The sequence below is a fragment of the Homalodisca vitripennis genome, chromosome 2 (genome assembly GCF_021130785.1).
Source record: "Homalodisca vitripennis isolate AUS2020 chromosome 2, UT_GWSS_2.1, whole genome shotgun sequence".
In the NCBI taxonomy this organism is placed as follows: Eukaryota; Metazoa; Arthropoda; class Insecta; order Hemiptera; family Cicadellidae; genus Homalodisca; species Homalodisca vitripennis.
The window spans coordinates 162,852,571-162,917,500 of NC_060208.1; the positions used below are offsets into that span (position 1 = coordinate 162,852,571).

A 64,930-nucleotide genomic window follows, 5' to 3' on the forward strand; every position below is an offset into this window, starting at 1 on the left:
ACGTCACACATATTATATATCCTTGTAATTTCAGTGAAATAAAAACTTCAAACTAGAAGAATTCTTACATTAAAAAAGTAAGTTTTTTAATCCTAATCCATCCCACATTCTACATGTAAAATACAGTGTTAAATACACAAGTAGATTACCCATGAAATAAACTTCATCTTGGTATACTACATTTGCAAAATAAATTAACAATACAGAAGTAACCTCATTGTCAATCACTAGGTTTAACCATGTGCTTGAAGCCTAGTCTTTGACATCTGTGTACAAAGAGCAGACCTACCCAATTCCAGTTCCAGTGTTTGACAGTGTTTTAGCATCAAAAATATTTGCTTAAAATTATGTAATCCGTAGTGAATATATTGTAATATATTAATTGAAATATATTATATTATATTGAGTAGCCAATAAAGCAAAGTAGTGCTGATACAAGCACGTGCTACCTACAGCCATGAGGACCTGCTTCTAGCCCTGGCAGCAACGAAAAATGGAGAGACTGCATCCATTACGAAAATATTTCACATTCCTTGTCAATCAATCAATTGACCAAGTAAAAAGCTCAATTTGTTTGTCAGAGATGCACCAGAGACAGTGATGATAAAGATTTAGCAATGTGGATGGAGAACAGACGGATGATTACCTTCTCTATTATTGTAATTTCTGCTAATATCTAGGTTGCAAAATAATTTAGTACCTATGTTCAGACGATATATATATGACTAGCTACGAAACTGAAAGAAATCTGCTGTTTTATAAATTTAATATGATAAACCAGAATTAATTATTTTGTGAAAAGTAGTTGATCAACTTTTTCCTGCCACAAACATAACACATAATATAATTAAATACAGCAATGAAATACTACAAAACTCTTACTTAGATATCTTCAAAATTCAAAACACTACGTCAGTTCATATGTGCCAAATAAGTTAAACCTAGTTTCATTCTATCAGAAGTACTAGGCTAGAGAAGGCTCAAACCTAGTCTCGTTTCTGCTCTTACTGTTTATTAAATATATAGGTATCGTGGTGGACTCTTTTTAATTATTTGACTACATCAAGGTATTTAGTGAGATAACATCTGTAACAGAGTTTCAGCACCTACAAAAAATGTTGCCCTCATCACAGCGTTGGTGTGGTCTCAGATAATATCCATGTAAAAGCGCTACTGTTACTTTTACTAAGTAGAATGCACAGTCATTATAATTTTGATTATTTTTAGGCGGTATATCTCAAAAAAGTTATACTAATTTTAAAGACAGGTAAAAACGCCTCTATATTTTTATCTCAAGGCCAAGAATGCAATCATGCTAATGCTCTAATTATAATAATTCTGGTAACTTAAAGACTTCCAATCTCTCAGTATCATACTTACAATGTACAAATTACTAATCAGGCCCGACCTTGAATACGCACGTAATGTGGTTTCACTTAAAAGTTGTCAATAAATTTATACACGAGTCATTAGGAGCGTTTGTGACCTCATGTACGTTCCCATAACAAATTCGGCCAATATTCTCGTGTTCTTGACATCCATAAAATAATATTTACTGCTAGGGAATGGACTGCTCAAACTGCTGGACTTCCGAATTCCAAGTCGAACGAGGATGATCTATTTGTTGACCAATGAGTTTGATTTAACAGAAAAATCTTTAAGAGCTGTTTGAAACCTTTAATCTGGTCCAATATCACTAAATTAATAAATATATGATTATTTCTTTTTCATTTATTTTATTTATCGATAGTAATTACTGTTGTATGGTTTCTTTATCATTATTATTTCTAACCTTTGATTAGCTTTATGTAAGTCACAGACTACCATTTGAAATATAGGCTACATAATATGTTTCAATAACATCATTGTTTAGACTACAACGTAGACACATTGTTTCTTAATTTTATTAATTATATAACCTTACTATTTCCTAAATCAGTACAATTTGCTTAGTGTTTGACAAAGCATGAACGAGCTACCCCTGATAGAACGAGACTAGGTTTGAGCCTTCCCTAGTACTCCTGATAGAACGAAACTAGGTTTGAGCCTTCCCTAGTACCCCTGATAAAACGAGACTAGGTTTGAGCCTTCCCTAGTACCCCTGATAGAACGAGACTAGGTTTGAGCCTTCCCTAGTACTCCTGATAGAACGAAACTAGGTTTGAGCCTTCCCTAGTACCCCTGATAAAACGAGACTAGGTTTGAGCCTTCCCTAGTACCCCTGATAGAACGAGACTAGGTTTGAGCCTTCCCTAGTACTCCTGATAAAACGAGACTAGGTTTGAGCCTTCCCTAGTGCCCCTGATAAAACGAGACTAGGTTTGAGCCTTCCCTAGTGCCCCTGATAAAACGAGACTAGGTTTGAGCCTTCCCTAGTACCCCTGATAAAACGAGACTAGGTTTGAGCCTTCCCTAGTGCCCCTGATAAAACGAGAAGATTTTTGACCCTTCCCTACTACCCCTGATAGAACGAGACTAGGTTTGAGCCTTCCCTAGTACTCCTGATAGAACGAAACTAGGTTTGAGCCTTCCCTAGTACCCCTGATAAAACGAGACTAGGTTTGAGCCTTCCCTAGTACCCCTGATAGAACGAGAGTAGGTTTGAGCCTTTCCTAGTACTCCTGATAAAACGACACTAGGTTTGAGCCTTCCCTAGTGCCCCTGATAAAACGAGACTAGGTTTGAGCCTTCCCTAGTGCCCCTGACACAACGAGACTAGGTTTGAGCCTTCCCTAGTACACCTGATAGAACTTTAAATGCTCGGGTCTCGGCATAATTTTATATTCAGACCAAAAGCTTGCAATACATGCACTTCCAATATTATAGGTTAATAACTATAGATCTTCCAATTCTGAAACCACGTTGTTCGAAAACAAGTAGTTTTTTTATCTTTAATAACAGCAACATACCCACTACATATCAATATGTAAGTAATTAAACCCAGTTTTATATGTCTTCAAACAAGGAAGAGGGTATACAATAATTAAGCTGTTTTGTTTATACATACGTATATTTTTTATGTTTTTCTACCGATGTTTTCTGAAATTATTAAGAATATTTCATTACAGCATTACTGACGCAAAAAGCTGAACGTTTTTAACCCTTTAAGTGTTGTTCATCAAAATTTTGATTGTTATTTTCCATCTTGTTATGTTGTTCGTCATAATGTTGACAATCAAACATTCCCTTGCATAATCACTCATTACAGTATATTCCGGCAACGTATCGATTCGATTCATGCACCATTGGATTCGGGAAGAAAAAGCCTAAGAAATACTATAGTTTTATTCCTCTTTTTATTGTAGCTGCAACGTACCAAGTTCGTAGTTTGGAACGTAAAAAAAAAACGATGCAGTTTATTGTGACCGCCATGTTGTCGCTGCCGTTCTGATTTGTTTCTGTGACGTGTCGAGTTTATTAGTAAGTTTTATTTGTTTTTTAGTGTTGTGTTTAGTATGTGGTGAGTTGTTAGATATTGCAGTAGTGCAAATAAATATATTTTAGAATAAATAAATTTCTTTTTACTGAAATATGTTTGATGAATTATCGAATCTGTGTAGGCTATGGCAAAATGACTTGACTAAAATTCATTTCACGTAGTTTGTTATTGTTTTTCACTCACTAAACGTTATTGTAGGCACTATTTTAGTTCTGAAATAACAATTTTCACAACCAAATATATATTTACCGTAATTTCTTTTGTTATGTTTGATAACTGTTTGGACCATTCCAGGGTCATTGTTAGTCGCGTAGGCTATATACTGTTATTTTAGTAATACATGTAGTTGTGGAATCAAAATATATGTAATATATTTAGACACAGTTTATGGTTTTCTAAAACTACATAAAATTTCCCATCAGATGTAAACCATAGATTTATAAATTTGGATATAATACAAGCTTTGAAAAACATTTTATACTTTGCTCTTTGAAAATTTTTGCAAACGTTTTGAGTAATGACAAAGTGAAACTTTTTTCGTCTCTTCAAAAAAAAGTTATGGAATTTATTTTACTGCTGCTGTACAGTTTACTTCATTCTGAGTAATAAAATATGCAATATAACATGTATTCAAGTAAAACTGTATTAGTAAAACTTTTATTAGCAAACTCTTACATATACACCTTTTTTTCACAATTTATGCGCATCGCTGCTTTTTGTTATATATAGCGTTATTATAGGTTCATATATTTGTATAATGCTTATGTTTTTCTGAAACTAGAATAAATTTGACACAAAATGGCTATCTCACTTGTATAGTTTTCTTACTATAACTTGGTTTGCTAGGTATGGTTCCCCCCCAAATAAAACAAAATGTATATTTTGAATTTCATGGAAAAAAAATTTTTAGTAGGTAACAATTTTTTTAAGGCCAATTTTAAATGCTAATATTATTATATGTTCAATTCTGAACACAAAAATATATACTTCTATATATATTACTTTTAATTTATAATTTTAATAAATTTTTTAAAAAACCCTTGCACGAGGCTCTAAAACATGCTGCCACTACAGGAAAAAAATGACCGCCACTTGGAGGGTTAAGCGTTAGACAAGAATATAATATAGAAATAACTTTGGAAATCGCACATATTGTATTTTTTATGTTTACTGAAATAGCCTGGGAAATTTCTGGGACAAGGTTTTTAAAAAAATACTAGTATATTAAGAAAGATCACTTTTCTATTATAGGCAATAAACAAAATCCATTGTTTAGGAAGGGGACAGGACAAAGTCTAGGGATTGGACTATTTTGGATATCCATAAATTACTTCAAAGATACGGTGGAGGCCTTCTTAGTTTACATCAGAGTGTCAATGACGATCCTCTGGTAATTTAACGGAATAGGTTGTAGTGGTGTATTTTTATGCCATTGACCATCACTTACGCCACGGATGCTAAGGAAAATCTCAAAATTTGTTAAGCGTTCCGAGTGGTTCAAGCGTTGTAGTCAATGTGAAATATACCCTAGAGCAACGAGGCAAGATATAGTGGAATTATTGTAGTTTTAATATGATCATAGCTCACCCCAGACATACCATTGACAATAATTTCTGTGTTTATATTAGGGTTCTAAATGAAGCCTCTCTACGTTGTCCTTTGATGAATAACGAGACGCAACAGTTTGGGGATGTATTTTCTACCATTATTTATGTGCGTAGAGAAAAAAAACTAAAAGTTTATTGGAATGCGGAGAGCATTTCCTAAACATTTTGAAATAAAACTATTTTTATATCTGTAATGGTTTCCGAGATGTTGATTATACGTATATTGCATAAATGATAAAAACTGATTATATAAATATCATGCCTAAGGTAATTAATTGGTTTGGCATTTAATAACGTTACAATATGGTGTCAAAAATTCACAATTTCATTATTTATTCATCGATAAAAAAGAAAAAGAGCATTTTGGAATGCATATAAGATTTAAAAAACAGTTTGTTTTAAACAATGTTTTATCTCAAATAGTTTTTGGGATACTGAGTTAATGTATAAACCCATCTCAAATTATAGTATAGATATTTCAGTTGGTTTGATCAGAGAACTATTGGAAATTAGATTTTTTTACATTATTAAAAACCATACAATTCAACAGAGTTTCTGATTGGTTATCTATTTTCTGTACAGAACGTTTATTTGGGAATGTTTATTATAATAAAAAATAAACCATAGTACAGTAGTTTGTTAAAGGATATCTTCAAATGGAGCCGGGTCCCGGCAACCTCTCACACATAGAATATGATTAAAAATTAAACAATCAAGAACATACCTATGTGTATTTATAAGACCGTATAGAATAGTATTATGATTTTCCTGTCACTTCCGCAAAAATTAGACACTACCGCATTTCCCACTAGTCCCAGTAAGCCTAGGCCTAGGACAGAACATTTTAGGAGACTCCAAGGAATGCAAAAGTAAAAATGCAATTTATAACTTTATACAATAAGTTGGGAATATTTGAATTTGCAAGGGCCAACTATACTGTTTGTAAGCTTTATTATTGCAGTTTGGATTGTGAACGACTGCGAAATAGTGCGACCATTCATAATTCACGTGCAGGCCTACTTTCTGCATAGCGGGGCGGGCGGGCAAGAGTCATAGCTGTAAACTTACCCAACTTTTGGTGAGTAAATTGAGTCGTCCAGAGGGCCGCTCCGCTCCGCGAGGTAGTAGCTTGCACCTGTTACTCTGTCGATGTCGACCATTGATCATTGACCGTGCGTTACTTTTATTAAGATTGTGAATCTAAGCTGTTAATTACACGCGGGTTTAAAAATTGCTTTACTCATTGTAATGGTCAGTTATTGATAGCATAGATATAGTATATTATATTATTGATATTCAGTTTTTGATATTTATTTTTAGTAGCTTGAGGTGGGATGACTGATTAAATATATCGTCTCTAATTCTGCGTATAAATGATTAGGTTTTTTTTGTCTGAGAAAAGTATTCGCTTTTAAATATAAGTTCGCAAAATTTAATATTTAAGTAAAAATATCAATATGATAATTTACACTAACAGCTTTGCTGGGAAGAGAGGGAATGGCTGTTTTACATATTAGTTATTTATAATCCTCTGTAAACATATGTAAATAAAAATGTATATTCTCCCTACTTATTATAATGCCTCTAAGCCTTAAATAAAATTATTAACTAGTCATTTGTCGTATTGATGATTATTTAGAGACCTAAGGTGGGAGTGGGCCCCACTTAAATAAAAATCATCTCGAAAATATGAGTATAGAGTGTCTCCTCATGTCACATTATTGGAAATTTGAATAACAATAATTAATGTAAACAATTTTATTTTAATAATCTGATTGGTTGATAGCTTAAGTGCTTACTACTCAATAATATCATATTTTTTCTTAAGTAAATAAAGACATTTGAAATTTTGGAGGATATTTTTTGTAATCAGATTAGCATAATAACAAAAACATAACTATCTAAAAAAACTAAGTTGAAGTGAAATTTTAAAATCAGCTAAAGAGAGAGAAGAAAAGAATAAACATTTACTAAAAGTAATTTAAGTAAATTAACACTAAACAGCTGTTGACACTTTCAGCTAAAGTTCACCAAAGAAGCAGAACCATTTGTTTAAATTTAAAGTTTTAGAAACTTTTAGAACACAGAACTTGATTAGTTTAGAAGTGTCAAGCAGATTACAAAGACGGTTATTGTCAAATTTTCACCCCATCCTGGACCACTGACGAATTTAAGCCACCTAATGCATTGGAAATACTATTTAAACGTCGTTATAAAGCTTTTCTTCATGGAAACTTTAAAAAAATGTAATTATAAACAGATGATTCTTCATCCTTGGTGGACTTTAATTAAAAGTGTCAACTGCTGTTTTGTGTCAGTTCACTTTAAATTACTTTTCGTTAGTATATTTGATCGAACTCTAAAATATTTCGGGAAGCTTTTTTTAGTTTTCTTTTGGAAACCTTCCTGGGTCTTCAGTAAATATTTTACAAAACTAATTAGCTCAATTGGTCCAACATTTATAGAGATTTTATATAACACATAAGATATTTTCCCTTATGGATAACACACTAAACACGATGGGTACCATCACTTCTTATTGGTACATATCACTAGTAGTAGTTGTTTAATATAATACATATCTTAGTTAAGTTTGTTACCCCGAATTGTTTATTATAACGATTCAGTTTGGTGGTAAGTTTTTGAAGAACAAATTGTATCTTATAGTTGTGGTTAGTATATATTTTGCTAGATTTCAAGTGATTTAAAAACAATTGTAACTTTTTTAATTGCCATATAAAAATGTTTAAACATACCTCGGCAATGAGGAAAAGGCATAAATAATATTGGAAAGAGTAATATTACTGTCATGGTTATATTTAAATTAGTAAGTTATTGTTTTTATGAGTCTTTATATAATCTGTAAGATTTAAACACGTTTAGGATATTATGTTTTGAGAATCATATAATTTATATTAACAAGTAAGCAATTTTTTTGTTCATTATAAAACAGTATTTCGTACGTGTAAATTTAGTTTTGTTATCTATATTATACTGTTTATACTTTTCCGTATCCAAATATAGTTTATATTTTAGCCAGGAAGTCCATGATAAATTTGTAATAAGATAACATGGAAACACAGTGCTAAAAACAAGAAAAACTGTTACATAAACATATACCTAAAATAGTATTATTACTTAAAACACTTGAAATATAAACAATTATCCTGTAATTCTCGACATTTAGAACATTCCCATAAAAACTCCAATAACAAGTGGCACTAACTTTTTACCATCACACAGACCCCTAGATTGTAATAAGTCGTTCTGTACATATCATATGAGTATACTATAAAAATATAATCAAATATATGATAATTTTCGATTTAGTTAAATATATAAGAATTTGTAAAACAGGAAACTGTAGTTACCCATTTAGTACTGTCTATTTTAAATTAAAACTTATATTTAAAACAAATTTTAATAAATACAATGGATAAGAAGATTAAATGTATTATTTGTTATTTAAAAAGTGTTTTCTGTGTATCAAAATGAGTTATAATAGTGCTTTTAATTGTTTTTCTTTAGTTTATAGTTCTTGTGATCGTTGGGACTAACTTCTACAGCCCTGAAGAACAAAAAGTAGATAAAGTACAGGAGAAGGAACACTGGGAGAAATAGCACTGCGATGACGTCGAGTAGTAAGTACTGGTAGAGCGGCAGACTGACAGAGGCCGGTCGCAAGTGTAGCGCCCCCTGATGTCTAATGACATACTCTATCCAGTACACTGCTGTTTCCATTGCTGACATAGGCCGGTCCCGGAATTGCCTTGATAGTCGCCTGATATTCTCTGTGTATCTGAAAATACAGTGAATATTTAACAAATGAGTTATGTGACTTTATATTCTGCTTATGTTGTAAATAGAAACTTTGTTAAGTAAGCATGTTCTTCATATCTAGGTAAACCTGGACATGATAATAACACAATTGCCATCTCTGTTTTCGTTCTCAGACAATATTATTCAAACAATGAATACAATTTAAAATAATATTTAATAGAATAATACTTAATCTTTAAATGTTTCCTCAGGCTATTACGTCACGTAACTGTGTACTGTCTTAACCTAATTTTGTAAAGAGAAAATTCTTTTTTAATCGAAAAACACAAAAGAAAGGATCCAAGGGTGTCAGATTTATGCTTGCCACCCTATGATGGGGGTAGTGTGATTTTTGTCGATATAAAACACAATAAAAAATAGTAGTAGGCCTAGTAGTAGGATTTCAACTTTAGCTGTTGTATACAATTTATGCTTGTGTAATTTCCGATATTCCTACGGTTGATTATACCGGTTGTAACCGATAGTAAGGTTGTTTACCTATGTTGCGTGCTCAGCAAGATGTTTATATGGCAATATCGTATCAACGGTTGTTTACATGATAATCCGTCCTTGAAACTAATTAAGAAGAAAATAATTAAGATAACTGATTGAGATTATACTAAAAGCATTTTACAGATTTATTTCTGTTAATCCTTTTAATTACATGGTCGAGGAAATGTATACGAATGTACATGAGAGTACCTTAATCCATTCTTGCAGTTCTTAAACAATAAATTTATTGGTGAGCTATATAACAGTATTTTTAAAATGCAAGGTGATATGTCCCAAAATGGTCCGATCACACTATCGCGTAATGCAGGGGTTCCTTTATTGTAAATTTTTATAGAGATGTAGGCTTTGGTATTGAGAAACAGTAAGTTAATTGTTTGGATTCGCTGATAATTTAATTTCGCTTGTTGAATTGGTGATCCAATTCTGGATCAGTTAGAACAGATAATGGGAGAGGAGGTGTTTGGTTATCAATTTTTATAATGACATCATACTAATCCAATTACATTTTAGGACAGTTATAGATTTTATCCATACTGGTATCTTTATGCTGTAGGTGATATTGATTATTTCGTCAATAGTAAGGTAAAACTACATGATGTTTGTTTAACAAACCATCATGCAAGTAAAAATATACAAACAAAGTGACACAAACAATTAGTACAAAACCAAATAAAATACATAAAGCTAAAAATACCGGTTGGCATAATCTAAACGCGGAAATCTTCAATATGACTGTGGTTTCACTTGTGGTCGGGGAAAGTTCAGACAGTCAAGACTACAGCTATAATGGTTATGGTTAATGACGTTGTTATCTCTGATTATATTTATAAATAGTTTAAACATGGTATCGAATAAAAGGTATGCTTGAAAATTTATTTAATAATTCAATAATTTATCTGCGTTAGAATTTTAGCCTTTTAGATATTTTACAAACAATTTAAATCTTTTTGAAAAATTCTATAAAATTTCGTTGTTGCTGCGATTTTATTTACTCATTAAATGTTCAGGAAATGTGAATTTTGTTATAGGACTGAAAGTTCTTCTAGTGTTTTTTTTTTGTCTATTACGTAATAAACAAGACTGAGCAAAATAAAATACTTTTGTTGATCCTTAACTAAGGTGTATGAAAGCTAACTAACGTATTTACAATAATTTGAGAAAATAACTTACTTTGGATTGTTAATAACCTCTTTGATGGCTGCTCCAATGTTATCCTCTGAAAGATCATCCATGTTAAGTTGGACAGCTGCTCCTAGACTCACCATCCCCTTTACATTCAAATATTGATCAGAGAAAAACGGCAGACCAATGAGAGGCTTTCCAAAGTAGACGGCTTCGATTGTGCTAGACATCCCTCCATGGCCGAAAACCGCTCTCAGGTTCTTGTGTGCTACACATATGTCAAGTCTTGAAATTAGTTTGTTTCAACATTGAAAAGCAAACAATGAAGTAGATAAGACTAAACCTTAATGATTATTCGTTAAAGTTATCAGCATAAACTTCTAGATTGGGACAGCCAAGTAAGCTAGACAGATAGCAAGCTTAAGCGCTAGATCATAGCATAAAGCCTTGTCTTCTTGATTAACCATTTTCCCAAACGTTTGTAATAAAAATATATTATAAAAAGATGTGTTTCACCATCTAAATTTAATTAATACTGATATAATGACTAGTGATATATTTGGATGGTGAATACAGCAAAGTAGTATAAGTGATGTTAAAACTGTATAAATTAAACCTTATTTACCAAATAATGAGAATAATTTAACACGTGTTAAATTCTTTGGAACTATCCATCCCATTTACTCTTTGTGAACAAATAAAGGTTACATAATTAATAAAGGTTATCACCACACACATTTAAAAGAATTATAAAGATAATTAGATGCAACTGACAATTAGGCTGGCATATTACAGTTATTATGAAGGATTTAGTAGGCTATAACAGTTACCAAGAATTTCTTTTTGCGGCAACCACTGTCTTATAACGACGTTTGAAGGAACTCCTTGTAGATCATCTTCATACTTAAAAATAAAAGTTTGAGGAACAGAGGAGAATGCCTTCATAAAATTATTGATTATCTGCTCAGGGAGGGTAGACATTCTGACTAGAGAACCAAAAGTGACCACAATAGCTCCCTGAGTTGATTTGTCCAATATATCCTGCAAATCCTGGAAAGAATAAATATTATTAAAATTTAAATACATTGTTGATTCAACAAAGAATTATGTAAAGTATGCAACAATATAAGGTATACAATTATAATACGGATATCATAAAATATATTGTATTTCATAAAAATTTATGTACGCATGTTGAGTTTAGTTCCATTTCACATTCCGCTTTGTACTGTCACTGAGTGAATCCTGAAATCTTGAATCGACGTCCGTCTGAATAGATTTAAATAAGGTTCACAACGAAGACTTCAAAACGAACACTGCATCGTTTTATCAGAAATATTTATACTACAATTGAGGATCTGTCTTGTTTACTCATCCGGTGTAATATAGGTGAAGATGTTATCATAGTCTCATTGTCTCATCTGCGCTTAATCATGCTCCTAATTGTGAGACATTAGTAGTAGTTGCTAGCTTTAAGTTTAGTTATTTCGAAAATTATTAACTTACTCATAGACTACTTGCTTGTTGTTAGGTTACTTTAGTTGTTGCTGACTTAGAAGGGAATGATTGAAACAATTGATCGATTTGGTAAACTAAAGATTATGAGCGAAAATACCAACCATTGTGCCAAAGCAGCATGCAATTGTGGTGTAAGTATAGTCAATTTATTGCTTATAATTAAGTATCAATGATCTTGAAATGGTGAAAATAAAGCACAGAAATAAAATGTTATAAATAAGCAGTCTTCTAATCGTCTATCTTAACATATTCTTTTAACAATTTTCCAGTTTGACTTTATAATAGTATGAGAACAAGCAAAAGGAGAATGATGAGCAATTGTGGGACGTGAAATGAGACGATATACTATAGACATATCCCATTAAACAAGCCAACATTTGTTTTCCTCAAATTGCTCCCTTTTACGATAAATCTTGGCTTGGACCGAATCAACTACATTCTCGGGGTGGCAATATATAACAGGAATTTGATTATTATCACCAGTTCAGAATTACTCTATGAGCACTTGGTAATGCTTGATAATAAAATAGTTATTTACCTTTGGCAATGAGTTCGAGGTGTTTCTTATATGTATACCTCCAATCTCTACGACATTAGGAGGAAAAGGACGGCTGACAGATAGAGAAATGTGACTGTTGACCAAAACTAATGATGTATTCTTAATTAGTTCGTTTATAGGTGGAGTAGAACTACCGAATACTTCATTGGCCATATTCTGTGACTGAGGTAAAGCGTAATACCTGTGGACCAATTTAGCCCAGACTAACAAGACGGTGTTGTACACTCTTTGGTATAAGTCCATGTTGGTGGGGAGTCCAGCGAGATAGTTGGGGATGTAAGACGGATTATCAGGGAGGCCAACCCTATCGGCCACCCACGGCAGAGAACAGCTTGTCACGACTGAAACGAGAGGGGCATTAAATCTGTGAGCGAGTGGGGCAAAACAGTCGGAAGAGAAAATTTCTGTTATCACCAAATCGAATTTTTCGTCTGAATCCAACAGTTTCTGGACTTGTGGTTCGGAATACGAGTTGTTGCACAGGTACAGGTCGAGGTCCGACATGAACAGTGGGGATTGGAAAACGTTTGGCATTAATTCATTGATTGATTCAAAATTGAAATTGCTGATCATAGGTCTTAGCCTGTAAGACACGTCTATTTCGTACAAATTTGGTAGAGGAGGTTTATGTGGGAAACTGGTGACTAATGTAAGGTGGTGTCCTCTAGAAGCCAGTTCCTCAAACAATGGCTCCACAACTATACTGTGACTCCTGGCATTGTGAGGTTGCATAACAAGAATGCGCGCGCAGTCACTTTTCCCTGCAGCGAGCAGAAGTAACGCCACCCACACCAGATTCATCTGAAAATAAATTAAACTCTCTATAGAAAATATTACACCTCTTAGATAAAATATTATTAAATTTACTCTTCACCAACTGTTGCTGGTAGAATAATCGTTATTGGTATATTAGACTAATATTTTTCCAAAATCTCGTGAATTTGTTCAGAAAGGCAACATGCCGATACAATACGATATAAATGCTCAATTACAGTAAGTTATATTAGAAAGTCAATAGTAGAATGTCAAAATTTAGAACGGTCACTTCAATAAAACCAGTTTTAAACTGTAGTCACTTTTGTGTTGGAGGAAATAAATAACATGTTGTAAGGAAAAATGTTATTACATAATTATTTAAACGTTAGGGCACTTCCAAAATGCAGATGGGGAAATTAAAATTAAAATTTAACAAACATTGACGATGAAAATGTCCCATAATGTGTTCCAATTTTAAGACAAATTTAACATTACAAACAGATTCATGGCATTGCGATGCTAAATTGATTTTTATTTCAAACCAATTTTTCAGTTAATTTCAGATTTATGCAAAAGAACAATGGATCAGTAGTTAGTAAAACAACATTTTCCCAGTAACAGTTCGTGGAGCCGCCTGATAATAAAAACCTTTTGTGTCAAAAGATCTCGTCCAAAAAATAAATATACTAATAGTTTTACGTTTTCCAATTACACCATGAGTATTCTGCAAACAATGTATTATTTTCCAAGAATTGGAAGCGACAGATCGATGATGTTTGTGCTGTTATTACAATATACAGGGTGTCCAGCAACCATTCGAACAAACTTTGCCACATTGTTCAGCAGGCCAAAACTAACAAATAATGCAATACAACAGGTGCCCTATTTCACTTCCTTTAGCGTCTGTCTGTATGTGTTTTTTGGGAAAAAAATTACTACTCAAAAACCACTTAAGATACATAATTCAAATTTAACAGTTATGTTAACCTAGTTTTGGTCCTTTTCAGTGAAAAAAATAAAACAAATATCTCATTGCATTTCAAAATGGCGGCCGTTCAAAATTTTCAAATTGTATTAGCTTTGAAACGGCTACTTTGACAACACATTCACCTGGATAACTTTTTTTAGCGTATTTTATTACCAATTCAGCAATTTTTGTTTCAAAAAGATTGAATAACAAATAACTGAGTTACAGCACCAAACGTAAAAACACGTTAAATCCATGCATTGCAAGTACATACAACAATGTAGTGGATTTTTACGAATAAACTTTTTAAGGTTCTTTATTAAAATACTGAACACTTATTATAACCTAAAAAAAATATTACCATCATTTTTGTTCCATTTACAGTAATCAATGTGTTACACACACACAAATAAAAAAGAAACAAACTATTCACAATGCTCTTAAAAAAAACGATAGCATAATATTACATAAAAACAGCTGACCAACAATCAGCAACCAAATCAGGTGTTTTAAATGAAGAAAAACTAATAAACAAACTATCAAGACATTGTTGAGCAAGTCTATGTTTTGAATGTGATTGTCACTGTTTGAATGTTCTGTTCTTCATTGTAATTCCTGTTAGTTTTTTCCTGTTAATTTAAATTTCTTTTATTACTTTGTTTCTTGTACGATATGAACCGTTTTACTTTTGAAGAGTATGCTGATATTCACTTTGTGTACGGACTTGCTGGAGGCAATGCCAGATTAGCTAGCAGATTGTACATAGAGCGCTTTCCAGATAGGCTGCACCCAGTTCATAGCGTCTTCAGTGCCGTTCATATTCGTCTTAGGGAAACTGGACATTTGAAAAATAATGTTGTAGAACGGGTAAAATCCGTACGGACTGTTGATTTTGAAGAAGAGGTTTTATTATTCGTAGAAGAAAACCCCTCCACCAGCGTTCGCGCTATTGCTCATAATTTGGATGTATGCAAAAGTTCTGTGTGGAAAGTGTTAAATGAAGACCGTTTGTGCCCTTACAGACATCAGAAAGTACAAGCCTTAGAACCTGCAGATTTTCCTCTCAGGGTAGACTGCTCTCGTTGGTTCCTTCACAAATTAGTTGATGAACCCGATTTTTTAAGGTATGTTCTCTTTACTGACGAAGCGTCATTTACTCGAGATGGCATATTTAATAGCCGAAACAGCCATTTATGGGCTGAAGAGAACCCTCATGAAATTGTGCAACGTAAGTATCAGTACAAATTTTCTGTTAGTATCTGGGCTGAAATAGTAGACGGATATTTGATTGGGCCACACATTATACCAAACAGACTGAACGGACCTACTTATGAAGTTTTTTTGAGGGAAATCTTACCTGAGCTGTTGGAACATGTTCCTATTGAAACTAGACAAAGAATGTGGTTCCAACACGATGGAGCACCGGCCAAATTTTCCCTGATTGCTAGACAACATTTGAATAAAGTGTATGGAGATGGTTGGATTAGACGTGGAGGTCCCGTCCCTTGGACTCCACGGTCACCTGACCTCACACCCATTGATTTTTACTTGTGGGGACACATGAAGCAATTAATTAGTGTATACCACTCCCATACCGAATGAAATGGATCTAGTAGCTAGAGTTGTTGAGGCTGCTGCAGTTATTCAAGACAGTAATCCTTTTGAAGGGGTGAGATAATCGTGTTTACGACGCTTCAGAATCTGCAACGAGTTACAAGGACGCCACTTTGAGCAACGATTATGAAAGTTTTACAGTAATGTAATCATTGATTTCTTAATAAAAAATATCATGTTCAATAAAATTTTTCAAACACATTGAATTAATTACGCTGTTTCACACAAATGCCATGTAAGAAAACCCTATACCCAACCATAACGTAGCCCCATTAACATATTTTTTTAAGATTTAAAAACCAGGATTCACAATTGGTTAAGAACTTTTTTTTAAATCTACCTTAAAACAAATTTAAAAAATAAATATTAAATTTCAGGTTATAATATTGTTCAGTATTTTAATAAAGAACCTTAAAAAGTTTATTCGTAAAAATCCACTACATTGTTGTATGTACTTGCAATGCATGGATTTAACCTGTTTTTACGTTTGGTGCTGTAACTCAGTTATTTGTTAATCAATCTTTTTGAAACAAAAATTTTTGAATTGGTAATAAAATATGCTAAAAAAAGTTATCCTGGTGAATTTGTTGTCAAAGTAGCTGTTTCAAAGCTAATACAATTTGAAAATTTTGAACGGCCGCCATTTTGAAATGCAATGAGATATTTGTTTTTTTTTCACTGAAAAGGACCAAAACTAGGTTAACGTAACTGTTAATTTTGAATTATGTATCTTAAGTGGTTTTTGAGTAGTAATTTTTTCCCAAAAAACACATACAGACAGACAGACGCTAAAGGAAGCGAAATAGGGCACCTGTTATATTGCATTATTTGTTAGTTTTGGCCTGCTGAACAATGTGGCAAAGTTTGTTCGAATGGTTGCTGGACACCTTGTATAAATTAGCCTAATATGATGGTACAGGCTTTGTCATTGTGTAATTCTTGGCACTTGAGTGGCCGAACTTCTGGCACTTATAACACATCTAAAGATAGGGCACATATTGAAGCGACAAATAACCAGCTTTTATGTAAATAGGTGGGTAAGGCACTGAAAAGATCAAAGAACTCCTCTTTCGTTTTTCATAATTCTCACCACATCAGCAAACTGGCAACTGCTTATTTCTTGCTTGATTTCATCCGCAGCGACATCAAATAAATCTAGACTAAAGACAGTTCCTTTCGATGTGTTGAGAGATTTGTGAGACTCAACGACCACAGGAATTTCATTGAAAAAGTTGTCCATTTTCAGTAATTGTTATTTGCCGCTTCGACCATCAATGTTCAATTTATATTGTTTTGACTAATTTTTGGCTGTCCACCTGCTGAGACTAAGGCTTTATTCATCAAGAATGGGCTAACCCTACTTAGAGGTTTCCCTTCTTCTTTATGTTTAATGATAACAATATATTTAGGCATGGGTTTTTTTCAATAGCCTTGTTACACTGTATTTTCTTCTAGTATATTCATCTGAATCTGAACAATGGCCGCGTTTTCTATCTACGCGTAGATCACTTCGATCTCTATATACAACTCTAGTTTACCCTTTGGAGGAGTTTGATGTTGCCATAAAGATTTGTACCAGCACTTCGTATTGTTGTTGTGAAGGCCTATTGTCCGGGAGCGGGACGCCCTCGAACCTCTACCAAACCATAGCTAGTAAGACGGCCTTACCCTAGTTCCTCGAGACCAGGTTTTCATCGTTTGCCAAGTCAGAGATACTCGCACAACTTGATCTCACCCATGGCAAAGTTTATATATAATATTATATTATATATCATATTATATACAAACACTATACTAATATATACAATATATATATTCATTTAACACTTACGTGGAGCATCAATGTAAGCCTGTCTTCCGGTATCTTCACAAATTGCCAAAAGTTTTAAAAATTATACCTGTTTATAAAAAGGGGCCAAAGAATTCAACTGAACTTAAAGCGGCCTATATCTCTGTGGTTTCTATTCTTTCCTAAATTTTCGAATGTGTCATAAAAAAAGAGGTTAGTGCTCACTTTAAGTTCTTGGTGAGATCCGTTATCAATAATTTCGATGCCAAGACCTCCACTTTGGTAACCCTTTTTGATCTCTAAGATCTTTGACAGTGTCTCTCGTGATAAATTAATCTCAAAATTATCTAATTATGGAATTTATGGTCTTGGTTTTACTCTGCTGAGATCTCACTAAAAAGATCGTGGGCAGAAGGTTAGTTTTGGAGGCTGTCTTTCAACTCTACGTTTGGTTGAGTTTGAGGTTTCCAAGGGGTCGGTTCGGGGTCCTTTCTTGTTTTTAGTAGTCATGAATGAGTTCCTAGTAGCATTAAGTCTGATTTAGTTACGTTTGCTAATAATACTACTTTATTTAGTTTTCATAGATTTATTATAGTTAAATTAATGTATGGATAAAGCTGCTAATGATAGGTTTTATTTAACTCAACTAGCATTAAATGACAGTAAAACAGAAACGATTTTGTTCACTTTGCACTATATTATATGTCTGATTAATGTGTATTTCATGTTAAACCCCTTGATGTAATAATTGACAGTAAGATTTTTTGGTCTGATCATATAAATGTTGTTTGTGAAAGACGGTCTAGTGTATTGTATTTATTAAGGTAGCTGATGTATGTTGTGCCTAAGCCCTACTTAAACAATTGTTATCTTGCATTTTCTATCAGCATTGTGTTGTATAGGTTGCGTGTTTGGGGACATGGATCATATGTTAGCATAATTATCATAATCCAAAAGAAAGCAATTAGAATACTCACCGATGCCAAATGGAATGCTTGCTGTAGGACTTTGTTTATCAAATAAAGCATTTTGACTGTCAAAATATGTATATATACACTTGCCTACTAAAATTAGAAGCTAAAATTGTATCTGGTAACCTTGTTCTACGAGAAGATGTTCATTCATATCTAATAAAGGAACAAATATTTGACCAATAATGATTATGAGACTTAGTAAAACTAAATATAACTTTTTAAACTTATGTGTTACTTTTTTATAATCTTGGTAAAGATGCTCATAAGTTAATTTCAATAGATTGATTCAATAGGTTGGGATCTTTAATTGTCTGGTGAAAAACCTTTTTATTTTTATTTTTTATTTGCTTGATGACTATTTGACTAGTCCTAGTATATATTGTGAGTTTTATTCAGAGTCCTGTTATTATTCATCCTATATATTGTTATTGTTGATTTTTAATACCTATTAATAAATCTTATTTATTTGCTTATTGTTTTATCGATCTTATTCTTCTGTGATATTTCTGATGTCACTCAATTGAATTTTAAATTACAATTTAAACTTAGTTGACCTCATTTTGGATACTGCTTAAGGATATACGCTTGTCGCTTGTATTATACCTATATTTCTAACGATGTCACTTGCCAACCGCCTAAATAGGCTACAAATAAAGTACTGATTACTAATTAGCTGTTAAAGTCAAGAGAAATGCTTAGGTCAGTGTCAATGTGCCCGTATACCGGCTGATTGGTATTACTGGTGACTTATTAGTTGTTGGAACATGACTGACTGAATTGTAAACCAACCGATTAACCCTGTTGATAACAAAATTCGAAAGTCCTTTCGTTCTTCCGGGTTGTCACAATCCATTAACACGATAACTACCCCTCGGCTTTGATGCCATATGACATAATCATTTCTACTAACTTTTAAACAGATTATTTGTAAACTTAATGTTTTTAACAATACATTGTAAATATTCTTATTTAAAGGACATACGAATGAAATATTATTTTTGACTAATTTTGCTAAAGAAATAAGCAACCGTATATTTATCATATTGGCGATAATAATTTTAATATCGTCAGAGTAGAGTACAATAATTAATCGGACCTTGTTTTTAGCGATTTAACAAATAATGTTGCTAATTAACTAAGAATTAATTTGTATAATTTATTAATCAACTACTGATAAATTAGCTGTAACAGTTAATTACAAGTAAATGTATCAACTATTGACGCATTACATAATATTTTATATAAAGTGACTTCATTTAAATAAAAGCGACAATGTATTGTTTCAAGTTTGTCATGACGATGGATGGCTTAAGAGAATAATAATAGTATATGGGATATTTGTCATCGTCATATGTTACAAAATGCATTCAATACTCGAAACGTAGTGTAAAACATTTGTGGCAACATATAACATATAAACAATGGCAAATGTCCGAAATCTTATTTAAAGTAAGAGTTGTTAACTTTAGGAAACTAAACGAAATAGTCCTATTTGTTTGCCTCGTTGTCACGGTTACTTTATTACTATTCAGATTGTTTGCCGTTGCTTACGAGGTGTTTATGGTTCTTTTATTAATAAAAGATTGTCATTGTATTAATTAATTTGAAACATATGATTTTTAGTAGATATTCATTTAGTATTTTAGATGCATTTATATCGATTGCTATTTGTGTCATTCAATATATCAAATATAAATTATTATACTAAGTGATAAAAACCGGGTTACCGTGTCGTAAGTTTTAGTAAATCACACATTGCGACTCTTGAATAGCTTCGTTTGGTTTAATAAAATGTATTTATTCAGATACGAGGGATAATTTGAATGATAATACACATTTACGTTATTGTGAAAATGTTAAACCATCCAACTTTGAACTTTAATTACTCAGTGTTATGACGTTTGATACAAACATAATAATAATTTAAATAGTGCATCAAGTAACAGATAAAATAAATGATAATGTGCCCCTTCTCAGAAAAATAAAAACTTTAAAAACATTAAATAAATTTAGGCTAGTTTATTTTTAAAATAATAATACAAATATATCAATAAAATGAATCTTATGAGATTATTAGTTATGAAAGCGAGTAATAAAAATGTAAAAGTAATGTTTATTATGTAAAAGCATGTAATATTCAAAGCTTGTACTAATGTATTTATAACCCAGTACCAAAATAATTGCAAATATATGCAGAATATACTTGTGACTTGGATCTTGGGCATTTTAAGAGTAGATTAGGTTTTTAAAGTTAAAATAAACCACCTTTAACAAACCTGTTAGTAAGGGAATAAGGAACTAATCATTAAGCAAAAATTATATATATATATATATATATATATATATATATATATATATATATATATATATATATACTGAGAAGACGTAATTATTCAAAACCGATACCCCAATCCAATTTCCAGTAGCATTAAATAAAAGAGAATATTGTAAATATCAGTCGCAACAGTAACCAGTGTATACAAACAATTCACTTATTGTAGTCTTGACAATTTATATAACCAACGAAATGAAACAGTCCTTAGGTTTAATACATAACATTATATCAGTAGCCAATGTAATAACTAGTTGCATGTCCTCAGTTATACAGGATATATAGCTGTAACTACGGTGTTATCATTATTATTAGCTATTATCATTATTTATGTATGTAAGTGGTTGTACCCTCTATGAAATTATGAGTCATAAATAAAGGTACAATCTGCCTTGCCGGAAAATATTTTATGGAGACTCTGAAAAAATAAAAGGGGTTTTAATTCGCAATACGAAGTAGTGTACACCGCACCACGTGTCGCACAGCAGGCTACCGATAGATCATTTCATTTTCAAGATATCCTGCGTACAGAGGTATTTGTAGATAGGGACGCAATCAGATAGAAAAGAAAATTCACAACGTTCACTCAGACAGCTGAACCTCATGGAGAGACGTGCACCATCATTGAACTCTATTTTGTCTATGTACAAATAAACTAACACTACTGAGTATCGAAGGAACCGATGGAATGTAACGAAGTCTTACCACCCAATCTATCAAATACTACATGATGAATTGTTGTTTTATTTCAGTCAAAGCTGTTTACAAATTTGTCTGTGTTATGATTTTCTCCTTGCTACACCCCTAGGACCAATAAAAAAATGTTCGCTATTGCTCAGCAAAATATAATAGAGTGACATGCACCATCATCTAACCCAATATTCCTTGTATAGAAATAAAGCTTCGAGCAAAGTTTCAAGAGTACAAGTCCCTGTTAATTTTCTAGGTATCGTACGGAAAGAAAGACATAGAAATATATTTTTTTTATCTTCTCGAGTAATACAGGGAAATCCGACCCACAAAATCGATACGATTGGTTTTTTGTGTTCGATGTTTTCACTTTTTAGTTTAATTAAATGAAAATACTGCATAAATTGTGTTACACCAGTTTTAAATAATTTGTATTTTTTAGAAATCCATTAAAACTGGTTCTGTAATTTAATAACTACCACTGGACGAATACAAAAGGACCATATCGATATAATTACTTGTATAATGTCTTCTTTTCTAGAAGTAGGTAAACATTTCACTCAAATCAATATTAACTACAATGATAACGTATCAAATCGGATAAAAAAAAACCATGGATTCTATAATACAGTTAGTTAAAGAAAAACGTCTTTTCAATACTTAAAATACTGATATACGTAATCGTGCGATTGCCAGGAAACTAACCACAAGCATGTGGAAACATTACTACTTATTGAGAAACAGGGTTTTATAGCTTGGAATACAAAGAAGTTTGCCAGTTTTATTACTCTCCGCCTTGTAGCTAACAGTTTTAGATCTTATTAAAATTTTACCAAAACAAGTACTTACAAGTAGACAATATTCTACAAAATAAACAATATACCAATATCACTACTCAAATTAGATATCAATATTCCATCAACATATGGGTATACAATTTCTGATATTTACTTATAAATACAAATCTAACACTATACCTTAAAGTGCAGTAATATGAACTGAACCGTTTAGTTCCAAAGTTTAAACAAGCAGGAGTTATTAAAACGGAGGTACTAATTAGTAGAAAGAACGTTGTAGAAATATATATAATAGGAGAAATAAACTACGTTAAGATTTATAAAATGACAGGAAAAGTATAAGTTGTAGAAATAACTTTGTTTCGAATCTAAGTGATTGTACAAACGATAAACATTTCGTAGATATAACTACGACTGTCCAGGAAAACTAAAAATATATCTACGGGTGGATACAACTTATATATAAGTATAGTATAAAATATATATATAATGACAGGAAATTTTAAAATTTACTACTATTTAAATTTAAATTCAATTAAACATGAAAAAATAACCAGAAACACAAAAAACCACATATATTTTATAAAATAACAGTAAATGTATAAATGTACTGTACTTATATCTGCATTTAAATAAAAAATAACGTATCATTTCCCTTTTGTTTACTACGTCGCTTTGTTGCTATGTTCTTGTGAACCTCTATACCCTCTTCCTCAACAAATCCGACTTCATCCACACCCTCATCAAAATCCTGAAATGTGGGTCTTCGAAGTGCCTTGAAACATTGTGCAGCACAGCAGACTACTAAATTTGGTACTCTCTCTAACGGCACTCGTATTCTGTTTACAGGTATTGGTAATTTTCTTCTTGGGGTGCCCGAACACTCTTTCTACTATCACTCTTTCTTTAGCATGAATGCGATTTAATCTGTACTGATTATTGCCTTAAGGTGGTTTCGATGTGTGATTTATTATGGAGAGATACTGTATCCAAAATCGCCAATCAAACAAGCAGAGCATCATATTGAGAAATTATGTCCATAACATGACTTCCTCTCCAAATTCTGATGTCGTGTACATACACGATGCCTGAAAATTCATGCTGGCGTAGCCCTAACGATTTATGTATTCATTTCCAAACATTGATGGTTCTATTTTAGTTCAACGTGGGTGCAGTCTGATGCTTCTATAACAGTTAGCAAATTAAATCGCCTTTGCCACATCTATTTTGCATTGTTTATTTCTTGAACTGTCATGGGAAAGTTAATCCAGTTCTTAGTTTTATCCATGATACAATAACTCACGTGTTTGATGCCCGTCCTCAAATTCCAAAATAATTATAATTATAGCAGAGTAGTTGTTTCTCACACCAAAAGCGAAGATGCAACTTCCCATCTGGAAAACTGTAGAAACAACTACGGAGGTTGTTATAATTATTTTTTTATCACTCGAAAGGAAGTTATAATTTAAGAAAACCGAAGTGGTAGCTATAACAACTTTTTAATCTCTACATCACGTAATTCTACAATACTGAGCGTTTCTTACAGGAACGATATTTACAGGAAATAGTTGGTTATCATGCACAAGCATTTTCTTTTAGCGGAAAGAAAAAAAACAATGTTGCCGAAATATATCCATTCTTGTTAACTTTGCCGTAAATCAGTATCATGTCCGTATACTCTTCAAACGAATACATACCATTTACATTATCTGCCATTATTTACTAAGATAATTACATACACTTTTATAAAAATATTTAATAAAATATTTTTAAAATAAATATTTAATAAAATATTTTATACACTTGTATAAAATATTTCCAAATAATCACAGGATCTCACAAAATACAATCTTCACACGCCACAATACAAAAACCTCCATAAAGGTTATTCAAATATTACTTCATGAACTTAATTGTTGATCAGCTGATATTGCCAACCTTTGCAAAGAAAATATGACGATAAAAAGTGTTGAATAAATGATCCGCTGTTACTCACAACCTACACATTAGTTAATATTTTATGCAGATAAGAATATGCATTTTTGTGCGTCTGTTTTATTTTTAAATAAAGCTAAATTTCAATACCTATTATTAATTTTTTTCCTAAGTAATTCACATGAATCTTTTCAGAATTAAATGTTCTACAAATCTGTTTAAGAAAAAAATGACCTTTATTTAACATTTATGGAAGTAATCTTACGTTAAACACAAAAATGTGTTATTTCTTTGCACCAATTCTTGTGTTTTACGTAAGATATCTCTGAAAGTATTGCATTTACAGCTCTGGGACGAATTTTAATAAATTTTTCAGATATAAAAACATAAAAAACAATCGTATTTGTATCTTTGTAACTACCTTTACCATTTTTATACGGCCTGACTTCACCAAGGGTTCTGAAATCCGGGCGAAATCTTTCGCTAGGCGTAACTCGCTAACGAAGCGTTTCCGGGCATATGGTTATATGAACTTTTTTACTTGTTTTTAGCTATAGAATAAGCTCTCGAGAGATTGCCGTTTAGTTTTGAATCACCCTGTATATATATATATATATATATATATATATATATATATATATATATATACATACATATATATATAATATATATTCATTAAATTTGTGTAAGTGTCAATAGCCTAATTTAATTTCAATAATCATTGAATCACAAAAAGTACTTGCTCCGCCGGGACTCGAACCCGGATCTCTCACTTACAGGGTGAATGTGCTACCATTACACCACAGAGCCCTTACTTTTTACGATTCAATTATTTTGTATTTGGCTGTTTCTGTCACATATGCGTTTAAATAAGCAAACTAACATATGATCGGAAGACCAAACACCTGTCAAATGACTTTTATTTATATTCATTCAATTTGTATAAGTGGCAATAGCCTAATTTAATTTCAGTAAACATTGAATCACAAAAGGTACTTGCTCCGCCGGGACAACATATATATAGTTTTTATGTTTGTACTAATTTCCAGGGAGACAGGGTTTCTGTTCCTTAAATAACATTTTCATAAAATATTAAATAATATAAGGACAGTAAATCTAAGATTGAAAATTAAGCCAGTATCGAAAAAAAATGTAACAGGTTCTACACCCTGATTAGAGCATAATTGTGCTTATTATTTCTTTTACAAAATGTTTTTCGAAAACAAAAACATCGGGCCAACGGTTTATTGCACATGATATTGAAAAGGGATATTTATATTGTATTATTATTACTTATTATTGCTTATAAGCGGTCGTTTATTCTCTTAACAATACAATTTCGTACACACAAAATATGACATTCAGCCTGGATTAGTTTTAAATAAATACTGTGAGTGTTATGCGGCAAATGTGAATATTAATTACATTATGATATATTTTTAATTTAGCTAGAATATGTATTTGGAAGCTTTTATCCCAAATCTAAAGCAAATGTAGGGAACATACGAAGGTATAATAACAGGTCTTCTTGGAAGTTTATGAGTTTCAAAACCGCGAATGTTTACATATACAACAATAACTTATAATATTTTATTTCATTACAATATTTGGCACAGTGTCGTTAACAGCCTTTACTAATAAACTATGAATCAAGCAAACCACAATTTCGATATTACTCAATTTACTCATAAAACTGTACATCTACTTAACATTTTAGTACATCCACATACACACAATTACTTTTATAACTAAAACTGTATTTATCACTCAATCATTTAATCACTAGGCATCACGATTTTTACTACATCGTCGTGTATACTCGTGTCAAAATGTAAGAAATATAGTCTAAAACACTGAGTTTGAAAAGCATTTCCGTAAAATAATCCGTGCAGACTTTGAAAAAAAAAACAAGTCGAAGATCTAAAAATAAATACACAACAACAAAAAAACATTTTGGATATGACCTATTTACATTTATCGGTATGAGATTGTAGGTTAATGTAACAACGTGAAATATAACTGTTTTACAAGCTTTATTACATTAACACCACCACTCTACTTCATAGCTAACTTGTGAGAGTAAACAGACATCACGTTAAATGCTAATTAATGCATCAAACTATGATTGCAATAATGAATAATTTACCTCGTAACAAATGCCGGGGCAGCCCAGTCGTGAAGTGATGGTCGGGAAGAAGTGAACCATTCAGGGATGATCGTGAAGGCATGGTCAAGGCCACGCCTCGACTCAGATAACCTGCCCGTTTATCTGTTTGATTTAATTTGTTACAATAAGCCAGTGACCTAATGCGGGTAGCCTATCTTCAGCTGGCCTCACTCGTTTATTTAGTGCCAACTATTCCCCCTAAAACTGGTTAAAGACGAAATTGAGTAAGTAAAATTTAGAGTAAATTAAGGAATCTTGTATTAAGTAGAATTTTCCCGTCAAACAGATGCCCCACTTGTCTCAATAAATAGTTACTATATTATGTTTAAAATATACAAGATTCCATTAAGATCTTCCATTGAGACACGTGGTTACGAGATTCGAGCTGGAACTCACTTTCCCATCGGATGAGAGCCGACCACAAACTGAGTCAGCTGAGACAGTAATGTCCGCAGTTTAACCTTGACTTAACTCGTTCGTCAAGCATGCATTTTCGTGTATCCAAGCTAGCCGCCTGAATTAACATGTGTACATAGTATAAATTAATTTGAAGTGGTCCTAATATTAAATATTAAATTCGATACATAATTAATGTAAATTGTACTTTATCGATGTAATTTATAGATACAGTGTTTAATTAAATTTTACATATTAGGATTATGAGTTTCTAAGCAATAAATACTGTTAATTTAAATATTCATAAAAAATTATATACATAGTATATCTTTCATAACTATATGCTAACTTTAGGAATTACTGTATCCTCAGAAGGAGATCAATATTAAAAGCAAATGAACTTAAATAATAGTTTTGTTTCGTGATAACAATGAAATCTTTTATTGAAAACGTTAACACAGATAAAAGTTAATGAAAGCAGATTGCATTAATGATTCTGACTCGTGAGTGAATGGAAACCAAAGTAAATTGAATTTAAAGTAATAAATGTGATCACAAAATAAAGTTTTACAATCCTTCAAGGCATTAAAAACACTGTATCAAAATTCATTGCTACAACTACTATATAAAATAAGTCAACTACCTAAAAATAAATAAATGCAATATACCATGTATACCAATTTAGTGTTTTGTGGAACGTTAAGATTGTAACCGTCTGAGATGGTTAAGTTGAATTCAGGAGAATAGTATTAAACTCTGTAATGAAATTCTAGTAGAGGGGGTTTCTATTAAAAAGAAAAACTTTTAAACCATTTATTTATACAATAGGACCTGTAAAAGTGTTTATATTAAAGTTTTATTATTTTCGTATCTATAAAATAATGGTGGGAAGAAACGGAGAACAGCCTTTAACTATTCATCCATTTCATATGGCCTTACAGGATGAAAAACGTGTTTGCTTCAGTCATCTCCTTGTCAATATTATGACACAGCTGACGCAACGTGCAACTGGAAAATAATAATTCTAAACAAAATTAACAGGGCTTGAAAAGTGAAGTTTTGAGAGATAAAACAATAAAAGATAAAATACAAGATAAAATAAAACAAAGTTGATAAGAAGCAAACAAAAGAAAAGAGGAAACGTTATTTATACACCGTATTACATAGGGTGAACCATATAAACCTACTCTATAAATATATAATCGTATTCATTTATATATTTTTTTATACTCTATACAAAATATTTAAAATAACTCAGATACCTAACTAATCAGTTGTTATAAAACTTTTGTTTCTGATAGTATTTATTTCATTACATGATTTGTTTTTGATATCTAGTATCTGTAAAATGTTTAATATTATACAACAATTTATCATTTGGCTTTGTACAAACATAACGGATTACTAATATATTATTATTGTGAAAGTACTCATAATCTGCCAATGGATTCAAACAATAAATATAATTTCACGTCTATATTTTATTTGATTTATTTATTTTTATATTATATTACTACCACTAATTAACGTTTGCAATACAGTCCCATTAGGCAATTAAGTCGGCCACTGTCATCCACTAAAGAGTATTCATCAAAGTCATTTTAATAAAGACTGTGCCTTGTTATCACAGATACTGGGAGATAGTGATAAGTCTTCAGATAGAAGGAATAAGATAAAAGAAGCAGATTTTAGAGGTTTATGCGTAATACATAGATGCAATTTAAAGGAAAGTAAAAATGTTGTTTCCTTTAGTATATTTTATTAATTTATTACGATCTGAACAGGTCACTGATGGTATCATATTTATGATGATATATATCTTAGTCCAAGGGGGCTATTAATTTTGGGTCAAAAGTCCTAGAGACTTCAAACATTTGGTACTTAGTTTCCTCCTGGTCCAAGAAAGAATCCTATTGATTTTAGAGCTTACCGTCTGTGTGTCATTACATTATGCTGGATCCTTTAATTCTTCGTTGTATCGATTTATTTAAAGTGTTTAGTACTATAACCCATTACTTCAAATCTCAAATCGAACTAATGACATAATGTACTATGGCAAAAAATAGAACTTATTTGATATTAAAGACGTTTGGTTGTATATCAATGTGGTTGTTTTCATCATAATATATAATTATTGTGAACAAATACTCAATACAGATTCAATTTAATTAAAAACATAGTATCTTTTTTCTTTTTTAAATGTAAGAAAGAAAACTTAAGCAATTAATCCAAAGGTATTTAAGGTAATATACTATGGCTGAATATTCTAGGAATTGTAGGCTGCGAAGTTTAATTTTAAGCCAGCTCTACTTTTGAAGTGCAACACTTTTTGTACTAAATTATAATAATACGAACGTTCCTTTGAATCATGCAGTATAATGATAAATTTAAAATTTCTGTTATTTTACAGAAATCTAAGACCGTTGTTTTCGTGCTCGTTAAAATAACACTAAAAAATTTACAAGGTTTCATATAGGCTATAAGACTAGAAAAGCAATAAAATAAACGTTCATATTAATGAAACAGTCATATCCAAGCAGTTAAAGACTCAAAGAACAGGCAGTCATTATGAACCAGTAGCCCGTCACACGTTTTCGACTGATGGCATTGTTGAATTAAGCTCCAGTTCTACTTATTGCATCGTTTGGAATCTGATGCTTGCACAGACTTGACTTCTGGAATCAGAAGTCATGTTCATCTGAAGAGATCCAAAAAAAGCCGGCTACTATGTAGCTCAAAATGAAGCCATTGTTTTATTACCTTATAGGACAATAAGAACGCTTCTTCACCTATATTACACCATGTTTTGTAAACTAGTGTCCCTGATTTTGAAACGATGTAAAGAGTTTATTTTGAACTTCATCATCGCTAAACTTTTACAGATGTCTTTAGACGAGCATGACTCCAGATTTCAACAATCAATCTTTGATAAAGTCATATTTCAGACGCTGCATCAAGAGGAAGATAACTGGAGTTAAACTCAACATTGAAACCGAATTAAATCTTCCTACCATAGCTACGTTATGTGTATTATATTGTTGACGTTGTTTTTGTGTTTAGGGGAGAGAATAGTTTTGGGCCATTAGAAAATACTTATTTTTCGACAAACTATAATCTGTCTATATAATATTACGTCAACTACGTTACGTGTACTATAATAGTGATGTCCCAAAATTAGCCTTGGCTCAAACAGTCACTGAAATGCTAGAGGAAGGTCATGTCGGTAAGAAAAATTGGTAAGTTTCATGCTGCTAGCAAGTATGTATATATATTACATAACTATTAATTTTTGTATAAATTGTTTATACATCTAAGTATGTATATTAAATAATATTTCTAGTGTATTTAAAAATAATAAAAGTGTATACATTATAATCTACTCTTTAGTATATAATAAAGTACTAGCTCAAAGAAGTAAAGGTCAGAATAATGGTAACAATTTATAGTTATTTTAAGGGCACCACCTTATTTGCATTATGTTGGGGGTTAAATTAGGAAATTGTCGCTGTATGCTTAGTTTAGTTTAGCTCAGAGTAGCTATAAAGGTAAATTATAGGAGTTGGCTAAGATCATCTTTACAATATATCTATTTGGTTGTGAACAGGATGATTAATACTAGGCATGGTAGGCCTACTTACCAGTATGATAGGATTATATGAAAAAATAGATCCAAGTGAATTGCAAGTGATTTGACAATAAGATCATTTGGACGTAATTTTAGATTAATCAAATCTTAATTTAATATTTAGCTTCATACAAAGATAAAATGAAGATTATCAAAGATATTCGCAGAGTTTTAATGCTGTAAAAACAAAATATGATAATTAACTAAATATATATAGAACTTGGGAAAACAAAAAAATTGTTTTGATAATTTTCAATAAAATTGAGACAAATTAATTACAGTTATGCACATCAATTACAAGTTATACAGATTAACTTGTATTATAAACACAAACAATAATAACTTTTTCATTCCAAGATAATTACTGTGTGGCTACCGAGAAAGGAAAATACAGATAAATAAGGTAAATACTTAACATTCTAATCTTACACTATACAATGACGGAAGCTCCAGAGATGAAAGTTCAACGCCAGTTCAGAGACTTCCTTTTAAAACATCATATTGTTAAATATGTCCAAACCATGTGACCTCATTTATTTAACTACATGCAATTATAATCCATCTTAAATGTGGTGAATTACATGACTTATCGGTTGTTGTCTGATAAGGTCCAGAAAGTGATAGCGTCAAATCATGGTCACTCATCTCTCCTATTTGTGAGAATGCTTGTAGTGCTAGATATCAAATATGCTAGGGAAGCCGATATCAGAACTGCGCCAAAACTCCAGTCGTCGATCCGAACCATTTCTTCAGGGAGAATAATATAAATTTACAATATAAATATCCTTAGTCACTCATGTAACATTCTTTAGCCGTAATAGTCTATTAATCCGATCGGGACTATGTAATCGATATCTTAATAAATAGCTGATTCGAAGCACATAGTACGAGTAATCCAATGTAAATGGTAATGAAGTGTTTCCTTAGATGTATCATATTTTGATGAATATAAGTATTATTACTAATAAAATTAATATTAAATTTTTATTTGACTAAAGACAGAAGTTTTCTACTATGAGCCTTAACTGTAATACTTAAATATAATATTGCCCAGTTTATAAACTAATCTTTTCGGTGGTGCAAAACTGAACGTTCTTTCAATTATTAATGTTGCACACTAGATAGAGGAGAATCTTTTACGTAGTCCAACACACAGTCGAAGAATAACTTAGAGTTTTCCTCAGTAGAGATCATCGGAGGTTGACGAACGTCAATCTCCAGTTTTTGGCAACAATCACCGGTAAGCCTAGCTAGAACTTTAAATAGTTATTCGGGTGCTATTGAGATCTAGCATGATATCTGGGAAATGTTCACTACTACACATTTTATGTATCTGAACTGGTAAAAAAAGTTTCAAGAGAAATGTGAACAAATAGACTAAAATTTATTTTTCATTTTATCAGAAAATAAATTATAAATGTTGTTATCACAGAGGCCACACACCTTAATAATGTGTAACATCTTCCCAAAATATAAATATACCGTAATAAAAATATACATTCATACAAACATAATAATTTTTATGAAACTCATATTATAAAACTATTATTATTAGCATGTAATTGTTTAAAAGTGTATTTGTACTTTCTGGAAGCGTACTACAAAAGTGTCAGCCGAAATACGAACTTCTGTTAAGGGGAATAACATATCAGTGCACTGCATTGTATATATTTTGAAAGTGCAGTTAAAGAATTTCAGGCGTTGTACATCTTAGATCTTAAAGCCATTACCTCTGCTATCACAATACATACATATACATATATATATATATATATATATATATATATATATATATATATATATATATATAAATATATGTCATATTTATGCAGTTGGAGACACTTCAGTGTAAAGGAAGAATAAAAAACATTATTAACTCAGTCAAACTAACATTTTGTTTGTTACTATCCATGACCCCTATGCATGTAAGAATTCATTATTATAACCATAATTATGAAAGTTGTATAATTATAACAGTTAAAATTTATTATAAGCTTGCTATACCATCAAATAACAAAAATGAAAATTCATAACCAAAAAGCGTCTAATTATCAACCTTGTGATTTTAATTTTGTAAATTTATACAGAAAAAAAGGTTATAAAACTAGTGAGTCGACCATTGTCTTTGATTCGACTATTTATGCAAAATGAAACGGGTCTCGAAATGTAATGTAATTTTTATTCAGAATATGCTTTATGAAAACCAAATTAAATAAGAATACAAATTGTAACCAGCACTAAAAATATGTTTCTTCAGTCACACCTGGCGCCTGCTTAACTAAACAAGCAGGCAGCATGACAGTAGCGATAACTATATGCCACGTTTAGCCGAGCAGGGCCCGCGCACCTCGCAAGTTGTCCAAAGGTTGTCAGTACTTTTTAGCGAGAGATTCATTATGATCATTGAGTTTTAGTCTTAAAAAATATCACTACATGGTAAATCCAATGTCATGAAAACTATAAAAATTCCGGCTCAGTCTTATCGCATTCCTTGTTATTTGTACAAGAAATTATTTATAGCTTGCTGTTCATAAAACGTAGAATTGTAATTATTTAAGACTTGTTTGAAATATTTCAGAAATAAACATCACTTATAAAAACTGTAACAATAAACATGTTTATACATTCTCGTGTAATGAATTACTAGTTCGGATTATTTTAAATGATTTTAAAATACATCTTAATGTTATGATTTCGATACCAATTTATATAAAACCTATAGTACAGGCCTACTTGAATTTTTTAATTACTAATGATTTCTTTCAATAGAATATAGAAAATGGTTCGTATATTCACACGAAATGGAAATGTCAGAAATTCGATTGTCAAAAGTCAACGTATGTATCTGTCACCAGGGGCATTCCTCTTAAAATCCTATAAGCTATTTTCATAACAAAAGTAATTTATCATAATATAAACCCTTGTAATTTCAAAAAATATATAAACTTTGTTTTGGAGAATACTGTGTACTTTGCAAGTTTCCTTGGTATCAACTTTACGTTTATACACCATAGCTTTGATATGTCCCCATAAGAAGTAGTCAAGAGGCGATAAGTCAGGCGATCGTGGTGGCCAGTTGATTGGTCCACCACGCCCAATCCAGTTCGAGAAATAAATTAGCATTCAAATGATTTTCTTAAAGTTACGTATAATTTTTATTGGATTATTTTACATCATTATCTTAAGAAATTAATTCTTTACAAGTTTTGTTAATGAATTTTACGTGTTTGTTACACATTTATCAAAGTTAATCTACTTGAAACCTAAATAAAACTTGTTTTTGGACACCGAATTTTGCGTATTTCTTCAGATATCTTAAAAACTACTGCAACTAGAGGTCTGGTACCAATTTTATTCAATTTTTCAGTTCAATTTGCATAATATACATTAAATTTTACGTCCTGGGTAACGCCCAAAATAATTTAATAGGGCTCCCTTTTAATGGTGGCACTGAAATCTGGGCGAAATCTTTCACCCTGTATAGCTCGCTAACTAAGCGTTTCTGGACCTATGTGTATATGAACTTTTTTCATTATTTTCACCGTAAGAACAAGTCCTGACAGTTTTCTCCGTTTCTTCATGGGACACCCTGTATATTGTACTTTCATCGGGTTTTACATAATCCATAAACATCCCTTCATATGTTTGTGTGAAGGGAATGTTTATTCTATTTTAGTTTGAAAACCTAACTAGTATTTGACTACACACAGTGATGGAATCAGCCGTTTGGTAAATCATAGAAAATATCATTCAAGATCGGTCTAAAAACGACTGTTACTGACATTGTTGTGATTATTAGCTAAATATTACGTATGCTACAAATTGTATAATAATTAATAACTTTATAAAAAATAGAAATCGTCATATAAATATAATTAAACAATCTAATTATATTTGATCGCAGTTTAGTTTGCTCTAACTAAAAAAGTCCGCTGGCCTGCACGTTCACGAGACTTGGCACCAATGGATATTTTTATTTGGGAATAAGTCACCAGCACAGTTTATACGCGCAGAGTAACAAGCGGTGTTGAAGTTGTTGTGGATGTGTGTGATTAAAACGCGTTATTAAGTCTTTTTGTTTACATTCCTATTAACTAAAGCAATTGAGTTATTTACTATATTATTGTTTGGTTAGAATAAACTTTGTTGCGTTAGAACTTAATTAGGTTGTTTGATTATTTTTATATGTGTTATGGTAGGTATTACAATCATTACAGAACTATCATCAGAACGGCAGTAAGAAATGGTGCAATTTTGTGTAAAAGTGGCGGTGTTTCCTCAAAATTTCCAGTTCCTCGAAGCAATGCATTTCTGTTAATAAATCTGAACAATTACACCTCATAGAGCAGGTCATTCGGATAGCAATATCCTTTTTGGTTCTCTGTAAACTAGATGTCTCGTGATTTTAGCAACTAAACACTTAATTAATATTTTTTAAATTCTGGCTTGCTTTCGTTCTTATTACAAAGACTTTAATTGGGGTAGGTCTGCTCTTTGTACACAGATGTCAAAGACTAGGTTTTAAGCACATGGCCAAACCTAGTGGTTGACAGTGAGGTTACTTCTGTATTGTTAATTTATTTTGCAAATATAGCATACCAAGATGAAGTTTATTTCATGGGTAATCTACTTGTGTATTTAACACTGTATTTTACATGTAGAATGTGGGATGGATTAGGATTAAAAAAACTTACTTTTTTAATGTAAGAATTCTTCTAGTTTGAAGTTTTTATTTCACTGAAATTACAAGGATATATAATATGTGTGACGTGTGGCAGACATTAAAAATTCTAACTGTCAAAGACTGGGTGGATGTCAAGCACTGGTTGGTGTACCCTTTAGGAAAGTTTTGGTAACTCTGGTAGGCTTAACAATATATAAGTTTAATTAAATTAAAAGTAAGTGTTCTCCAAATATATAATTTTGTTTTATTGGATTATTAAAACATTTGTAAAGTAGCGTTATCTAAAACGTATTATGATTGTTTCTTATTTACATAAAAGAAGCAAAACAAGTTTTGAACATCGGGAACAATTATCATACAATGTCTTATTAATATCAACAATATATAATAATGTAATTAGCAAATTAAAAACTAAAATTTAATTCAAATTGGCTTTGTCGAGCTAGGATTCAAATTTATCGCATTTCGTTCGCGCTTATTCTCGTGTAATGATGATAACCTATACGCTGTCTAATAAGTACCAACAACTTAGAGTAAACTAATTAGCCAATTCAATTTAAGAACCATTCCAATTTGGCTTTCTGGAGCTATGTTTTAATACAGTTCGTGCTTATTGTGTGTGTGATTATGATGACCTAGTGATAACCCCAAGTGTGATTGTTTTCAACAAGAACACACGATCTATTTGAAAAGTCATTCAGATCCATAAAAGACACACTACAATACGAGTGAGTAGTTTTGTTCTTGACCAATTACTTACATTTTCCTTATAATATTTAGCTTAAGCGTTATTGTACGTTTTGTAAAAAATCTTAGTAAATCAGGGTATTTCATTTTTCCATTAACTAATATTAATTCTTAACTTACTTATACTGATTAAGTTATATTAAATTTTTGAAACATAAAACAATACAACTTGTTTAATATTCCTAAAAGGTTGATAACGGTATGAAATATTAGTGTGTTTGCAATTTACTTATTCGTACAATTTTGGTAATCATTTTTTAACGTTAAAACATTTATGCTGGCAAATGTATGAAACTATTTTGGAAGATTTTTGCCTTATCTCTAAGTTGAATTCTTTTTATGTAAAAACGTTTACTGTTTTGCAATGAAGTAAGACATTATTACAAACAATAGTTAAGACACTGGTTTTAATAAAAAAAATAACTTGTTGCTTCCAGTGAAATAGCCATTACTTGAAACAACTACCATGTTTGTCTGATAGTTTGTTATTCATTTTTAAACCGAGTTTTTCTGTAGGAGTTGTTAAGTTTTATATATTTAAAACAAATCCTGCCTGACTCAGACTCCATAATTTTCATGTCTGTTAGAGCATTTCGTGCAAATTTTAACATGTAGGGGGATCCAAAATAGCACAAATATCACAATTAACGGTATGAAGTTTTTAAAAAAATGGCGCTTCAGGGAATTAACTACCTAAATGTTTAAAAAACCCTGAGATTAGTGCTTATTTCGTGAAAGGTCACACTTTGAACATTCATGTCCACTGCACTCAGTTTCAGGATAGTCACTAATTAGTTGCAACAGTAAAATTGATGAAGTTTAAATTTTTAAAACATTTTCTGTAACACATCAAAAAATGGCCTCTCATTGAAAAAATTTGAAAAACTACAGTTTTTTGCTGTTTTTCTTTTCAATATATACTTTAAATCCTCCAAGATTTACATATCATACGTTTTTTCCCCAACTGCTCGTCATATACTCTCTTTTTCCTAATACGCATTATATAGAATACTAAACTTACATTTCTTAAGTAATTTTGTTCTTTTACATGACGATTAAAATGTATAAATGTTTCTTCCAAAAACCCTGGGCTACAATTTAATTATGAGATCCATTTTCCTTATTGTGGCAGTGTTTGGTAATGGAAGCCCTCAAAAATCTATAAGCCTTTGATGAATAAAAGTAGAGTGTAAGTGCAAACTCTTCACTTTAACTGTAAAATGTTGTTAACTTTGTCTGAAAAAGTCTGTTTATCTTTACTTTTATCTTTGTTTTTAAGATTACTTACCAGCAACCCGAGAGAAAACCCTGTAGAATTGTGTTCCAAACTGGCGCTTTTAATGTAAGAAAACTTCTTGAGTTGCTCAGAGCAGACGTCTTGACGTAAAGAACACGAAGAGTAGCCAACAATGCAAAATCCGGCGTTAAACGATGATTCGTGTTTCTACATGAAAAGGCGGATGCCCTTAGTCCCATTAATCGCCACACACATTGAACGCCTGCGAGTCCGTGGATACACCCGCATCGCACAGCTGTATGAGAGTAGAAAACACGGCATGCAGGTTATGGATTTCCAGTAGTATAATTCGTTGATGGGTACTTGAGGCTGTTGACTTAAACAAGTATTTTTTAGGATTTTTGTATTGGGAACGAGCATCCATCGTTTTTGTCAGTTCCTTGCAATATATTTTCCGATCGTTCAAAACAAGTATACACTTTAGAAGGAAAACGGAAAATATTCTTGATTCGTAATCGAACATATCTTTAAAATTAAACCCATTCTATGATGATTTTATGACTTAATGCATGCAAGGTTCAAAATTGTTTTCCCCGCAAATTAAATATCGAAAACCTATAAAGCGCTTCAATGTGTATTAATCTATATTTAAATTGAGTGTACCTTTCACGAAATAAGCACTAATCTCAGGGATTTAAAACAACTATGTGTGTGTGTGTGGTGAGAGTGAGAGAGAGAGAGAGAGAGAGAGAGAGAGAGAGAGAGAGAATACCTAGATATCTAGTTTTAAGCAACGCAAAACTTTGATATTCTATATTGGTAAATAAGCTAAATTTATATTCAAATACTTTTTTTGTAGGAAATTGCATACTCTACAAAAAGGATGCTGTACATTCTGAACGAATTAACTAAATACTCTAATTAATTAAATGCCAACAACTTTAAGGCTACGAACGTATACTACGACATTGGAGAGTATAACAAGATTATGGTCGTAAATCGGTATTCTCCGAAGGTCTATTACTAACTACGGCAATGCCTGGAAGAAATCTCATTATCCATGACAAGTTCCAGAAAATGTATGAAAGCTGGTCCGTTTTCATTGGTAATTACTCTAACAAATTCTCTAGATCTGACCAGTTCAGTCTTTTTTTCCAAGCTCTGTACCGAGTAAATTAGAAGTCGTAGCTGAAATACGAGGTTAAATTAAAACATCAAAATTAAATTTCTGACAAGAAAGGTCCAGTCGTTTTTCTCCTATCACTAACGGTTTAGCCACTAAACGTCCTTAGAGTTAAAACTTTGGTTTAACAAGGAAAAATCTATAAAATAGGTCTACTTTAAACTTCCAGAATCCCTAATATAAGGAAGAGACTATACCTGTAACCCGAATTCCGCTTATCCTCGAATTCCGTTTATCCCTGAAATCCGCTTATCCCCGAATTCAGCTTATCCAGAATTTTGCTACATCCCCTCTAAGGGGCCTGGGCGAGTACCCAAATTATACACCTAACAGAAATTTTACCTGTAAAACAGAATTAAGTTTGGGTATGGCAATCTATCAATGACAATGTTCATTACCTATGAACACGCTTATTGAACTTCTCAGACATCAGGTAAGGCGGGTCATTTACTTTGCGCCATTTTCACATCTGATATGATGGGATGGGCATGTTTTAGATGCTATTTTCCAAAACATAATAACGGACAACATGGATTGTTTAAGGCATACTACTATCCTGCTTATAACCATACTGGAGGTAACAAACTTACATTGTATTTAAAATGATGAAAATTACATTTATATTTTGGCCGAAGCGGGGTTTTCTGCTGAAAGTCACGAACGTATGGGTATGAAATAATGAGTAGAAGACGGAAGGGAATGGGTTTTCAATCAATGCCTATAACCCAATTTTTGCACAGAATATACCGTAACAAAAACACAGACAGATGGGGTCATATATTGCGACTTCATTGCTAGTTAATTGTAACTTCTCAGATCCATTTACTCAAGCAGTATAACGTCAGGTTGATAACGAGCTTACTCTTGAACTTGGTTTTTTCGTCTTTCATCATGCCAAATTCTCCATGAGTTTTTGTCTGTGTCGTATTTTTTATGTAAAATAGGTTATTTTCATGATTACTTTATTGTTTAAATCACTTTTCACTTCTAAAAAAAGAAAAAGATAAACACAGACATATTTCTCTGATAAAAGAAGCAATAACTTGATTTCAAACGCTGAGAATATAGTTTGTTCATTTTATAGCTTTCCTTTCTTGTAATGTTGTATATCTTTTCGAAAATTATGTTTCAAATCCATATTTAGTAGACGCCTTCTGTAGTAGGTAACTTGTGAATTTGAAGATAGCTCGAGTAGAAGCGACTACCTTTCTTTTACTCTACCGTATCAACGCGGTAACTTGAAACCATGTTTAGAGAGTACACGGGGTTATGGATGTATTCTGCCCCATTGATACACAGAAGCATATATAATTAAAAGGGTGCCCAATCTATTTAAGATTTTTGTAACGATTATTAAGTATGACAGATGTGATGACAATGGGAACAATCTGGAGAAGACTGTTAAAGGCTTTATATGTTGTTTATAACCGGATACACGCCGTGTCTTATTGTTTTTATTTTTCACGTACTGCATTGGACCTTCTCAGGAAGAGTCTACTTTGAGCTGGAATATTAAATAACAAACTTTTGGATCGGTTTTTAAGTTAACATTTCCGAAACAAAAGACAAAAAATTTAATCAGTTTTTAAAGTATAATAAAATTTAGGGAACACAGTAAGAGACTTTATGAGGCACAAGAAAGAAAATATTGAAGCTGACAAAAATAAAAACACATTAAAGCATGTTTCAGTCATTGCCATCCTTTTGCCAACAACTGAGTCAGTAAGGTTTTATGTGGAATCCTGAAAGGTGTGAAGTAACTGGTCTGAATTATATCAATTTATTGTACTTATATAGTTTTTAAAGTAAGTTTCTTAAAATGATTCACACTAATTGTAATTCCAATTATAAAAATGACCATAAACCTATAGGAAAAAAATATATATTCAGCTACACAATTTTTTAATGCTGAAAAGTTGCATATATTCAGTTAAATACATTAGTTTTAAATTAGTTAATATATAATTATATATTAGAAATAAAACCCTAAACATGCCAACAACTAAAACACTCTATTTTCAGAGGGGTACAGTTATTGGCACACAAGTGACAACTACTATAACATGACCACTTACATGGTTTATTTATTGACACCCCTTTATGATGGACGTTTTTAAGGTTATATTGCCAAACATAACCTAAAGTCTATCCATTAAGTTCATATCTCAGGTAAAATTAATATGAGATGTAAAAATTACTATAACTGTTGTATAAGAGGATCTTGTAAATCATGTTTCTTAACAAACTAATAAGGAAAGAGAAGTGAAATGCTTATCTTGTAGAGATTTTTAAATAGCATATAACAGAAAAGGCACGTGTTGACTTCCACTGAAAGAACATGTGCTTGCACCCATCTCGGAATATCGAGAACTATATGTTTCGTCCAAAGTATGAAGTACTCTTATTATAGTGAATAGAGTAAAAAAGATGCCAACTTCTGTACCCCTGACAACAATTATTGTACCTCTTACCCTAGGTAAATTGTGAATTTGAAGATAGCTCGAGTAGAAGCGACTACCTTTCTTTTACTCTACCGTATCAACGCGGTAACTTGAACCATGTTTAGAGAGTACACGGGGTTATGGATGTATTCGGCCCCATTGATACGCAGAGAAGCATATACAATTAAGTATATAATTAAGTTACAAAAACATGACAGTATGTAGTAGGAAAACAAAAACCTTTACATTTAGGTTGATTTGGTATACGATACGTTTATGTGTAACAAAGTTTCTAGGTTTATAAGAGAGAAAATTAATTCTTTAGAGCTAAGTGAATAAAATAGCTGTTATTCCGATTGAAAACACATCTTGTTACTAGAGCTAGACGAACATTTCCACTGTTTATTTTATGCTCTGCTCTAATATAAAATAATTTTTTAAAGCCTATTATCAAAAATTATACTTTATATATTACTTCCGCTTGTTTTTATCAAAATTAACCTATATTTTACATTTATTGGTAAGTATAATTATGATAACAATCCAAATATCAAATGTTCAGATTAAATATGTCACATTGAATAACAATAACCTAAAATAATATGCCTATATACTCATAATATATTGTTTTTTCTGTTTAGATGTGGTGCCTGTACTTCATGGCATTATGCCTCGCTGTGTGGAATGTTGACAGCGCGCGCATTTTGGTATTCCAAGTGAGTGGTGCAAAGAGCCACACTGTTGTCATGGAGCCTCTGTTTGAGGAACTTGCCGCCAGAGGCCACCAGCTCACCGTCTTTACTTGTTTTCCACACAAATCACCAATACCAAACTTACGAGAAATCGATGTGTCTCACAGGTGGCCACGCACTGTCAGCAATTTTAGCATTGGTCTAATCAAGAGCACTATGTCGAATCCCTTCAAAACTTCGATATTTATGATGGACATCGAGTTCAATGTGTGTAAACACGTCCTGCCAGACGAGAATGTCAAGCAAGTTTTCGAATTCCACTGAAACATTTTGACTTAGTCATGACTGAAACGTTTTCTGAAGATTGTTTTTGTCCCCTTCGCTTATAAATTTAACGCACCTCTAATCTCCTTTGTCACTAGTAGTGTTCTGCCGTGGCTCTCTGAACGGACTGGTCTTCCAGACAACCCCTCTTACATTCCAAATTATCTCTTAGACCTCTCTCCAAATATGAGTTTATATCAGAGAATAAACAATTTTGTTGTTCAGGTGTTTGCCAAGTTGGTTCACAAATACTATGCAATTCCCAAATCACCAAACCTTGATCACCGAACACTACGGCTACTCAACTCCACACAACTTCACAAACTTATTCTAAACACTTCACTTCTGTTCGTGAATAGCCATATTTCTCTAGGTCAAAGTCGTCCATTTTCCCCCCAACGTTATTGAGATTGGAGGCATTCATACAAGTAAACCATCAAAGAAAATTGCCAAAGGTATTACAGTGATCATGTTAATCGCTTACATTAAGCCATAAAATCATTGCATACTGATAATCATTTCTTTAAATAAAATAAATTTAAAATAATAAATTCTTGTGTATACATTTTTTACGATTTCTGTGCATACACTATTTAATTTCTTTATGACTAAAAAGTGTAACTTGCCAATTTTAATGTAACGAATTTTATTATTAAAGGCCACAAATCAATAACGAAATAAATTACAATTAAATAATTAGGAATGTCATAGATTACATTAAAGTAATTATTATATATTATTTTTTGTTTTTTTTTATTTCACATGCTACTCTAAACCAACTCTTTTTCGTCTAGTTTTATTTAGTACTACTCTTATATTCTGAAAATGTATATTTGTATTGCAGGACCTGCAGAGAATTCTAGACCAGTCACCACAAGGTGTAATTATGGTGAGTTTCGGTTCGCTGGTCCAAGTATCCTCCATCCCTGATCACGTGATCCGTATCTTCTTGAAGGCGTTTTCTTCATTTCCCCAAACAGTTCATCTTCAAGTATGAATCTAACCTTCCAGAAGTTCCATCAAAACGTAGTGATAAGGAAATGGCTACCTCAACGGGAGATTATTGGTAATGAATGCTGTGCTTGAAGTCGATTCAAAATTTATAAAAATTGTATATCAATATTATTTTAGCCTTATGAAATGGTTCAGATTTATATAATGCTAATGCTAATTAAATAGTATAATAATGCAAGTAATTTTTACATAATTTGCCCTTAAGGCACCTTTTTCAATTACACAGTTAATCTACTTAATTCTTCAATGAGACCGGCCATCAAACACAACAATATTAATTTAATATTTTTAATACTCACACCATTAGTCTATATGCCTTTTATTTTTTACTTTGAGACAAGTTTCGGGCTACGGGCTAGTTGCAGTCAGTGTTCCCTTCACACTCAATCATGCAAAGATGGGTGTTTAGGGATTTTATGTAAACCCCGATGAAAGTATAACATATGTGGTTATTTTCGAATTAAATTTAAAATTTCATTTCTTTTTATTAAGTAAAAAATGAGCCATCACATTTAAAAAATATTGGTTCTAAATCTATAACAACTGCTGCTGGTCTTGAAACTTTGTTCGATATCTTATTTAAACACTAGAAGATTTTTCATGCAGTTTTCAAGTAAAAAAAACATTTCAGTGTCGGTAATAATAGGAGAGCTATGACTGTTTGACGATTTTAACCAAAAAAAGCTTTTTGAGCTCAGCGAGTGAACGGCGCAACCAAAAATCAACCTGACCACATTAATTTGCTGGTCTAGTTATTACGCATAACTTTGTCTATTTTATTGTAGTTTTGTTTGTTATAGTTTTCAAGATCCCGTCAGTATTAATAAAACTGGAACATACTGAATATTAATAAAATAAGTATATATTAAAATATATCTTAATAAAATATAATACATGTATTACTTGTCTTAGTCAAATAGTGCTGAAAGTAAAGCGCTGGGTATAATAATCACACGGAAAACAGTAAAGTTTACTGGATTCTGACAATGGCCACCGATATGTTTCCATTTCTTCATGTTCTCGAAACATAGTATACCAATAAAATCAGTTAATGCCCATACTTTTCTTTTAAAAATACTGATGAACTCATAGCCATTTAAATTTATACTTCAACATTATCATAAACATAAAATATCTTTTGCTGATTAACTGGTGATTTCCTACCATTAATTATTTATAGAAAACATAAATAACTCGTGCTTTCCGTACTCCAAGAGTGACCTTCCCGGGCAGCATAATGTTACTGCTATAATTTGTGATATATTTTCTTATTGTAAATAATACTTATAGTAATATATTTAAAGATCGGCATTTCAACTAAAGTTTTTGGTTTTCATAAGTTATACTTTATAAATCCTTTGTAACTAGATGGTGAAAAAATCCAACGTCCTCTTTCCAATTGACCATCAACCCTGAACTCAACGTACTGTGGACTGTGGATCATCCCATTACATTCTCTGAAAACATTCCTAACGTCTGGTTCATGTGTCGTATTTTGCTTTTAAATAGTGGAAGCAGTGGAAGTGTAACTAAACCACATTTGCTAGAAAACAAAAGAAACCAACTGTAACAATAGGTATGTACAATTCATACGTGATATTATGTTGGAAGTGTCTATATTTATCTGGTATTTATTTTCAGAACACGAAAATGTTAAGGCACTTATAACTCATGGAGGATCAGCAAGTACTATAGAGGCAGTTCACTTTGGTAAACCTCTTATTGGGATTCCTATATTCGCCGACCAGTATTTTAACATAAAAAGCAATAGTTGAACGTGGAGCTGGCGTTATGCTCAGTTTGGATAATATATCAGAAGAAGCTGTAATATCTGCGATTCATACTGTCTTAAATTATAACAAGTAAGGGATTTTATAATAAACCATAACAATAATTTAAGTTATGACAATTATTTATAGAGTTCCTTAATTCTCAACAGCTGTAAATGTAACCAACCATTTCCAAAATTTTAAATATTGTAAATTCATTGTAAAATTTAAAGATTTAAAAATTTAAATGAAAAAAACTTTATAAAATTTTTAAATAAATATTTAATTTGATCAGGTACACAGAGAACATGAGAAGGCTGTCACAGCAGTTCCGATGACCCGACCGATGACGCCGCGCTGCAGACGGCAGTGTACTGGACAGAGTACGTCATCAGACACCAGGGAGCGCCACACTTGCGGCCGGCCTCTGTCAGTCTGCCACTCTACCAGTACCTTCTCCTTGATGTCATCATCGTCTTACTTACGCCTTTTCTTATTTTTTACTGGTTCGCGAAACTAATCTTTAGGAAAATTGCGTTAACAATATTCGGTAATGTTTAAAAAAAAGTAATGTTAAATCAGAAATGAGATAGAGAGCGGTCAAATATTTATATTTATTTATTTGGATTTGACTTTAGAATTTTATAATGGAAATAGATTACTTAGCGACAAAAAATTATAAAAATGAAAGGAGTTAAAATAGTTAATTTGAATCTAATAAGTTAAAATTCATTCATTAGCATGTATTCTTTTTAAAATTATGACTGCGTTATATCAAGGTAGAAATAAACAATAGCAACACATTCTACTCATGAAATAAAAATAACATACTATATTCCCATTTCAACTTCCGCTTAGTGCAGCCCTCTGAAATCTGACACTGCCAATACCAGACTCCTGATGAGTCCATGTCTGTTTGAAAAAGATCCCAAAAACATGTCGGTAACAAAGACGTTAAAAACCTAACTTACTCAAACATTCGCATTGCCATCAACTCTCGCCCACCACAGCCACATTATGTGAAGAATTAAAGTTAGTATAACAAATTTCTAGTATAACTAAATAATAAAAAAAATTCTCTTGGAATTACTAGAATCCCTCCAACCACTAACAACTCAATTTACAAAACGGTTCGTATCTCACATCATTTCAGAATGTACGAATATGTGTTTATACTGTTTTGTAATAATGCCTTATCTTGCCTTATGAGGAACAAAGAACCGTTTTATATGAAAATACATAAATAATACAGTACTAATCATAGATAGGAACAATTTTGAATCTGTTTCCTTCAGTAAATATTTATATTTAAATTCAAATCATTGTGTGGCGTTATTTGTGCATCAGAATCGGTATGTGTCATTTAATATCTTGTTTAAAAAACGCTTCCTTATACCTTATTTTGAGTATTAAGTTCCATAAAGGTGCTAATACATCCCTTTGATAATAGGTCAGGCATAATGGTTCTAAATATTCATTACAATATTTTTGAGAATAGCACAAAAATGATTAAGATTTTATTTTATTGTTTCAGTATACCTAAAAATAAATAAAACCATGTACATTTTTGAATTATAACTTTTTATATGCAGTAGAGTGGTTATATATAAACCTACATCTTCCTATCTAGAATTATTCAGGCAGTGGGGAGAAGAGAAATAGATTCTCACGTATAAGCAAAATTCCAAGATATTTGGTTGAGTAGATATTTAATATTACAGAAGTTGATGTTTAAAACATTTAAGGGCAGTGGGATGGCATCCTAAAGTATGATATATTTTTTTCAGTGCGGAACGCTCAGAAAAGAATAGTTGTTTATGTAGAATCTGATGAAGTCATTATTCAGGACACAAAGTATAGTGTTTGGTCAACTTTTTAATGATTATCATTATAGAAGTGAAAATTACGTTTCTCTATATGATTTTCTTCTGTTCTGAAGTTAAAGCGTAAATTATAGCAGGTTTTTACTTGTAGTGTGGGTAAAAAACTATTTGTTACTAACTTCATGTGTCTGTACTTAGTTCTTGAGAAAAGTGTATTAAAAGTATAATATGTTTTCTAGAAACCTGATTGAACTTAGTTATCACTTTTCTAACTGTGTATGTTTGCTGTGCAAAACCACCGAAGTAAAGATATCTTATGGGATTACAACAGTTTTAAGGGAAATACACTTGGAAGATTTAAAGTTCAAGATATTTTACACTTTTTTTATTTTAATTCGTATTAAAATTTATAATTTTTATTTTCATTAGAATTTTACTTTTAAATTAAACATCAAATAATGATGTACTACAACAATGACAGTGAGTTCAAGGCGTCTTTCTTTTCCTTTAACAACCTCGTTAGGCTTTTAAATACTGCTCAATTTCCTATACGTGAATATTTATTTATCAACCTAACATATGAATTTATATTACATAATATAACATACATTAGGTATTCATTCTAATTAAACCATTGAAGTCCATTAGCGCTATTCACATTATTTACACATGTTAATGAATAGCTATTATTATATTTATCATAATTATATTCAGACGTGATTCAAGGATAAACCTAGAGATACAATATTAATTAAAATAATCACTCGAGGTCATACAATACAGTGCTGTGTGTTTTACCACACAACTGTTTACAAAACGTCTAAATACTGAAGTATGACGCAATACATACTTTTGTAGTTTGGGTGTCTCTGATGTCGGAAACGATGCCGGGGGTTATTCGTCACCCAATTATTTTTGGATCCCTTCAAACGAAACATGACTCCCAGATTCCAGGAGTCAAGTCTGCAACAGCATCAGATTTCAGATACTGCAAGTTAAGAGGCAGGTGAACTGAGAGCTAAAGTTAACATTCACACATCGAATCAGCCTTTCCCACTTAATTGATGTGATTCGGGCCAAAGAAGTCATTAAACTCCTCGATACCAGGGTTTGCTTTATTAGCATTGCTGTAGTTATATACTTATTGCGCTCGGTGATAACTACAATAGTACTTACCTTTGTAGCAGTGAAACAGTTTGCACTTCTACTGTCTGCGCTCACTAAGAACAAGATACAGGTATGGCAATCCGTAATTTATTTAATGTTCTCTGCTTCAAATCGGTTCTGTCTAATATTCTTATGATTTAACAGTGTCAACTACTATACAGTGTGGACATAAATATATGAAAATGATTAATGATTTAGTGAGTTAGAGCTTATCACTCATGTTTAGTTTAGTACATGTCCATTAAATATAAGTTACTTTTACTTTGTCGCTAGATCTTAGTTTTGGAAACCATCTTGAATCCCCAATTTTAAATTTGGGACAGTTTGATGTTTAAAATAAATAAGGCCATAGGCATTTTCATCCGAATATTTTTATTCTGGAATTCAACCTTTCAGTCCGTTAGAGTTAGTTATTAAGAAGATTCAACTTTAATAACTGATATTTTACTATCCAGAGTATCATGCCACGCAACTACTAATATACGAAAGTATCCTTTTAGGCAGGTTTTTTAAATTAACTATGTAAACAGTCATTGTCTATATAATAATAAAAAAACTAATTTGTGATAAAATTTATGATGCATTAAAATGTCCATTACAACTGGCTGTTTACTAAGAGCCTCTGAAGACAATCACTATCCGATACCAACCAAGTACATTTTTATCATGACACAAGCCACCAACTTCAAAAGGTGAATTGCTTGATGAAATTTTGATTATCGTCATGCGGTAAAAATGTGAACGAACTGGTTGCTGTATTTAAAATTTTAACCATTTATATAATTGCTACTTTGACTATAATTTCTTCGGAATGGTCTGTACCCTTTTAGGACGATAGGGCTATACATAGCGACAAAATCGTCTTCTAAGAGGACGATGTGGGTTATTTACAGTCCGTATTATGTTTTAATGTTTATGAAGTGACAAACTTGTAAAAAAATAATTTTATTATCTTAGTAAAAGTAAATCCTACGACCTTTCTACAAACAGTTTTTGGGGCCATGTTCTAGTACACGTCAACTACATCCCATAATGCTTAACAGCTGCCGTATCATATCAATCAACGATGTTTCGTTCAGACAAGTGATTGTGTTATTCATTTTTGTGTGTTCGTATCCTTTTTTTCAACCAATCAATCATCGGAATTTTGTATTGTTATTGAACTTGTATTAAGAAACCGATTTACTGACATTTCTTACGATGATATTACTTTTATTCTTACAGTAAAACTAACCGATAAAAAATTTAAAAAACGCAAAAAACTAAGTAAACTAAGCAAAATCTGACCCTGCCAGGGACTCCATTGTTGCCAATCGGAATCCTGTGAGGGCGATCTAAAAAACTATAAACAGTTAAAAACTATCACCTTCGTTATCTAACATTGAGGTGGGTGAATTGAAACTTAACAGGATAGTATACACGATCTCAAAAAAGATCTAGTGAATTACTTTATCGACAAAAACTCTAAGTACCTTAAAGTATAAATCCTCTTTTCCCAACAAAACAGGCTAGTCTTACACTAATTTGTACCATTTTCCGTTACAAATTAATATAATTGAATTCAATATTTCCTTTAACAACAGCAAGTTGTATTTAATTTCTAAATACATTCACTCTTCCAAACAAGAGTATTTACAATGGGGTTTTTAGTTGGTTTTGTTCACTCGTCAAAGAATATGATATGAGTTATTACTAATTCCAATTTTAAAAATATATAAATTTAATCTTGATAACTTCAAAACTAATAATCTTTATTCAATTTTGTTCCAAAAATGTTTGAGAAAATTGCACATGAATACAATGTGTTGAACCTAATGGGTATTATTGTATTACAGTTATTTTAATTATAGCTTTTTACTGTACTGTAATTGTGTCTTAAAATCAATAATATAAAATGTTCATCTCAATTTGGGTTTTCGTCACAGTCCTAAAACTATTGCTGTATCTGTATTTCTTTGAAAAGTTGTGGCCCCCATAAATTCAAAATGAGCATAAGTTGACTCCCTTTTTAGGTAAATAAATAAGGCTCTTGACTTTGTTGACCATTGACATGTCAGAGTTTCTTAAGATGGTATGGATGATAATGGATGAATGGATTTAAGGATGATATATAGCATAGTTTTTAGAGGATTTGTTTCTTTCGGAATTCTATTTATATTTTTGTTTATAATCTAGAGTAAAACTGGCATGCGTGCAGTTAATCACATCCCATCACCAACAAAATCTCATCTTCTGGCATATATATGTCTGTATTCCTAATTACATTCCCATTCATTGTGAAGGCAGGATCCTTTTTTATAAAGGTAAGGTAAAGTCCCATTTTAAGCTTTGTTTTCTGGCCGTCCTCAAGGCCCACTGGCTTGCACGAGGATATTATCAAGCAGAATAATGGTTACAGTCATTACGCGATACGGTAACAGACATAATTAACTAAAACCTCTCACTAATTTCGGAGTACTTTAATTAATTTTGAAAATCCCATTTAAAGTATTAAACCATTATTAAACAAATTTTATTTCAGTCATTTAAATGAGTACTGGTCGGTAAGTATATAAGCCTATATTCGTTACGACAAACCATAGTCAAAGACATAATTTGATATATTCTCTTATCACGTAAAACTTATATTCTAACAACTTAAACAGGTTACAGTAAACTATTTCAGTATTTTAAAACAATTTTTCGTAACTGTTTCAAAGCATAATAGTCAAGTAATAGAAACGAATTTATAATTCGTAAACAAATATATCCTCCAATTTGTCAATAGATGGCAGCAGATGAAAATGAAGTTCACAAGAATGTAACAAGGTATTAGTAAATAACCCTGTTGTGGATTAAAAATGTTATATTCGTATAAAAGTGTAACACCACCTTGGGGGCTTCAATACAGCTTCGCTAACTTGTTTTCGTTTACCAATTATTTAAAACATTATTATAATTTCAGGATTGTAAATTCGTTCAGTGTTATAAGAGGAATCTGCCATACTACACAAGCTTTTCCTCTCATCAAAATGATGAATAAATGTCATATAAACATTGGTTCGGAATTGCTTTGCTGGCGAGGTATACAGTTTAATTGAGTATAAATAATTAGAGTGTGTTTTATGTAAAGCGAGCTTTATGTTAAAGAAAGTCTATTCCGTTTTTTATAACTTTATCATAATTTTGTAGAATAAAATTCACTACAAAAACTTTATTGAAAACTTTTCTCTATTTATAGGACATTTAACGGATTTATCGTAGTCCAAACTGCAAAAAAAGTGTGTTTTTTGACTGTAACAATTTTTGCTTTTTCAAACTATACTCCCAAAATATTGGAGAGGTAAGAGTTCTGGGGCAAGTTTTATACGATTTGTCAGCTTATTTACATAAACCGTATCTGATTCAACAAACTAAATTAATAGCCCTGAGTATGAGTTAATTTCAAGGGGGGAAATATCCAATAATTTTTAATACTCACAGTTTTACTAAATAATTATCAAAAAAGCAACTACCAAGACCTAGCTGCACGAAGTATTAGATTTAAAGTAAAATAATGAAAAGTTACCAATACCAACAATTGAAATTATTTAATAGGTTACCTGCTTTTAATTAGATTGTTACCAAATAATAGTTTGACACAGTTGTAACGTATCTCATGTAATTGAAGAGTACATGTCTTGTAAAAAAAATTTTAAGATATTTAATTTTTTTTAAAATTATTAATATTGTTCTAGTACATTAATTATATTTCAAGAAATTAACTCTGACGAAGCCTATTTGTAATTTGTAAAAATTTATTTATTAGCTAATAAAGATTTTTGATTCTTGATGTAGAAAATATTCTGTCAGTGAGTTTAGTGAGTGAGTGAATGGCCTCTTTTAGCTTTTTAAGCGAATTATAAATATACCATTGAGGTGTAGCTTTGGTTTCCTACATGTGCCAATTTAGGCCCTGCTCCTCTTACCAAAACTCCTGTAAAAATTTTTTGGACCTTTTACACTCTTCACATTTCCTATAAACGTCCAACTACACCTATAAATAGATTTTAATCTAACTAACTTCTCGATGAATTTATATGTATAAGATACTTGTCAGTGGATAATATTTATAAAATTTAACATGGGTCGAATAAATTCTTTAGAATGTTCAAACATTTTTTTTAACTGTACTTGTCTCCAAAACGTTTTCATTCTAAAAAAAAATTATGAAAAATAACCGATAACAACCTATTATTTTATTCACTGTTTCTATTACATTTCTTTGTATAAAAACACGCTTGCACACCTAAGTTATTTTAAAAATTTAATTCCTTTAACAGATAGTTGCTAACACTATTAATTATGTATACACATTAGTTTCGTGATTACGTTAGATGAATAGGAAATCGGATGTATTCTTAGTTCCTATAATGACGTATTGGAACTATTTATTATTTTTAAATTATAGTAATTTGTATTATTTCCGCATCCAATAATTTACCTTCGAAAAATCTCCAACACTGAGAGTAAGGTACATTTATACTTTTCAATACCGTACTCGTTTACAGGAAACACAACAAATAAAAGAAGTTGGAGAAAGAATCGTAGAAAAACAATTATTTTGCCTTTTTTTAGAGTGATCTCAGTCTTTTAAAAATTCGTAAAAAACTAATTAAACATGATGTAAAAATTTTCAAAGTATTATGTTTAATACGCTCTTTACTTTCGGTGCAAGTTTCACGATGTATCTGAATTTACTGCTCATTAGTTTAATACCGAGTTATTTAATAAGATTTTGGGGAGACATCGTTGTACTATTAATTATTGGCAAATATAATTTCATAATTTCATCATTTTGTATATTTTTAATATAACACAATCAACCATTACATGAAATAATCTTCATTATTTAATCATGTCTAAGCAATGCATGCTATATACCGTTGAATATATTCAACATATAAATACACTCAAAAATTAAAATATATTACCAGATGTCATATGCCTTTTTCCTTTGGTTTTATGTCTAGATGGAATCTTTGAAACTGGTGCTATTATGCCTTTCTACTAGCGAGGATGCTGGTAGTGCTCGCATCCTGGTGATTGCAGGACACGAGGTTACCAAAAGTCACAAAGCGTTACATGGAGCCTTGTTTGAGGAACTTGCCGCAAGAGGCCACCACCTCACGGTCTTCACGTCCTCTCCACACAAATCCGCAATTACCGAATATGACAGAGATTGACTTATCCCACAAATGGAGAACTGGGATCAGCAATTTCAGCTTAGATTTGATTAAGCAAGAAATGTCAAGCCCTTTTCAAAACGCCATTTTCGATGACAAACCTTGAGTACGCATGTGTGAAAATGTTCTTGCCAGCCATCAGATCCGGAGAGTCTATCTTGCATCTGATTGCAAATTTGACTTTAGTCATATCTGAAAACGTTTACAGCTGACTGTTTTGTTCGTTAGCTCGTAAATTTAATGCTCCTCTAATATAATTCGTTACGAGCAATTACTTGCATGGGGTTCCGACGAGTAGGACTCCCTGATAACCCCGCTTATATACCAAATTATCTTTCGAATCTAAACACAAATATGACTTTTAATATCAGAGGATCTATAACTTTGTTTGTTGACATTTGGCAAAAATTTGTAAACCAGCATTATGCCATGTCTCGATCACAAAATATAGTTAAATAAATATTTCAGTAACTTCAACCCCACCTTTGGGCGAATTAATAGTTAAATACTTCTCTTTTATTCGGTGAACACTCACTTTTTCCCTCGGTATTAGTCGCCCAGTCTCGTCTAATGTGGTGGAAGTCGGTGGCATCCATATGAGAACGACATCTTCCAATTATCCATGGTAATTTCAAAAGGTACTGTATGATTTTATATTGATATAGAAAACCTCATAACGTGTTTTTGGGTTTTGCTTAAGCCTTAAGTATATTAAGCCCCTTAGCTTACGAACGATGGTAAACTATTTATAATTGTGCTATTGTACCTAACATTATAATTGTATTATTAATCTACTATATTATAAGTATTACATGGATATCAAAATTGAATATCTGGAACATCTGATTTTTCCAAGAAGATTCTAATCTCAATTTTTAGCCGCTTTCCCCCATCCCCATGAACCACAAACACACCTGTGAGAGAATTCTTATCTAGCACAATAATGACATTTGTTCTGTATGATAACAAATGCTAGGAGCACAGAGGATTTGAATTCTGCGCTATCTCTTAAAAATCCTGTTGCTAACTCAAAATCCAAGTACTCATACCTCTGGCTGTGGGGAATCTGAGAGAGAAAAAGGATCTCTCTAGGAAAAAATAAGAGAGACAGTAATTTTTTTTTTTTGGGATGAAGGACAATTTTACTTTCTGCAAAAACCTTCTACTAATTCAATAAAAAAAAAATTGGGTATTTAACTTTTCATTTATTGCACTTTTAAACTATGGGGAAATTTTTTTGTTGCATTCTCGGTTATTCTGATTTCTAATTTTAAAAATTTATGTATAACCAACTATTATGTTACTTAATTTGTGTAACAAACAACTTATTTAAGGTTGATGTTTAAACAAAATCCACGCAAAAATCCCAAAAAACATTGCAACAATATTTTCTTTATTGCGTTATGAATTTTTTATATTGATTTTTAAGTAATGCCAGATACATTGGGGGGGACATCGTGAAAGCCTTCCTCCTTCAAAATCATGGAAGGATGATATTGTTGGATATATGCACATGCAAACCAAAAACATTGTGCTATGCGTTTCAGTCTCCTTCGAGAGCTAACAAATTGATTGGCAATTGATCAGAACAGATTTGCTTAGCTATGTTACGTTGTTATTTTTATGTATTATTTTAAAAATTTTCAAATTTAAATAACAAAATTAAAATAGAAACAAAAATGTATAGGGTTTTTTTCAACGTTAAAATTTAAATAGATTCAGGCATTGCACGGACTACACAATTTAATGAAAGTATAAATAGTAAATATTATAAATATATAATTATATATATTATATATATATGTGTGTATGTGCTATTTTTTTATTCTTCACTATTTTATAAGAAAATATTTTATATTTAAATTTTAAAATTTAAATTTTACAAAGTTTGGGCAAAATCGCGCAATATTATTAGGTACTATAAAACGTCAGTTTATATATATAAAATGAGATCACATGTCATAATAACTAAGAGAGGCGTCATGATTTACCAACAAATGAGATCCATGTCGCGCGTAGGTATATTCCAGGTGTTTTGTTATCCTCTAAACTGCAGGAATTCGTTACACAATCCCGGGCATACGTTGCCATGGTCCTTGAGATAGACTGATCTATGGTAAACACTCATAGATTATAAAAAAGTGGTCTTGGTGCTAATAACATCAATTCGAACTTAAACAAACCTGAGCTATTGAATAACCCCTGCTGCTATTAAACAGCAATGACAAGCTATTTAAAGCGAAACTAAGACGTAATATAAGTTATAACATCCTGCTTTTTAATGCTTATACGTAACTACGATACTCCACTATATTTTCTCTCGGACATTACAGTGCAGATTTTGGACCAAAGTCAATCGCAAGGGCGTCATTCCTGGGTGTTTTTTGGGGTCAACTGATTCGAATCTCCTCTTTCCATCGGTACATGATCAGTATGTTCTTACAGGCTTTCTTTTCTCGAACAGTAATCTCTTGAACATATTATAATTAAAACATATGAAGACCAGATCTGCCAGAGGCTCTCCTCAAATAGTTGTGATAAGAAAGTGGATACATCAAAAAAGATATTATTGGTAAAAACATCATTACCTTATTCAAAATATCAGATAGCTGTGTTGTATTCTTTAATTGAAGCAAAGATTGTAAGCAAAGGGTATTAAAAATTTATCCAGCTGCTTGTTCATTACTCTAATGCAGAACGATATCAAAGAGAAAAAGTTACGATCATAACTTTTCCTACTATAAACTTAAAAGATGTTAAAACCCATCTTAGCTTGTCTTTTTACAGAAGTAGGGCTTCTCAGATCTGTGCTAATGTCAGACCAAATTTTCTTGACCAGGAAACAAGTGCAAATCAACTATGATATTTAATTTAAAAATTACATAAAAGACCTCTGGATGTAAAATTTACAACTGCCCTCATAAATTTACTTACCTGAGATATTTCTTGGTGTCTCTTTGGCAACAAGACTAACACACAACGGAAAATATAATTTACATTCGAATCAAAAGTGATGACCCACACGCGTGATGGCCTACGAAAATTTGCGTGCAAAGCCGGCGGGGTACGGCTACTGACCAGCATAACTTAGTATAATAGGAATCGGATATAGGCATTTTATTATTCAGAATTACCCACCCACAAATGATTTTAAAAATTTAATTTAAGGAAAATAAAATTTACTTACTCTTAAATATAGGAAGATAATTTTTGACAGCTGATTATGGTCACGGACACGCAATGTTCTATATTTATTGATGTTGGGTTTGGTGGGTGGGTAATTTATTAAAAACGATCGGTTATCGTCTGTGCTTGAATGCATATAGTAATAATCTATTTTTATTTAATCTAAGATTTCATTATAGTGTGCTTCTGCAGTGGACAGTTTTTGAAGGCAGTTTTTATTTCTGGAATCTTATATTAGGTGAACAGAATTGTGTAATCGTGTACATTTAGTTATTTAGATTCGTGGTTTTACCTTAGACAATTGGGGTACGGCCCTTACTTTACTACAGTAGTGACAGGAAAACAAAAACGGAGAGGGACTGGAGCGTTAGCATGTGTTTAAAACAAATCATTCGCTCCGTGACTAGGAATGTATAAGAAAATTAGCGAGGACAGTGCGTTTGTGTATTATAGCGCAAGTTTGGGAATCACAAAGCAAATAAACACCAACAAAACTTTAGTGAATCCCATTGTACACTGATAACATACACGATACTGATTCGTCGTTTATATATATAGACTACAATATAATTCTCTAGACTTGAACCAAGTAAATATAATAGATTATAAACACACAAGCGTTTTGAGAATCCAAGAAACATATTAACTTTACTGTATAAGAGGTATAGAAAATATTTTACTCTTTCGAAAAAACTAATAATAGAGTACAAACAAAGGCAAGCAGGCCATTGTGTGGCCCGCTAAGGTAGGGGTAAATTTCCTTTATATGGAATTAAAAACTAATCGAAGATATTACCTAGTAAGTCGGGGGTTAGTAGCTTTGTCCATTCATTATCTCGAAAGAAGCCGGCTTCATGTACAGGGAAGAAAATTTGCACCAATGTATGAATAATAAAAGCACAGGCGGATATTGTTAGGTATTTTCAACCTAGTTCTGTTTTTAATAACGAAGTGGATACACAAGGGCAGAAATACAGAACAAACTTTTAAACTGACACTCTTTTAAATTGTATCATGGCATCCTCAGTCCAAAAGTATTTATAAATAACCAAAATATATAAAGATGGTACACAAAAAACGATAATTCTTTTTAAGAGTTAGAAATTAAGAAATGATTAGATATGATATTCGTTCATAAAATATGTTATAGATCATTCAATTCAACATAGCCAAAACCTATTTAAAAAATTTGTTTGCTGCCAGTACCGAAAAGAGGAATATTTCAATTCCATTTATAAAATAAAATTTTTATTTTAACAGTAACAATTGTTATGGTTAATTTATAAAAATCCAGGAACAACCCAAAGAGTCCCTAAATAAGATGTAAATTTTTTAATCCCCCTTTATAACGTTTTACTTTCTTGGTCCAGCCGATTAAAAGTATTCTACATGAACATGGTGCATATGTTATGTTTAGTGTTTATTTTACTTGACATCGTTTAATTATTACTGTTTCTCCTTTAAATCCTTGAACACTGAAATACCTCCTATTTTCACAAAATATACATAGGTAATCTACAGTTTTAGTACGGATGACAACTATCATAATGTAAGTTCTTGAAACGTGTTTGTGTTATTGATGTTGATTTTAGATTTTAACAATTTTTTAATCTTCAATTAAGGATCTATATTTATAACATTTTTATAAAACTGTAGGGACCTACTCTTTTGAATGAATTCTTTCCTACAAAATTAATATAGTAGTAAAACCAGTTTGGTGTCTGGAAATATAACTGATTTCATAACAAGTAATGTTCTTTAAATGAGCGCATAACGTTTTCTTAACTTCTTATCCTCATTTACCCATCCTCGTAACGCTGAAAGATTACTACTGATTGATGATGGGTAACTGATGGGACTGATCGCTCCATTTCAAAATATCTTAAAACTTGTCTAAACTTATTACAATCATAAAGTGAATTTCACTAAGAAAGTTAAGAACTTTCTACTTTTGAAGTTTCTTACCGCATTGGTTTCACAACAGTTTAAGTGATTTTCTGGAATCCGTGGGAGCCTATTTAATCAAATACACGGAATGTGTGTACCAGAAATTGCTGGGCGATATATGATACATTAATGTTTGCATAATTGCGTTAGAATGGGGGGGGACAGATTTAATAATGCATTCACCTAAATATATATAAGTGCATTTTGAAAAGTAACCTGGAAAGTTAGAATATAAAAAACTAGAAAAAGTTGTATAACAGGAAATAAATTATTTATCTCAACATTAACCTTGAAATATTTTGACTACGATTGTTTTTAAGTGAAAATAAGATTTTGCAAAAATTATTACCCAAGTCATAATATTTTTAAAATAGGGCTATTATAAATTCCTGGATTTTCTTTTTACAATGCAGAGTTAGTTTCATATATTACACCTAAAATCCTTTACACAATTATAATTTCATTTGAATCCAAATAATCTTTATTGAATGCTTCCGAAGGGCATGTTGTGTAATAATTTTTTTTTATTCGAATATAGTTCACTTAAAGGTTAAAATTATAAAAATAGTTTAAGAATTTTTAATGTATTTTTGAAAGTAACAAAACGTGGAATGTCACAACTCAACCTCACTGTGTTTTGTTTAGATTTAAAAAAAAAAGTATTTTACTATGTCTTTTAATTTCACTATTACGTATGTTTAATACAATTTGAATTGAATTATACATATTTTGCAGTATGTACGAGAAATTATTTTATTCTTATTAGTCCTATTTTTAAAAGGGAGAACATTTTTTTACGTGATTTGTAATGTTACACGATCATTTAATGTTTCAAATTTAACCATTACTAATCTAGCACATGGTTCACAATGCTATATAAAAGACTACTCTAGTATAAGTACACAACTGTATGTACCAATTACTTACTTTAGCTATTAGTACAACAATAGTAACTCTGTGGCTACCACGGGGCCTTATTATTGGGTTTAAAATTTGAACTTCATCTCACACCTGGTATTTCTCTTTGGTTGAGAGCAGTTAAATATACACATACTTATAAAAATAAAATTTAATTAAATATTTGCTTTTAATATAAATTATTAATAAAAGTAAAAACAAAACGTTCAGTTCTTACATTTTCAAACTACTTTACTATTATAACGTTCAAACTCTCGGGCAATTTTTAATATAATATTTTATCAGATTCGATGTTCATAGTAGACTTGATTTATGGGACAATTTTAAAATATTGGGAAAAATTATTTCATGAGTTCAACCCTATAATTTTCACAATCAATAAACTTAAATAAACATTCCTTTCTATTTCAGGGTTCACAAGAATGTGAAAGCTTTTATAAAACCATGGCGGAATGGGGCAGTATCCCATAGAAACTGTTTACTACGCCCAAACCCTTTTATTGGCATACCATTATTTGCCCGATCAGCATCTTTAACGTGAAAGCAAATCGCTACCCAGGGCGGCTGGCCCGTTTTACTAGAATGGGGACACTCTATCAGTAAAACGTATACGTCAGCTATTAACAAATGTTCTCTATGATTTTAGGTAAGACATATAGTAAGTTAAGTAAAAAATTTTTAATAGTTTTTAAATTACTTTTAATATTATTAAGATTAACAATAATTTTCACATTATTTGGGAATCCAGTACCCAAAAGTGTTGGTGCTTTCGAATTATTACAATAAATCTACTCTATAAAACTTGAGGCAGTATTATTATTCGTACCCAAGAGATTTAAATACAACGTTAGGTTGTTTTTTTGTTTAATTTTTTTTCCCTTTTTTTTGTACCACCATACTGGTTATCACTTTTTCCTTTGAATTACGATCCTTAAATTAATTTCCGAATATGGAAACTAGACAAACTATCCGAAACCCTTTTGGGAAAACATACTTTGAATAAATTTATATTTCTAATATTTAATATATGTTTACATGAGGAGACTACCTTTTGTATACTTTTATAAACCAAACGTATACTTCGAAGGATAAAAATTAAGTAATTAATACACCTTTTAAGATCTTACGTTTAAAAACAATATAAAACTAGAATTTTATTTAACTGTAAAAGGCGTATTTATTGTAGTTACACGGAGAATTTGAGTTGAGAATATCGGAAACAGTTTAGGGATTCAGGCCGATTGGACGCCGCTGCAGACAGCAGTTGTACTGGACAGAGTACGTTCATCAGATCACCAGGGTGGCGCCACACTGCGGCCAGCTTCTGTCAATTCTGCCCGCTCGACAAGTTACTTGTTACTTGAACGTTATTGCTGTTTTGGTCCTGCCTTTTCATGGTTTTTGATTATATTTCTTAGTTTTCTGTATAAAAAAATTAACGGATAATAAAGTTAAAAGGTTAAAAAAGGTATAAAAATAATATTACCATTAATAGTACGTGTTGTCTATTTTTTATTTGAATACTCATTTCCCAATTGAAAATATTAATCTTAAAATTTCAGGGACTTATAGTATATAATCAGTATCAATAAAGAAAGCCTATAAAAGGAAACATTGTAAATAAAAATGTCATTTTTGTAGGAGTTCTTGTAAAAACATAGTTTCCGTAATGTTTAATGCGTATGGATAATGTCATTAGAATGTAGTTTGTGTTATTTTAAAATTAGTTAGAGTACCTTACTGTATGAATTTCGGATCTTACGTTTTGGGATTTTATTTAAATGTTACTAAAAATTGTTGTACTATTCCCAATTATTATATTCACCCACCCTTGATATTTAAAGTAAAATTTAAAATGTTCTTATTGTTAGATGAAGTTAAGGCTAAGAAGCTCTTCTCTACAAAACCAGCGGAGCGGATTTTTAAAAGGTTCTTGCTAGGTTGCAAAACCACACAACCACGGCTGGGCACGGGGCAGGTGAGCTGTTGTTAAAGGGCAGGATCGTAAGTGGGGTTACACCATACAAGCAGCAGGCCCACGTCAAACATTTTGCTTGATGCGGCTATCTTGGCGGTTATTCACTGTACCCTATACACTGTACCATTGATTATTATTTGACATTTGAAATTATATTATTACTTGTGGCATATATTTATATCCCAAATACAGTCTGCGAATACATTCCCTTTAAAAGGTTTGCTGGCAGCTTCGGACAAGCCTGCAATCAGATCAAAACTCCACATCTAAATTGAAATTTATTATATTTCAAACAATTTAAATTCCACATTATTAATTGTACCATAATAGTATTTTGGGAATATTGTATTTAAATGCTAAAAGTTATGCATGTCTAAATTTATGTCGATGAAGACTTTAAATCTTGGTTTATATGTTTTGTGATAGTCGCAAATATTGTGGCGAAGATCAAAAATAGTCCTTCGAGCTTTTTGTCCATCTGTCTGCCCGATTATGTTTTTTTTTGATTAAAATGATTACTGGTAGAAAGGGGTACGAGATGCTTGAAGGTTTGGTAAATAGGGTTTCCTCTTCATTCAAAATAAGGGTCCTATTGATTTTGGGGATCAAAAGGCTTGAGGGCGGGCCAAAGCCCAGGAGGAAAACATCTTCCTCTATCCAGCCCCGTCTATGGTGCAGTGGATATGATAGACAAAAATTGAAAATTGAAAATAGATGTATTAAAATTTGGGATTACCATATCGGTAAATAGAAATGCAATATTTACCCAAATTTAAAACACAAGATAAGTTATAGGCTCCTTTTTTGTGTCCCGGAGCTTCAGGCAACAGTTTTATAGATAAAACGATTCGTAGCCTCATCAGTACCGTTATACGATATATTCATGTTTTAATGCATCATTCGTAAATTTTAAAATTAAAATGGTACAAGATTATTCAAATTGACGACCATTTTTTTGAAGATACAATGTAAGCAAAATTAAATCACTAGTTATTGTAAAAAACAATAGAATAAAAATTTCCTACAACATAACATGGCGTTTAGTTTTATTTTATTGCTTCATTTGAATGTTGAGGATCCAGGGTTCACCTTCCTTTTTAATGCAGCGCCTGGAAATCTGGAAGTCTGTGACCAGCGTCAGAACCAGACGATTGCACTAATGAAGGTGTGTGGCTTAGAGCTAACACTCAACATTCTATATTTAAATTTAAAATCTATCATGGATATTATTTTATAAAACCTGTTTTTATTTCAAAAAGAACAATAAACTTTATCGTATGTTTTTTGGGGGGGGGTTTAACAAAAATAACTTTTTTAACCATAAAAAATATTTTTTTTTAGTTTTTTATACTTTCTATTTATTCTTTTACGGTTTGCATAGCTGTTTATCTGTTCTGTTTCAAACTTTACGGATTACTATAACTAAAAGAGTTTTATTAATCAAAATTGAAACTAAAAATTTGAAAATTTAAAATTTAGTCCTAATGCTCAACAAGGTAAGTGTACTATCTTTGGCAGGTGGGCGGCACTATGTATGCGCTTAAAAGTTACGCACTACGGGGTTCACACACTCCTTGGGAGCATATCTAAGGTTGGAAATACCGATCAAGAGGACGTCTTTTAAAAACTGTTCTTGCTGAATGTCGGCATCTGACTTCAATCGGCTTCTCCTCAGCAACGTAAACACGTCGCATCGGTCTCTAGCCCAAATTAGATTGGTAGTCAGAAGGCAAGACGCTCCGCAGTCAGTACAGCAATCTTCTCTGCTCTTAGCAACTAGTCTGCTGAGTCAAACATCGCTGCAGAGTCTCACATTGACGTGCGAAAAATTACTTTTACTCGGTGTTTTTCGCACAATTCAAGAAGGGGCCCATTTTTAAAATGGTAATAAGCCCCGGGCCCCGATAGATAAGCCCTCATACTTTTTTACTGCCGGGCCCGGCACGCCTTAAAAAACCCGTACACGCAGCGCCAACGGTCGCGAGACGGCAATTGGATCATGGCAGAGGACAACTTCCAATTCATTTAAATTTTCATTGTGCTTCTTGAGAAGCGCTGATTTCCGAGGGTTACTTGCAGTAAAACACAAAACAAAAAATACACCCCACAATTACGTTAACTTTTACAAACGGTACATTCACCCACGCACGTTACAGTATAACTGTTCCCTGAAAATATAGACTTCAAAACACGCGCGCGCGCGTTAAACATTTACCAACTTAAAAGTGTCTTATCTGGTGACAGCATTGTCCAAGGTAACACGTCTCCTGCTGGTTTGTGATCCCTAGGCCTGGTCCAAACTGTCCTGAAGTCGAATGGCAATTTGGGCGTCCAATTAGGTGTCCACAGCCGTGTAACATGATGATGGCCGGTGGGGATAGTAGGCGATCTTACTTTGATGCCCCTTTTTTTAGAGCCGCTACTTGTTGTAGTTTCCGCTTATTTCCCTCGTCACAGATGTCTGGAGGGACCGTTGATAACACGGGTCGGCCCTTTGTCCTTCCTCCCGCCCGGCAGGGGTTCCACTGTATATTTCCTGCAGACCTGTGTTCTGTCCCCAAATACATGGCTTTTTAATTACAACGCACTACACCTCTTTTTTACATTTAAAATGCCCTTTCATGTTTTTGTAGGTTTTCTTTGTTATATTGGAATGATGTGAAACTTACTGTGGCCGTATAATTTATGTGTATTCGCAAAGCAATGCGTCCACAAAACACATTATTATTTACAAACCCATTACTATTTAATCATTTTGCAACATGGGTAAAACATATAATCTACTTCTTCTAACTTTTTAAAATGTGGAAATAACATGCGTGCGCGTGGGTCCACGCGCATAACAACTCCCTTTAAGTGTGTTTCTTGCCTTTAATAATTTTAATTTAAGCTGGTGACTATTGAACCTTCTTTACTATATTTTTGGATTACCAGAAAAATTGATTACCAACCTTTATTTGGAAACCCTTCTTAACTTTTATTGCCTAAATTAAATTCATCTATTTCGTTTCCCACTACACTTCCAAACTATAAAAGGATGGCTTACCTTTTTAAAATTCCGTACTCGATTTACTCGTATGAATTTTTGAAAGGAAAATTTCATTTCTAGAAAACAAATGAATAATTTCTCCGGGACTGTGGCATATCACTCTACAACAACACAAAAAAACACAATTTAATCCATAATTAAATTATTGGTATAAATTATTATAATAATTATTCATTATTATAGGGTAGGTCCATAATGATTGCGTGGACTAACACAATTTCTCATTTGTCTGCCCCGGGAATGACGTAAACATTGTTTTTCTCTATGGTGGGTGTGTATATCCGATCATTACGCATCTAGAGAATGATAGGCGCAATATAGATTTGAAATGTTTAATAAACATTACCCCAAGCTCCGTTATGCGTCATATGGCGTACTCCCTTTCTTTTGTTATCAAAGTTAATGAGAGGAGTAGTAACGATTAATTAATAAAAATAACAATAATAATAATAATATGTGTTTAGTATTAAATCCTCAGAAAATGATACAGTAGAAAATTTAACATATGGCTAGGACTTAGTTAGGGTGGTGGAAGGAGAAAGAACAGATAGTCTAGGGGTTAGACTCTGTGTTTAAAAACCTACAATTTAAAGATGAGATGGGGATGTTTGGTGGATGTAACCGAAATGACGTAAACACATTTGGGAGGTGGTGACTTCTGAGGTCGTAGTAATAAATACTCGAATTGCAAAGTTTACTGATAAGTTCAATTTTAAATTAACTGAAACTTTACAAGCATACACCTTTTAGTTGGTAAAGTTAAAAAAGTATGCCTTGCCACGTTGCTGCCAATTAGAGTACCAAGAACTATAAATGTATATCTTGATTGGTGGGCCTAAAATATCCAATGTTTCTATGGGGAAATCTATGCCTACGATTATTTTATTTATAATACTTTAAGATTTTTACTTCCCTTAGCAATATGTAGACTCACAAAAACCCGGGCGT

The 64,930-nt window shown here is 31.9% G+C and overlaps 1 protein-coding gene and 1 non-coding gene across 3 annotated transcripts; both read right to left on the reverse strand.

The window, feature by feature from the left end:
* Window positions 1-7,845: 7,845 nt before the first annotated feature.
* LOC124354963 (UDP-glucosyltransferase 2-like) lies at window positions 7,846-31,148 on the reverse strand. 2 transcript variants are annotated; one of them, XM_046805796.1, is made up of 5 exons: window positions 31,049-31,148; window positions 12,557-13,378; window positions 11,331-11,550; window positions 10,549-10,768; window positions 7,846-8,845 (listed from the first exon to the last, which is right to left on the reverse strand). In XM_046805796.1, exons 2-5 carry the CDS (start codon window positions 13,376-13,378, stop codon window positions 8,557-8,559), a joined length of 1,551 nt encoding a protein of 516 aa, XP_046661752.1. In that variant the 5' UTR covers window positions 31,049-31,148; the 3' UTR covers window positions 7,846-8,556. The 2 variants fall into 2 exon arrangements, with proteins under 2 accessions (XP_046661752.1, XP_046661751.1); XM_046805795.1 differs by lacking the exon at window positions 31,049-31,148 and adding an exon at window positions 26,578-27,180.
* Window positions 25,171-25,241, reverse strand: Trnat-ugu. Its single transcript has one exon. It is a non-coding gene; the product is annotated as a tRNA-Thr (tRNA).
* Window positions 31,149-64,930: the final 33,782 nt, after the last annotated feature.

Coding starts and splice junctions, on each gene's coding strand:
- LOC124354963 (XM_046805795.1), bottom strand. CDS start 26,637: ATGGTTCACTTCTTCCCGACCATCACTTCACGACTGGGCTGCCCCGGC. Junction 13,379..26,577: donor GCCCCGGCATTTGTTACGAG/GTAAATTATTCA, acceptor ATTTATTTTCAG/ATGAATCTGGTGTGGGTGGC. Junction 10,769..11,330: donor GCCGCAAAAAGAAATTCTTG/GTAACTGTTATA, acceptor ACATATGTGTAG/CACACAAGAACCTGAGAGCG.